General features: G+C 38.3%; 7 protein-coding genes across 16 annotated transcripts in view; 2 read left to right on the top strand and 5 right to left on the bottom strand.

The window, feature by feature from the left end:
• Nucleotides 1-7,942, bottom strand: part of LOC113670163 (solute carrier family 12 member 2) — a 10,157-nt gene extending 2,215 nt beyond the window's left edge. Inside the window, exons 1-9 of one of the 2 annotated variants that reach the window (XM_089182836.1) lie at nucleotides 7,705-7,942; nucleotides 7,528-7,617; nucleotides 6,564-6,954; nucleotides 4,250-4,547; nucleotides 3,141-3,859; nucleotides 2,864-3,022; nucleotides 1,852-2,184; nucleotides 1,276-1,567; nucleotides 1-473 (exon numbers count right to left, since the gene is read on the bottom strand). The exon at nucleotides 1-473 is cut by the window's left edge and continues 2,215 nt beyond it. In XM_089182836.1, the coding sequence (XP_089038962.1) occupies nucleotides 1-473; nucleotides 1,276-1,567; nucleotides 1,852-2,184; nucleotides 2,864-3,022; nucleotides 3,141-3,859; nucleotides 4,250-4,547; nucleotides 6,564-6,890 (2,601 nt within the window). In that variant the 5' untranslated portion in view covers nucleotides 6,891-6,954; nucleotides 7,528-7,617; nucleotides 7,705-7,942. Of the gene's footprint in view, nucleotides 474-1,275; nucleotides 1,568-1,851; nucleotides 2,185-2,863; nucleotides 3,023-3,140; nucleotides 3,860-4,249; nucleotides 4,548-6,563; nucleotides 6,955-7,527; nucleotides 7,637-7,704 lie in introns of those variants that run through there. The other variant, XM_027186259.2, reaches the window with a different exon arrangement.
• Nucleotides 7,943-9,852: 1,910 nt separating this feature from the next.
• Nucleotides 9,853-15,544, bottom strand: LOC113670165 (tubulin alpha-1A chain). The gene is made up of 6 exons (XM_027186261.2): nucleotides 15,230-15,544; nucleotides 14,612-14,834; nucleotides 12,485-12,633; nucleotides 11,705-12,097; nucleotides 10,716-11,003; nucleotides 9,853-10,214 (listed from the first exon to the last, which is right to left on the bottom strand). The coding sequence occupies exons 1-6, from the start codon at nucleotides 15,230-15,232 to the stop codon at nucleotides 9,915-9,917; spliced, it is 1,356 nt and encodes a 451-aa protein (XP_027042062.2). The 5' UTR covers nucleotides 15,233-15,544; the 3' UTR covers nucleotides 9,853-9,914.
• A 2,560-nt stretch (nucleotides 15,545-18,104) lies between these two features.
• Nucleotides 18,105-22,178, top strand: LOC113670168 (estradiol 17-beta-dehydrogenase 8). The gene is made up of 7 exons (XM_089182839.1): nucleotides 18,105-18,609; nucleotides 18,733-18,828; nucleotides 19,411-19,496; nucleotides 20,110-20,194; nucleotides 20,552-20,594; nucleotides 21,256-21,330; nucleotides 21,998-22,178. The coding sequence occupies exons 1-7, from the start codon at nucleotides 18,238-18,240 to the stop codon at nucleotides 22,012-22,014; spliced, it is 774 nt and encodes a 257-aa protein (XP_089038965.1). The 5' UTR covers nucleotides 18,105-18,237; the 3' UTR covers nucleotides 22,015-22,178.
• LOC113670166 (adenosine receptor A2b) lies at nucleotides 22,099-23,479 on the bottom strand. The gene has a single exon (XM_027186262.2). It carries the CDS (start codon nucleotides 23,477-23,479, stop codon nucleotides 22,508-22,510), a length of 972 nt encoding a protein of 323 aa, XP_027042063.2. The 3' UTR covers nucleotides 22,099-22,507.
• A 1,350-nt stretch (nucleotides 23,480-24,829) lies between these two features.
• LOC113670164 (uncharacterized) lies at nucleotides 24,830-31,678 on the bottom strand. The gene is made up of 7 exons (XM_027186260.2): nucleotides 30,994-31,678; nucleotides 28,064-28,321; nucleotides 27,406-27,600; nucleotides 26,784-26,954; nucleotides 26,462-26,509; nucleotides 25,621-25,747; nucleotides 24,830-25,207 (listed from the first exon to the last, which is right to left on the bottom strand). Exons 1-7 carry the CDS (start codon nucleotides 31,427-31,429, stop codon nucleotides 24,982-24,984), a joined length of 1,461 nt encoding a protein of 486 aa, XP_027042061.2. The 5' UTR covers nucleotides 31,430-31,678; the 3' UTR covers nucleotides 24,830-24,981.
• A 1,127-nt stretch (nucleotides 31,679-32,805) lies between these two features.
• Nucleotides 32,806-48,123, top strand: LOC113670157 (GATOR2 complex protein WDR24). 2 transcript variants are annotated; one of them, XM_089182837.1, is made up of 25 exons: nucleotides 32,806-33,046; nucleotides 34,005-34,118; nucleotides 34,482-34,595; nucleotides 35,436-35,513; nucleotides 36,004-36,110; nucleotides 36,590-36,655; nucleotides 37,089-37,145; nucleotides 37,606-37,737; nucleotides 38,129-38,232; nucleotides 38,584-38,681; nucleotides 39,387-39,609; nucleotides 40,380-40,500; nucleotides 40,834-40,917; nucleotides 41,815-42,004; nucleotides 42,924-43,028; nucleotides 43,131-43,211; nucleotides 43,398-43,495; nucleotides 44,263-44,297; nucleotides 44,571-44,624; nucleotides 44,964-45,063; nucleotides 45,449-45,511; nucleotides 46,166-46,268; nucleotides 46,611-46,696; nucleotides 47,062-47,168; nucleotides 47,572-48,123. In XM_089182837.1, exons 1-25 carry the CDS (start codon nucleotides 32,923-32,925, stop codon nucleotides 47,705-47,707), a joined length of 2,580 nt encoding a protein of 859 aa, XP_089038963.1. In that variant the 5' UTR covers nucleotides 32,806-32,922; the 3' UTR covers nucleotides 47,708-48,123. The 2 variants fall into 2 exon arrangements, with proteins under 2 accessions (XP_089038963.1, XP_027042054.2); XM_027186253.2 differs by having other exon boundaries at nucleotides 32,809-33,046; nucleotides 43,140-43,211.
• Nucleotides 48,097-68,573, bottom strand: LOC113670156 (uncharacterized). Of its 8 annotated transcripts, XM_027186250.2 has the most exons (15): nucleotides 68,312-68,573; nucleotides 67,934-68,055; nucleotides 65,494-65,905; nucleotides 64,461-64,580; nucleotides 62,943-63,017; nucleotides 61,831-61,943; nucleotides 60,423-60,666; nucleotides 59,251-59,473; nucleotides 58,249-58,341; nucleotides 57,406-57,536; nucleotides 56,141-56,981; nucleotides 51,296-55,563; nucleotides 50,682-50,784; nucleotides 50,175-50,207; nucleotides 48,097-49,638 (listed from the first exon to the last, which is right to left on the bottom strand). In XM_027186250.2, the coding sequence occupies exons 2-14, from the start codon at nucleotides 67,984-67,986 to the stop codon at nucleotides 50,200-50,202; spliced, it is 6,684 nt and encodes a 2,227-aa protein (XP_027042051.2). In that variant the 5' UTR covers nucleotides 67,987-68,055; nucleotides 68,312-68,573; the 3' UTR covers nucleotides 48,097-49,638; nucleotides 50,175-50,199. The 8 variants fall into 8 exon arrangements, 7 of the variants coding, with proteins under 7 accessions (XP_027042051.2, XP_027042050.2, XP_089038959.1 ...); XR_016179850.1 differs by lacking the exon at nucleotides 50,175-50,207 and having other exon boundaries at nucleotides 50,682-50,933; XM_027186249.2 differs by lacking the exon at nucleotides 50,175-50,207.
• Nucleotides 68,574-69,321: the final 748 nt, after the last annotated feature.

The raw sequence follows: 69,321 nt of genomic DNA, 5'->3' as shown, positions 1-69,321 counted from the left end.
CGTCTCGTCGACTTTATCATCCGGCTCATTATCTACTTCGCTCATCGTTTTGCTAACGGTCACTTTAAACTTTCCTTTGTTAACGACATATGAACTCTCTTCTTCGGCTTTCTTGGCGGGATCTTCCTTCTCTGGCGAGCTGGGCTTTTCAGCAGGTGCTTCGAGCGTGTCACTTACATGCAGTTCAGGTAGAATGTCTCCTACTTCTTCTTCAGCAAGCCAATCTTCCTCCGCGTGGGTAGCCAACTCTTTCAAGTCGAGCTCGCCTCTGAAACGTAGGATCGATACGGCGAAGTTCAGCTCAAAAGCATCGTGCACGACATTGACGTATTCTTTCACTTCTTCCCTTCCCTGCTCTGTTTTGCATAGTTTTTTCCAGTCTCGCTTGAAACCGAGGATCACCGTGTTGGGTTTCATCTTTCCCAGGCCTACAGTTTGTAACATGACGCGGACGCCTTCTCGGAAACTGGGTGCTAGAGAAAGATTGGATATGAATATTTTAAGATTAAAAATTACAGGTATCTGCAAGGAACCTTCAAACTCAAAAAGCAGTTTTGATCAGTAATGTGAAATTCTCGCCTCATAATCAGTAATTTCAATAAATACTTAGGGATCGCACTACCCACGCCCTCAGAATGAGGGCATGAGTACAAGCGTTTCTTCGCCTGCAAGTGTGTTTAATCCTTTACAACCTAACATCAGTATGAATATTCTCCATACTGTTCCCCACATGTTTCCTAGGGTGCTGGCGAGGAGAATTTGTTTAGAAATAAAGAGCTTCCTTGGTTGGTGATCATTTCCCTTTATTCTAGTGACCCTAATGTGTAATTTGGAGAAATTAGATGCTGGTCACCCTCAGGGGTTACAGGGTTAAGGCCTTGAGCAAAGCGAGCCGGAGAGAGGTCTGCAAGGGATCTGGAACTTATAATCATTATCAGCGCCAGATCCCTTGCCGACCTTTCACTAGCTAGGGGTTACTCAAGCCCTCAAGCTTTCTTACGGGCAAAGAAACGCTCGCACTGAAGCGCAGGCTTTGATGGCCTGCTCACCTCCAGGTTAAGATCACACCTTTACGGCATTTGCGTAATTATTATACTAAGATGTTCTATCCACAGTCATTTATAATAAATATACCGTAAAACTGAAACAAACTCAAGGCTTATTATCGTCAGCACCTTCTCATATTTTCTTTTGTTATGGTTGGTCTCGCTGGTTACTATGGTTTTGCAACACTCGATCGGAATGTAATCTACGCTGAATTTCAAGTCAGTTTACCTGTACATATAGTATGGAACGCTCTTATTTTGGACTGTTTCAACCACGCATCTTCGTAGCCGGAGACAGAACCAAACGGGCCGAGTTTAACTTGACCACAAACCATTAAGCCTCTGTTACGTGTGATATGCGACACCAGGTGAACCAGATCTGGACGGGACGAGGGAGAACCGGTCAAAACCAGGCACTGGGGACGAAAGTTCTTCACGTGATCTTCAACAGTGTTGAGACGGTAAGTGAAACGTAGTGCCCGGGTGTAAGTATATGCCTGCGCAGACGAACCCCAGTTGACCTGAAAAGGATTTGAAAATTAATATTGCAGTTTTGAACGACGGCACTCGAAATGTCTTTTTTAAAGACTATTTTTCTATGCTGAAAAAATAATTTCCTTTCGCTCTTGTAATCTTTGTATTCCACAGAATCTTTCCTCTTCGCCAAGGGACGTTTCTGGTTTTAGTATTTAGTAGTTAATGTTTGCGACAGTTCCAAAGTTTCACGGAATAACTCTTTCTTCACATGAGCCTTATGTATCACAATTATTATTAATTAATCAATCATAAAAGGACTTCTACCAACCTCGGGTTTTTTGTAATCCACATATTTGTACAAGGCAATAATGATAACAATGGTCACCAGAGCGGCCCACCAATTGATGAGGAACATGATCACTATACACACCATAGCCCCTACCAAGGACACCCACATGTTATAGTACTTAAAAGATGGTCTCCATCCAGGGGACTTGCCAAGCGATGCTGCAAACACTGCATAATTGATTAGTGCATAGGACATGAGAAAGAAGTTGGAGATAACTGGAGCAATGACATTCAATTCTCCAATTGCAATAAAGGCACCGGCAATAAGGAATGTGAAGATATATCCTCTACGAGGCTCGTCTCCAGGCCCAACCTGTTGAGAGGAAATTTAAAGTATAATCACAATCACAGATTGTTTGTTATTCTTTACTACGTTCTGTGATTGGTCCAGAAACTTGTGCCATCCTCCATTTATTTTTCTTTCTTCAACAATCAGATTCAAAACAACAAATCAACCAATTTCCAATAGGTCACCCAAATTTTTTCACAGCTTGGACAGTTTGTACATTTTAAATTTCATTTCTCACCAGTCCCTTGGGAGACAAGTATTGAACTTTGCCCCGATTGGCTGTTGTGGTTACATTGGTTTTGTTTTTGGACACGGGATCTGATTCCTTTCAGGAGGATTAACCCTTTGCACTGTAACATCAGTATGCATATTCTTCAAACTGTTCTCTAAACATTTCCTAAGCTGCTTACAAGGAGAATTTGTTTAACAATCAAGACCTTTTTAGTTAGTGATCATTTCCTATATTCTCTTGATCTAAATGTGTGATTCAGGGGTGATATTGTGAGGAGAACTAAAATGCTGATCACTCCTAAGGATCAAAGGTTTAAAAGTACTCCTATTTACTTCATGTAATGCAAAAAAAAGAAAAAAAAAAAAAACCTATTTGCAGTATCCACCCACAAAGCCCTTAAGATGTGAGAAATAGAATTAGACCCACAATTCCAAACTCTACAACATACATGTATCAAAATAATCTTCTCACCCCTACACCAAAGTAATGGATCCCAGGGAAGATGTTGTCCTTACAAAGAGCTTGGAATGTTTTTGGTGCACCAACTAAGCTGGCCAGTGCTGAAGAAAGAGTTGCTGCAAAGATGCCCCCAGTAACTATTGGTCCCCAAGCTGAAATCTTTTCCATCACCTGCAAAAAAGAGTACTTTATAATCAGAGGTTTAATATCCATGTACAAACATCTCAGTGTGAGCCAGTTACCACCCAAAAGACACTGATTTTCACATCTTCATACTTGTTTTTCATACCTGGAAATCATTCATTAATCCATAAGGACAGCTGAAGTCAGCTGAACAATGCTGACCAGGAGCATCTGTAGCATTCAATGTCTGGTTTACAACTGCTAGCACCACGCCCGATGCATCTCGTAACACACATGCAGCAGCCAACCAGTCAAGAAGGACATAAATAATTGTGCTGATCAATATAGCCCACAACGTTCCCTTGGGGATAGCTTTCTGTGCATCTTTGAGATCACCAGAGATGTTAACTCCAGCTAAGATACCAGTAGCTGCTGGGAAAAACACAGCAAACACAGAGAAGAAGTTTTCACCCTCACGGTATGCCGGCCCAAAGTTTGTCTTAAACAGGTTTAAGTCCAATCCAACAAATCCTTTTGCACGAGATGTTTCATTTTGTGGCCCAATGACAACGCCAATTATGACATCAACGATTGAGACAAGAAGGATGCAAAGGAGAAACATCTGAGTGCGCACAACCCACTCTAAGCCGACAAGAGTGACACACAGAAGCAGAATAACTGTGCCAATGCCAACAATACGAATGATGTTAAGTTCCCCAATCAACTCCACATCGCCGCCATTCTCTTTAATTATATCCTTAATGGTTTCAGCAAAACCAACAACATACAAAGCAACAGCTACAGCATTTGCCACAGAGAAGATCAATCCTATGGAGCCACCAAACTCTGGGCCAAGACTGCGTGATATCAAGTAGTATGCACCACCTGTTTATGAGAGCAAAAAGCATAGTTAAGAAAGTTCTTTCATTGGTAGTTTATAAGATGCACCCCAAGTTTTGAGCAGACTTTGATCAAACACGCATATTTTCTCATAAAAAATGGTGTGCCTTATAAGTGAATAAATACCGTAATCAGTATCTCACCAGCCAAACACCATCATTGTTTAATTTATTTTTGTGGATCAAAGGCAGGATATAAATGCTCTAACAATCAAATCATAAAACACACTCTATAATAAAGTACCTAATAAATGACACTTCAAGACTCTTCACAAACGCTGTGAGATTTAGAGATCAGATAAAAAGACCTAGGATTTTCCAAAGTACCATTCAGCACTCATTCATTCCTGTTTCAAGTACATGTAACTAAACACACCTCCTTTCACTTCACCATTGGTGCACACAGCCGACATGGATAAGGTGGTTAACATTGTCACTATGGCAGATAACACAATGATGACAGTTGACCAAGCGATTCCAGCCTGACCTGCCACCCATGAGAGTCGCAAGTATAACATAACACCCCAGATGTTGAGAAGACATCGTAACATGACACCTTTCAGCCATCCAAACTTGGGGGCAACCTTCACCTTTTGGTCTTTCTTGATTTGGATGGCTATTTCGTTATTACCAACATCCCCATTTTCAACATCATCCACACCTTGAGGTTCGTCCTACAAAGATGGCCAAAGAATGACCTCAAATTAGATAACAAACATAAAAATAAAGTCACAACTGATAAATAATTAAATTTAACTGACACAATGGCTAGAGAACTGAAATTAGGATTCAAAAGGACCTGCACATCGAGAAGTATTGAGTAAGATAGGGTCTTTTATGCTCAGGTACAGTGTAGGCAGCGGTTTTGCATCAGGAAAAAGAAACAAATTATTTCATTTTAATGGGAATTTTTTGGTATTTAGTATATAGGTATATGTACAGGTGCAAACAGCTCAAGGCAATGCTTGGTACATGGTATTAGACTTTTTATAATCTTAAGGTATACTTGTATCTCATGGGCAAAAAAATTGGGTAACTCAGTGCCCTACTAACACTCTGTAGTTGTGCTAATAAATCCATGTCTGGGTCCTGATCAGCCTCATAGTGCTGGGTCATAAGCAAAACACTTAAACCTCACAATGCCCGACTCTTTACCCAGCAGGATTAAAAGGTAAAAACAGAATGCAACAAACTCTGATGAAACAATGAAAGGGGGTTGTGTGGAGAGGAGGGGGGGGGAGGGAGGGAAGGGAAGAGGGACTGGAGGTAAATAACAATAGACCAGTATCCCATCTAAAGGGAGGGGAAGCATTACTGTTGGTCAGCTTCATTTATGCACTGGCCATTACACAAATAATCCTTGTAAGAGACTTAATAGTGACAGAACAAGTGTTATTCCTTTTTTTTCACAAGAGATTAAGCTTTGCCTTTAACAAGTTGAAAGGGATTAGTGTCAAACAGATTACACCAAATGAAAGGCTGCATATGTGCCGAAAGAGGATCAAGCTTGTAATAATATCACATTAAAAAGCAGGACAACACAGTCATAACAAGTGAAAACAGATCATAAATAAAAGAGACTGTATTTTCTTCAGATGTAAATACTGTGGAGAGAAATGAATTGATTCTCAATAACATCAAAGATCGGTAGCACTTCTGATTTATCACTAAAGGTCTAATAAACACAATTATGACTGTTGCCCACTCATGCATTTCTTTAACACAAAGAGTTACGGTGGTTGTTAGCAGAAAAATTGGTCTCTCTCTTCTGAGTTGTATTCGAATACAGTAGACTGCTGATTAATTCATTTTTTTCTGTTTAAGCGGAAACGTTTGACATCAATTTAATTGCATTGTGTGGAAGAGCATTTATGATCAGGGTCAAATAAGGACTTATTGCCTATACAATACAAACAATGTCCATAATACAATCATTTCCAAATTTTTGTTCAAATATTGAAGATGTACAGAAATAGCATAAAAGAATTGTCAAAAGATATGACCCTTACTGAGAAGATTTTTATCGCTAGAAAGATCGAGAACCAGTTTTATAAACACGCTTCTTATTATTTCAAAGATTACCTATTAAGACTTCTTAGCACTCGCCCGACTTAAAAAAAACAAAAAAATTCACACGCTTTTATACAGACTTCAAGACGCAATCAGAAATGTTTTTCTTTCGATCTTCTGTCTCTCGATGCAATATTTTACGAAACCAAAGAATTCAAACGCTGAATGAAGCAAGTTTCGTAACCGTTGATGAATGTTTAATATCCTATATCATGAATAAACGATAAAAGTGATATAGCTACACTGCAGCCACAAAAATATCGCACACAACGATATTGATCTTGACAACGCATGAATGAGTGAGTATGAACAACTTCATTTCAGCACCCTAATTATAATTGGGAAGTTATCCAAGTACTCCAAAATTCGAATAAAAAATTATAACAAATGTAGGCCGTATCTTGTATCAGTTTTTTTCTGCCCTGAAGAAAACAACGCGACAAATAGAAAATGCATTTCTAAACAGAAACTTAACGTTCGTAATTTAAACACACCAACCGCACCGAAGCATGGTGCATGTCGGTGGAAAAAATTCCTAGAGTTTCCGCTCCAGCAAAATACAAATTATTGCTAGATTGGCGGTGAAATAAAACACAGGAAATGGGCTAGATGTAAATTACCTGTTGCTCGTGGTCTTCCTCGAAACCTTTCCTCAATTCTTTCAGTGTTGGCCGCGACTTCTTCGCTGTATTCGATTGCGAGTTGTCATTTCGATAGAACACAGTCATAGGAACAGCATCGTGAGTCGCGTAGCCGATTGTATTGGCGTCATCAAGAGAAGAGAGAGGTCGGTCTGGCGTCTCCGAATCAGGAAAAGTCATCCTTGGGCTCGGATCTCTTCCTTCGTCCGCGATTTCTTCAGGAAGATCTAACTTAACTTGGTTAACATTGAACCTCAAAGAAGGAGCATCGCTCGATGTTTCGGACGACACCGGTTGTTCCTCCATCGGATTTTCGTAGCCCTCGACTTAGTCTCTTCCTACAGCGATTTCCACAGCTAAATCTCCCTCGCTAAAATAAAAACATGGGTAAAACACAACATCTTGAGACCAGCCGGTTTCTTTAAAGATTGCACCAAAACACGACTATGAAGCATAAATAAATCTCTAGGGAGGAGAGGGTAGGGAAATTGGATCATGTGACGTACACGTACTCCAACTTGGGTTTCTAACAATATATTCATTAAAATGCATATATCCTGTTTGATCGGCGATATATGCTTACATACCAAGTTAAAGAAAACATGACGTAAAAACTGGTCGATCGACACAACGAAGAATTTAATAATCTCGTTTTAACCATGACCATTGGCACCTATGAAAGATAAATTTGGAAGTGGCATCTTTTTATCATAACATTTATTGCTTATTCTGCTCTTACTCACAGGACACCCACGTGAGGAGGGATATCGTCATATATCTGCTGAAGTGTTTGCTTCTGAGCTGGAACAAATAGTTTTCCACCTCCCCCGATCAACAGTTCCATTACTTTACAAACCACAAAAAATTTGTAGGTAAACGTCTCTTTTCAAAAACCTATTGAGTGGGAAACAGATCCAGTTCTTAAAAATAAAGTTTCACTCACCTCTATGGACTTAGACCCAACCAACTGCCAAATCACTGACGATGCCGCACGATGCACGAGGCAGCCGCAGTGAGCTTGATTTTGTTCGATCTACATGGTCATGAACAAAATATTGGCCACAGTTCCATTGTTACTATGACTTTGATAATGATTTTGGTTTGTTAAGTGGACTCTTACCTCACCATATATGTAATGACCCTCAGTATTACGTATTGCGCTTACTGAACCAATACATGCGAAATTGCGGCTGTTTAAGTTTATGTGTTCAAAACGCACAAGCTTAAAGGATGATTCAAAACATTTCCAAAGGGATTTAAATTCGTATGCGTTCAAGATTACTTCCCACAATTGTTTGCAAGATTTTGCGGGTTGTAAAATGTGGCTTGAGAGATGGTTTATCAAGTCGCGTGGGCGTGTAAATCACGTGATCGATTTTCCGGCCTAAAAGCCTACTTGAAGTAGTGGTAAGAGGTTGAACACAATTATTTAAGTATTGGAATCATTCATGAACAACGCTAACTGAACTTTTTCTGGGATAGGGTCATAATTAGGTCCATCTTGGGCTATAGATGCTCAGAGAGTTAAAAAATAACTGAGAAGAGTATCGAGGAACTGTATTAGTTCGTATGAATATTCTATTGAGCTGTCAGTCACGCAATCTGATTTTAAACGGATTTGATGGTTTATTTTCTCTCAAGTACGGGTTTAAAAGAGTTACGGAATATTCAACAAGGAAAATGTAAAAGAGTTATGTAGTATTGATCACATTAATTAGCTCTTAATCAATGCGAAAATTTGAAAAAAATGTTTTGCGACTTGTGATTGAAAAATCCAAATCATCACAAACATTTAAAAGGTAAACTTGTTTATGCTTTTGCTTTTTGTCTGACGAAGTATGTATTCTTTTCAACAACTATTGGTGTTCGGGTTGCTCAATCTAAATTTCCAGAACTTTTGAAATTAATTTTAACTTTTTTATATTGTATTTGGTGGGATCATACTCATTTTATCGGGGTGAAATATCGAACGAGGCCATTCAGGCGCCTTGTTATAACCAAGAAGGACCAATGCACGTCTGAAGCTATATTGAGTCCATTTCTTAGGAGTTCAGAGTCCAAAAATAATTGAAACCGGGAATTAACATCGACAACTTCGACGATAAAAATGCGGTGTCTGTAAATGGATTTAAGCCTAATCACGCGATCTAAAAATGCGCTATTAACATTTCAATCCATCAGAAAGTCGCCAAAGATTAAGAGCGTCTAATTGAATAGGGTTGTGTAAGTACATCCATTTGGTGGCTTAAGCGTCTTAATTCACCTCAGTCATAATTGCCAGCTGTCGAACAGAGTGTCGGCGAGGTCACAGTACCCTACTAGAATATTATATTGTCTCAGAGAAACACTCTCTTCACTGAGGAGAGGGGAGAGGAGGGTTAGATGTTTGCTTTACAAGCCAACTAAAACGCTTGAAGCAGAGAGCACGAGGCAAACAAAATATTTCATTGACAGAATAATGGTTCGGCACGTGCCTCCTGAAACTTTGTACCGTTCCTAACTGTTCTCCACAAACAACGTAAAATCACTTCTTACATGCGTACATACAAAAAAGCAAGCCCTGTTGCAATTTTTCCTCTTCATTCGTTTCCAATTGTAATTAAAACTGCTCGTCGCATATCAGATACTCGATTTAAATTTCGCCGCCGCTTTAACACTTTACACCGGAAAATCAGAATGCATATTCTCGACAATGTTCTCTATACATTTCCAAGGGTGCTGACAGAGAGAATTTGTATAATAATCAAGAGCTTCTTTAACTGGTAAACATTTCCTTTATCTCGTGACCTTAGTGTGTGATTCAGGTGTGACATTGTTAAGAGAGATAACATGTAAGTTACTCTCAGGGGTCCAAGAGTTTATAAAAAAGCTAAACAGCCACACTTCAATGACTTAACGCAATCCCGATCTGCATAATTCTGTTACATCGCTCCAGCACCTATGTACTAATATGTTACCGCGCGGAAACTGGACGCTAGGAAAGTTTGAACAGTTGGATGTGTGTTCAGTACGGTATTTGCCTTGCACTCATTTCTTTTTTACCCTTTTTCGTTTTTTCCTCGTATCTCACATAATATAACATGATTGAAAAGGTCAGTTCAAAGAATTTCCTATTTTCACCGTGTCACCACCGGTTACCCGATCGAGAGGTTAGAATAATGACAAATTATATACAATGGAAAAAAAAAAATACGAAAACGAGCTATTCCCAAAACAGACATCCATGATACTTGTCGGAACTCTGCGGCGTAGAAAAGGGAAGCAAACATTAATTTATTAAAAATGAAAGTTCTTTCTAGACAACAGAGTATACAAGTTTTCATTTAATGATTAAAACTCTTCTTCTTCATCTTCTTCCAATCCATAAGTGGTATCCAAGCTAACTTCCTCATAATCCTTCTCTAAGGCAGCCAAATCTTCACGAGCCTCAGAGAACTCTCCTTCTTCCATACCCTCACCCACATACCAGTGGACAAATGCGCGCTTGGCGTACATCAGATCAAACTTATGATCCAGACGGGCCCAGGCCTCTGCAATGGCTGTGGTGCTACTTAACATACATACCGCGCGTTGAACCTTTGCTAAGTCACCGCCAGGAACAACTGTGGGAGGCTGGTAGTTGATTCCAACCTGTTTTCACCAAAACAAAGAAACCGTTGATGGTATAGAAAATAACCTTCTTTTTCATAGTTAAAAAGAAACTGTATAAAAATTTCTGAGATTCAAGGATCGTCTATCTTACTGAAATTAGATTACAGTTGTCTAAGAAATTGCTGTCAGTCTCCGACTAAGTGGGCGTCTTATAAGAGCAACCTTATTCATATTGCGCATGCGTATTGGAGCAGATCATATCTGGACCTCACTATCAAGGCAAACATTTGTGTAATTTGCGCTCCGTAAAGTTATCAGGACTTTCGAGAAACGAGCTCCAGGTGAGATCTGGAACAATGATGCATTTAATAACTAGCATCATCTCCGAGCTTCAAGGAGCGTAAAGCAACATTACCTATATTTAATCATCGTGTAATATTTTGGATAATTTTAGGTTGCAAGTTTTTAGTTGTGATCTTGTTACCGGCACATTGGCAAGAGCAAGTGTAATTTCCTCAAAAGGTAAAGAATCTCTCTGACCTTGAATCCCGTGGGACACCAGTCCACAAACTGAATCGTGCGCTTCGTCTTGATGCTAGCAATGGCCGCATTTACATCTTTAGGGACCACATCGCCACGAAACAGCAAACAGCAAGCCATGTATTTGCCGTGACGAGGGTCACATTTCACCATCTGATTGGCTGATTCAAAGCAGGCACTTGTAATTTCAGCAACGCTTAACTGCTCGTGATAAGCCTTCTCTGAAGAAATAACCGGAGCATAGGTTGCGAGAGGAAAATGAATCCGAGGATATGGCACTAAGTTAGTCTAGAAAGAAAGGATAAAAATGAAAGTGATAAAAAATAAATGCAGAAATAAATGACTGTATATACAGATGAGTGACCAGATAAATTTCTTGCACTTAGTTCAATCGTCCGACATCCATCGTTCTCTATACTGATTTTGAAAATTATCAAAATACAGTCTTACTTCGTATTTTCTGTGTTACGATTGTTTGTGACCGGCGGAACCAATTCACTCCATGCGAATCGCATACAAATATCCTTTGGGTGATCGTACTTATACCACTTGGAAGATGATAAAAAAACCAAAAGCCGAAAAAAAGACTCTTTTGTCGCATCCCACCAGCCTGGGTTGATTATAAATTGCATTCTTTGGTTATAGCTTCTACAAGCGCATTTTATTTTGTGCTTAGTTAATAGGCCATTTTACAGTTGTTTACTTAATTGCCAAGCCTTTGATTTGGAGTGAAGCTGAAGGTGGTTTTGTCGTGAGAGAGACCAGTATCTTGCCAGCATGATTTGAGAGTAATTTACATTTGAAAAGCAGCAACGTTTGTATCTTAACAAGGTCACCCTTCGCCTCACTCTGTTCAAAGGCTGGTAACGAAGCATGCTACTTTAAAATGGACTATCGGCCGATAATCTCAAGCTTACTTCCTTAAATTTGTCTTACGATTCGTCAAAATGTTGTTCACCACTTCCTCGAGGTAGAAAACCCATACCAACCTGAAATTCATTTAAATCCACATTTAATGCGCCATCAAAACGAAGTGAGGCAGTGATTGATGATACTATCTGACCAATCAGACGATTCAGATTGGAATACATTGGCCGCTCGATGTCGAGGTTCCTACGACAGATGTCATAAATAGCCTCGTTATCAACCATAAACGCGCAGTCCGTGTGCTGAAGGGAGGTGTGGGTGGTGAGAATGGCGTTATAAGGCTCGACTACGGCTGTGGATACTTGAGGTGCTGGATAGATACAAAATTGTAGTTTTGATTTCTTGCCGTACTCGACAGAAAGGCGCTCCATTAGAAGGGAGGTAAAACCAGATCCTGTGCCTCCCCCGAAGGAGTGAAAGACTAAAAAGCCTTGTAGACCACAGCACTGATCGGCCTGAAGACCCATGTAGAGAAGTGGAAAAAAAAATAATATCAAGAAAAAAAAAGGATAATTTTCGGTGGCAGAAATGGTCAATGTTTAAATATTAAAAGTGATACAATAGGAAACGATTGGCTATAAAAATTTGTTATTGACTTGAAAAAGAGTTGTTCTACTTCAATTTAAGCTTTTGTTTTCTCATTCTTTCCAGTATTTCTTTTTATGTTCTCAAAATGTATTCGAATTCAGTTGATTAAATTTTCACTCCAATGACCTTTCGCCGTGGTACTGTTATAAAATATGAAATAAACGAAAAAAGGCATAGTAACGTGTTTTTTTGAAACAAAATCAGAAATCATCACACTAAAATAAATCAGATATCATTAAAAAATAATTATATACCAATGCCCTGGTTTTATCCAATACTTGATCGACATGCTGTTTGCCAACGGTGTAGTGACCGCGTGCATAATTATTAGCGGCATCTTCTTTCCCAGTGAAGAGTTGTTCAGGATTAAAAAGCTGACGGTACGTGCCCGTACGAATCTCATCTGTACAAGGATCGAAGAAAGATGTACGTAGTGGTAAATGAAAGGTGCTATACACGCCAAGAGAGCACGAAGCGTTTGCTTTTACAAGAAAATTAACTCAAACCCGAAGAAAGCCACAACATATTAGTTTTCACAATATCAAAGGGATAACCTTGAAAAGAATGAGGATGACTGATTAAGTTTTAGAGAAGATCTACGTGAATTGCAAATTGCCATCCTTCAAAAGGCTAAATTTTTCAAGACGGCATACAGAAATCCGGCGATGATTCAATAAGGAGAGCGTGGAGAGAGGGAGAGATTTATCAATACTTAAATTATGTTTACCTAGTGTAATAAAAATATGGATTCATGTCAAAGTGTGATGAGTAGGACACCCAGCGTATTTTAGAGCCGTGAAGTGGAGTTTTCCCAAGGAAATTCTCAGAATAATGGGAAAATGAAGAGATGAGAGTAACATGGATGGCGGATGAGGTACGAAAGTGGATATAAAGGAGGTGATGAGTTGTAAACAGATGACGAATGGTATAGAGATGTATAAAGGGAGAGATGAGGTACTCAGTAATTTTCATATGAGTGGAACTGAAGCGAGTATGAAATTAATGAAAGCAAAATGTGTTGAATTTTATGTTCTGCCAAACCACGTTAGCGATAGTGCATCTTTTATGGATCTTTAAAAGCGTTCAGCTTGAAGAACACTTACAAGGCCGCCAACATGTCTGTCGTCATTTTTCACTTGCGCGACAACTTGCCACTTGATGTCAAATTGATATGTTATAAATACCAACCAAAAATGAATTTTTTCAACTTAAACTCTCAATTATACATACATGCACATTAACTGTCGAAGACGTGTTTTTCACGGATGGCTTGTTTTAGCTTTTTTAGCTTAAGACCGAGTCATTACCCTAAGGTTTGTCCCAGAGCTTTCAGTCTGCGTCAAGGGTTTTTTCACAGTGATTTGCTTTTGTTATCCTGAGACATTTTGTTTCTGTTGACTAGACCATTTCTGAGCACTTATAACCTTCACTTTCCGCAAGGCTAATCAAGCAATTAGCAATAAGGCTAATCGTAAAACCTTTCTTGTGAAAATTAGTTTTATCAGCATGATAGAACGATTTTTTCATCAAAGGCTTTGTATTAAGACTCTCTTTGTAAAGGAAGCTTCAGGCCTCTCTGAAATTGCCTATTGAATTATGAGTGAAAAATTCTTAATTGAAAGTGCCGTCTCCCGAGAAACTCACGCCATTAGGACATTTTTTATACATGTACCACTGAGTAATTTCGTATGATTTTTACGAATTTTAAGGTATGAGATGCACGAGAATAAATCTGGCCCGAAACTTTTTGTAGTTAAAGATTGTGCGTTAGAATATTTCTCGATTTAGCGAGTTCTCAAAGTGGCGACTTTTAAATTGACGTAACAACTCACAAGTTGTCACTGATTACCATAGATATGATATTTTAATGGTAAATTGGGCTAAGTCATATGATCTTTCTTTCTTTCTCAGCAAAAATTTGAATAAAGGAAAGAATATCAGTTGTAGGAGGATCGTGTGAACAGCTTTAAAATTCAGAATCTAATATCCGTCAGAGCTTGCGATTAAAGCGCGCAAATATCAAAATAATTAGTTAATTGATCGCACGAAAACGAAATCATAAACATTTACCGAACGACTTCAGATAAAATTTCATAACAGAGAACCTGGGGGGGCTTTCCATCTCGAGGGCGCCAGAAATCTTAACATTTCACGAAAGATTCGCAATTGAAAGAACACTTTTTTGTCATAAACCAGACTGTGGTCGTCATCGTAGGAGGCTTTTTACTTACAGAACTTTTTCTCACTTAAAACGCAAGTTGCGTTTTAAATGAGAAAATATAAATTTAATATTTGATTTCAGATGACTGTTGCAGAGAAAGTGAAATAAAATTAGTTAGGAAGCGCTGAAGGGAAAATTCAAAACCATGATTTTGACGCACCAACCACAGTAGGCTCCAGATCGACAAATATTGCCCTTGGGACGTGTTTTCCTGATCCAGTTTCGCTGAAAAACGAATTAAATGAATCGTCTCCTCCCCCGATAGTCTGATCACTTGGCATCAGTCCATCGGGCTGGATCCCGTGCTCCAAGCAGTACAGCTCCCAGCAAGCATTCCCCATCTGACATCCAGCCTGACCGATATGAATTGAGATACACTCACGCTGGAATGAAATAATAAAATGAAACAAGAATAACACTAAGAACTGGCATAGGATTGTACTTTCGATACCACAGCAAATGTAGTAATCAAGGGTGGAGTATGCCTCACATTTTAATTTGTTTCGAAAGGTATGTTATACCATTTATCCTTTAAGTTTACATAATTTTCTTCGCATCTCGCTCCAGGCATTTTTGCTCGTCCTTCAAACTTAGCGCCTAGAACAGGTTACATTCTATTTTTTTTAACTATTTTCCTTTACTACGATGTCTGCTACTTAAAATGGTAATTAAGGAAATCCACTGATTTATTGCGCTTTTCAGGCTTTGTTGATGTAATGCAAATTGTGATCCTGACGAACCAGCACCCATAAAAAAAGGTAAATAAAAAAAAACGTACCATATCGAAAAGGTTCCTTTCGTTGGTTAATCTTTGAACTGCTCGAAGATTGAATTCTCAGAGGGACGAGCAACGACTTCCCTTTAGTTCGTGTCAGCTCTTATTAAAAGTGTTTGCATTAGCCTGGGGTTACTGTTTCGTATTAATTTGTATGTAAAATCAACATTAAACGGATTCAACCAATCAAAGAACAGAAAGAAAACCGGCTCCCCACTTCTAACTAATTTTTCTGACGAGTAAATACGGGTGGCGTCATAGCTCAAGTGACCACTGGCAGCAGCTTGAGTATCATTAGTGATACTTCCAACAATTATCAGTCAGGCAGAAAATGTGTTATATCATTAAATTGTAAATTGAAAGACATTTCATGGAGTTTACATGAGTACGTTCCATGCTACCAGGCCTCGACAGTGGGAATCACCAAGATGGCCGCCGGGAGCGTTCTCTGGGAGTTACTACATCACGGGCGACGAGCGGGGATAGAAAAAACGACCCAAATACGAGTGGTCAGCGGTGAAACAACTTTCATACTTCATATATAGACAGATCATTTGTAGTATCAGGAAACAATTGTGCTGTAAAGCCGAAGTGTAAACAGTTTACTTCGCTAAATAAAATGTTAAGCAATTCAAAAGTGTTGATTGTACATATATCTTTTACTGCTTTAATAAACAATGAAGGCATCGGTGGCATCCGAAAGGTACCAAGAAGAATTAAATGTACGTTTTGTAGTTGCAGAAAACAATCATGTTGTAAAGCCGAAATGTTACCAAGTTACACTTCACTACTTAAAAAGTTAAGCAATTTTCCTCAAGCTTTAACTGGAACAATACTTCTTATGCTCTATTGACCAACGGAGGCATCGGGAAAGGCATTGCTGACACCGGGAAAGGCATCAAGAAGAATGATATTCACGTTATGTAACTTGTTGTGTGACGAAAAAAACGTATCTTGACTTGTTCAAAGCATTAATCACAGTTGGCTTCCTTTTCACTTGAATTTTGTTTCCACAGCTTAAGATGAGAAATTTAAAATTTCTATCAGCTGACGTTCTTTTACTGCATATTATATCTATTCAATCGCCCCCAATTTACGTGGAAAAAAGGCAAGTAGGAAAACACTGAGCTTCGAGAAACAGCCATGTTAAGGCTAATGTATTTACCATTCCTTAAATATTTACAATCAAGACCACTCGTTTAGGAGACCTTTTCTCAAAAGATCCACACGTGCAAATAATGCTGTTTTCCGTTCGAAATGTTTTTCTTCCTATTCAATTGAACAACTGACTTAGCTTTTAAGCCGAGAAAAAAATCACAATTATTGAAAAGGTCATAGACAGGCCTACACAGACTCCCCTGTGTGGTTTTACGTTTGCGACGCAAAAGCCTTTAATTAAAGCTTCGCTCTGACGATGATGGGTAACCACGTGCTTCAAGTCGTGTTTTGAAGTTACACATGGCCTCCTGGAAATTTCTTTCCGAGGAGTTTGTTCTTAGAAGTCTGATAGCTTCTCCTTTAATAAAGCCTTTCTTAACACTTGGCGGGTGGCAAGATGAATAGTGTGTATATTGAAAGGTCTCGGTCAGTTTGTAGACTGATTTTTCAGAGATAACACTGTTGTACTTTTCAACATGTTTATTATCACTCTGAAAGCGTGTACATATAAGATCTTTCAGCTCTGAAAAAAAAAAGCCAAATTGAAAAAACGTTATCTGAGGTCTCGTTTGCCGCAAGGCAGTCGATACTTAAAAAACAAACCAAAAAAACTAAAGGCAAAATATTGCCTTTTGTGACAGCATACCACCCAGGGGTTAAAAAATTTAAAACAAATACTGATGCAAGAATGGAACCTCATCCAAAATCAGCCACTGCTGAAAACAATTTACAAAACGCCTCCGATTATATCATACAAAAGAGGTAAATCCTCAAAGACATACTCGTCAGAGCGAAGCTTTAATTAAAGGCTTTTGCGTTGCAAACGTAAAACCACACAGGGGAGTCTGTGTAGGCCTGTCTATGACCTTTTCAATAAACATTTCGGCTTTACAACATGATTGTCTCTGGAACAACAAATTATATGTCTCTATATGAAGTATAAAAGCTATTTCACCGCTGACCGCTCATATTTAGGTCGTTTTTTCTATCCCCGCTCGTCGCCCGTGATGTAGTAACTCCCGCGTTCTCTCTGGTCGGTTGGCTTTGGTTACTGGTAAGATTAGCTAACATGTTTAGAGCTTCCCATGCTTTTGATTTCTTATGGGTCATACAATTACCTGTCATGCACCTAAAAGTATGCATTTAATGGGACTGGTAGAGCTGGTCACATAGTTTTTACTTTGATTCTGCTCTTGGCAAAACCTGCTCGCTTGCCTCGAGCTTTACGCATGTCGTAGGAAACTATTTGCTCTTCGGAACGGATCGATAATGTTGGTGGACAAGTATCCAAGTTTATTTTCTTACCAAAAGAGGGTTTTTGCAGCCACAGGCAGCCCAAGCTCCAGCTGTGAGATGGTCATCTTGCAGTGTGAATTAAGAGTAATGGCGAAAATATAACAGTTTGTTTGGGAATATTTACGATTGCTCTTAGGAATAAAAAGATACAGTCGAATTCTCAATAAAAATACCTCAGCTTACTTTCACAGTGCATCGCTTGTTGTCTGACTTCTTACTTTGTTGCAACGAGGTCATTTTAGCAAGTTATGCATTCCTAGGTTTACTACTCATAAGGGAAGATCCTTCTCTCAGGAGCATCTCACAGCTGAGCTTAGGCTGCCTGTGTTGCAGCAAGATTTCCGTGCAGTCCCGTACTTTGTTATGCATACACTTGTTTGTTCAAAATAATACAGAACAATGACAATAACTAAATTTAATCCAGGGATAAATGCCAATGGACGCAATTCAGAGAGGAACAAACCGAAGAAAACAGTACATAATGAAGGAAATTACATAATGCAATAACACACACATGGGGGGGGGGGGGAGGGGGGGGGAATAGAGGAAATTGTGAGATGAAATTGAGGCCAAAAAAGCCAAAAGTTATTGTGATCAATTGCAATATGCTAGGTGGTGCCAGTGGTATTGGTCGAGCAGTTTGCCAAGCTTTAGCAACAGAAGGAGCAAGTATCGTAGTTACTGATCTTAATATTGAAGGAGCACAGGACACTACTGACAGCCTTTCAAAACATGCCAACAACAAACACATGAACTACTCTTTGGATGTGGCAAGTGGAGAAGAGATACAAAAAGTGCTTGAGTGTATCATCAGTGAGTATAAGAAGCCACCATGTATCTTAGTCAATTCAGCTGGAATCACAAAAGATGAATTCTTGATAAAGATGGATGAAAAAAAATTTGACAAAGTTATTGAAGTGAATCTCAAGGTAAGAGTCAATGATGTTTTTATCACTAAAAGCTAAAACAACTTCAGATATAGTTAGTAATGTGTAACTATGTCAAAGAAATAACTGATACTGATCATTTTCCATTGTATTTACTTAATTTAGGGAACTTTTCTTGTCACTCAAGCAGTGGCTAAACTGATGGTCAGTCAAAGAGTTACAAATGGATCTATCATAAATCTTGCCAGCATATCAGGAAAGGTATGTTTCTTTACAAAACCAGTAATTTTTTGTGCTCTGATCAAAGTTACAAATAAGTACCAGAGGTTCCAAGATAACAATCATGGTCATTTACACTTATATAGCCATTTTCATGTTGAGAGACAGGTGCATCAAGTGACTTTTTAGTTGTTCTCCAAAGCATATCGCAGATTCTAATGAGTAGGAAAGATAAAATTGAAATTAAACCAGGCACCTGGAGATGTTTACATGGGATGCAATGGTTGTTTTCTACAGTCAGTTTGGTTTTTACAAGGAAAATAATTAATTTGATGTTGACTCTTCAAAGTACGGGAATGTAATTGACAATAAGAAGGAAACTCAACGATGCAGGATATTGTGTGGTCACCCATTCTAGTCATAACTCCAGCCAACAGGGCTTAACCTCAGTGAGAAGCACAAGCATGTGGCTAGTGAGTGTATGGCTAATTTCCTTATTTGACACAGATGACATTCACACTAACTTTTAATGTGGTCTGCTAGAGCCAACCTATGTAAAGAAGGAAAGGGTACAATCTTCATTGATTGTGATTGTAATGTATTATTCTGTTGTCTTCATACCAGATAGGAAATCTTGGTCAAGTAAATTATGCTGCGTCCAAGGCTGGTGTTGAAGGTTTGACAAGGACTTGTGCAAGGGAACTGGCAAGGTAGCTGTGTTTGTGTGACATTGATCTCTACTTAAGAGAGACTCAGGCTAACTTCTCTGAGTATCTGGACTCATCATGCAACATACTTTCTATAGGAGGAGGTGTGAGGAAATGCATGTAAGGCAGGGTCCAGGTTTTAGTTATGGGTAGGTCATTGTTTATGTGCCTGAAGGCCAGGCACCTTATCCTCACTCCACCTCTTTTGAATAGTATGCATGGGTACAGGGAGGAGAGACACATAGAAAATTGCTGAAGGGTGACCTGTGATAGACATGGATTTGTAGATAGGTGCTATAGGTGCTATAGGTATATCCACACTCTCACTTTCTTTATGTTACATAAACAAGGGTAAGCCCAGATAGGTGGGGGTCACCAAGCTATGGTTGTTTGAATGATGGATAACACTATCCACTGGATAAATTCTCTATCTGTTGGATAATGTGGTATGTTTTTCTTACCCTTATCTCCTGGATAGTGATTTATTTGTTGATAGTGTTGTTCAACCTTTGAACAACTGGGCCCTGGTGTGTTAGATAGAAGCTTGATATACTGGTTGAACCCTTACCTTTGCACTCTGAGTATTGTTAGCAGCTACTTTGTTGTGTGACTGCAGATTTGGTGTTAGATGTAATGCAATTCTGCCTGGCTTTATTAAGACTCCAATGACAGATGCTGTCCCAGAGAAAGTTCTTGAACAGGTAAGAAAGTAAAAATGAAAACATTCAAAACAGAAACAACCATTGATCACTCAGTTTTTTCCAACCTTGTGTTCATGGTCTCTATCTTTTTTCCTTAATAATGAGGTTGACCCTTTTCTTGATTTGAATTTTATTTACTAAAGATGATGTGAATATAACAAATTCCCAGTTTGTTAAGTAGATCTTGCAGTAGCTACATGATCTTTGTTGAGGCAAATCCTTCCTATTTGCTTAATTCATCTTGAGCTCCCTCTCTTGCTCGCACATGTGTTTAAATTCATGCTTAGGCTTGCCTGTTTAAATGCCCATCCAAATGATAAATTTGCGGTATGCATGTTGTTGTTTGTGTTTCGGCAGGTAAAGAAACAGATCCCTCTTGGGAGATTTGGGCAGCCATCAGGTAAGATTTAGAAGGAAAGCAACCTGTTCTAGACGTGTGCAGTTGTGGCGAAGGAGTAAATACCGAGAGAGGTTCAGATCTTCTCCATCAGACCTAAACCTACTTTGCTTTCCACTTAAGGGTTACTTTTGCTCTCTTTACTCTTTACTTTTCTGATATAGTATTGCAATTTGTAGACTAGATAATTATTCATTCGTGTAATTTTGACTATATATTGTTATATTTTATATATTGTATTTTACTTTTTTATCTTTAATTGTAAGGCGCATTTGAAAACTGCATAGTTGAATTTGCGCGGTATAAATAAATGTTATTATTGTTGTTATTATTATTACTATTTTTCACGGATTTCACAACATTTCAGTAGACAAACACCTCGAACAGAACAAATATCCTTGTAATTATATTGGGATTGATTACGAGTGTAACTTGCACAACATATCTTGATATGTGATAATTAAGCTCCAGTTCTTAATCATAATTTTATGTTAGCCTACGTGTAGCCGCACCCTCCCCACCAGGGAGTAACGGAAGGGAGGGAACCCCCACGTAGGCTACATACATGTCAGTTTTTGTAAAGGTAAAGTGAACTTTTCTATTCTGAATTGTTTTTAATTTTAGGCTGTATAATACTAACTTTGCCTTTCTGCAATTTTGTTAGATATAGCTGATGTGGTAACATTCCTCGCTTCTGAGAGGAGCAGTTACGTTACGGGAGCAAGCATTGAAGTTGCAGGTAATTCTTCTCTGAAAAAGAGTTTGACATCGACCTATTTAAAGCAAACACGTCAAAGATGAAGAGAAAAAATATGTGGACGTAATCTTTCAAAAAAGGAAAAAAAATTGAGAATAGAACTGGGCAGATATGATAACAGTCATTCATGCAAGTAGTTTCGTTGGCTAATAATCATCGGAACCTATTTGTGGAAATCCGAAAACTTCTGAAGACTCCTGAATGATAACTCCATCGCATTTCTAAAGGTCTAATCTCGATATCAATGGCGGAAAGTAGTGGCATAGAACAAATACTTATGATTAACTGTAGATTATCTCAAATTTTTTAGTTTCTAAGAAATTGATGCCCTGCTTCCGTTGCCAAATAAACCGCCAGAAAGAATTTGAGGAAGCTGACGTTGTACTGCAGGTGTAATTGGCTGGTTAAAACTATGAGTCCTGACTGATTCGAAATAATACTTTCTGATTTTATGGCAAATCAAGAGTTAGTAGATGTACAGTACATCCGGCCGTTGCTTAGCCGTTTTGAGACGTTCTTGATGAAAAAGTTTTTGATAACGCATCACGCGTTATTGCAGACAAAATATGTCCTGCTTTTGTAATTGGCAATGATTGTTGCATTAGAATTCTGCTGACGAGCATCTTTATCGTTTTGTCTTCTCTCTTAGGTGGCCTTGCCATGTAGTTACCATGCAGTTTGCAGTTGGACGACTTCTTAAGACCTCGTGTACAACGTAAAAATAAATTGATGGAAATTTCAGACTGATAATTCATACTCGTAATGTATTTGATAACTGTGATTACATTTTTAACTTAAAGTTTTTATTAAAACAATAATGTATTTAAAAAGTCGTCTTCCTGGGTGGACAACGGTTCGATGGGAAAATTTAATCAAATATAACGGAATGTTGATTTGTAAACAGTTGCAACGATCGAGAAAGTGGTTGAAGAGAAAAGCCGAAGAACTGAATTTTACCCTGCCTAAAGCACCTGGTAACCAATCAATTTATAATTACAATATAAGTTTATTTAAATATTTAATCAGTTCACGGCTTGCGCGCGTCCACCTCCACGGATGATGGCAATGTCAAATTGATGTTCATTCTTGAAAGATTCTCTCGGGTCTTCTTTAATTTACAGTTATGACCTGTTAACGGGCCAAAATCATTTTACAGAGTTCAGCTTTCTTTGCAGAAAATTCTTTTGATTATTTGTCGAACTTCTCTTCGTATATCTGCTATTCTCCACATGTAAAGTAGAGGATTAAGAGAGGAAGACAAAAATGCGAGCACAACTGTTACCTCAAGAACTGCATATATAGTCATGCTGGGTTCTTTTTCAGAATGGATTGAAATAATCATCAAGAGAATAGCCATGGGCAAATAACTGAAATAAAACATAAGTAAGATCAATAAAATGGAAAAAACTGATCTCCTGTACTTCAGAAAGTCAATTGCTGGTTGAGCAAAGTTCTGTTGCAAACTGATTTGGTGTTGATGGCGACGAATTATCTTGAAAACTTTAAAATAAGCTACTGAAGTGACGAACAAACAAAGCTGAATGAATGAAAAATACGAAATAAAATAAGCAATCCTTATTTTCAACTGAAAATAGCAAAGAACCACCGACATTGGCAACAGCGATAACACAGCAACAGTTGTACAAGCTCGACGTACGGTCATTAAAGACTGGCGACTCATCTGCAGCCAGCGTTCGATTGCCATTACTGTTACGAGAAGAATAGTTAGGGCGAAGAAGTACTCCAAGAATCCTTCGCCGATAACTTTTGTCATCAAAAAGTACGTTGGCCAGCTCCAATTTATTGAGTAATCAGATTTGTTTTTGATGATCACTGAGGGATCCTTCAATATCAATAACAGATTTGTGACATGAAACGGTTCTGTGATGAATCCGGTGCAAAAGTCAGTGAAAGCCAGTGCAGCGAGTAGAACATAAGACGGTGCTCTACGAAGCGATGGGTTTTTCCAAATCGCTGCAAAGACCAGACCATTTCCAACCACAGCCACGGGTGACATGACACTGATGATGACAATGGCAGCCATCAAAACTACTCTAAAGAAAATATCAAGATGAAATATCTCGCCATCGTAGTTAGACTTGGAAAGACACGAACTCGTGTTATTAGACATAATAACTAATCTTTCCGAGCCTTTTCGTTCCTGTAGATCATTTCAAAAACATTCCAAAACTTGCACTTAGCACTTAGGAACCGGGAAAGGGAAAAATATCTCTCTTTCAGGGGATAGATTAAAACTGCGAGATTCTTTATCACAAGAGTTGTTATTTCCTTCTTTGGAAATGGATAAAAAAAAAAACCACTAATTCTGTGGAAGTCATCAGTTTTTTTATATAGATGTAATCATGACTTTTAATTGAAATTTGGAGTATCTTGCTGTTTGGATTTTACAAGCTTAAATAGAGATTTATTACTCCTTTTCACAGCTTAATTCACAGAGATCCAGATGGTTCAAGATATGATTGAAAAACAAAACTTGTGTACATAACTATGTTGGTGAATCTTTCATATGCTAAACCAGTTTGGAGTTCATCAATTTTTTGCAGCAAACATAATTAAGACTTTTTATTGGAAATGTAGGACTGTTTGAACTTTGCACATTTTAATAAACTTTTAGGAAAATCCTTGACTGACATCCTCGCGGCCCATTGTTTCAAAATAACTCTGTTAGGGTTATGAGGTCAACGTTAAAAGATTAAAAGATTGCGAACTGAAGCAGAAGGAAGGTGTCGCGAGACATACATTCCCAAAAAGGTAATAAAGCCCAGAGAACCCATCAATACCTAACCAAAAGGATATGAACTGTCTTCACAAAACTCAAAACCATATCGAAGGCGACAAATATCGAGTTTAAATTATTAATCCTTCCTCGAATAGACTCACTTGGGGACTACTGAAAAATCCTTTCTCGATAAAAGTTAAAACAAACTGCTGACCAAATATTATAATGACTTCTTTTCTCTTTATGTTAAAAGTAGATTTAGTCAAAATCAGGCGCTGATGTATAGAAAGGCGTTTTAACTTCGATTTAGACCCTACGCAGCGGATAACCAGCTGTTCCGAGGGGTACAGTACTTTGATTATGAAGAGCTGTTCAAGCGATTTCGGTTTCTAAAGAAAACAATATCAACGAGGACAAGAGGAAATTGAACGGGCAAGGGGCTACTTCTGAGGTCCAAGACCACCACATTCAAGGCAGTCAATTATTGCAAAAATGAGTTCCATTGCAATATCAAACACACAATACAATATTAAGCTGACAAGTGTTGACAATAAAGAAAAATACCAATACCAAATCCTCTAAGTAATATCATAAGAATTGTATGGCAGACAGTGAGTAGAATTACTACAAAGATTTTGAGAATGAAAACCAACGAGACAAACAATCCAATGCAATAGAATGTTATATGGGAATGGTACGAATTGATGACTGGAGCATAGGAAGATCAAGTGAGAGCCTTCATTGCTGAACAAAAATTTTAATCGCAAAGCAAATTACAAGTACGTCTTTGAAGCAAACGTTCGGGAGAAACTCTCCTTCGCCCGTACATTTCAGTTCCAATTAGTTAAAAGTTTCAGTATTTTTTCAATAAAGCTATTAATTCGAATACTATCTTATTTGGCTGGGAGCGGTTCACATTGCGGCGGTTCTTCTTTTATCGCCTTCAACCGCTGAATAAAGTTCGCAGACGTCTCATTGTTGTTAGGATCCACGGCAAAATCCATCACTAAGGAAATGGGGTCTACACTATTAATGTGTCTCTCGAACGAGGCAAAAATGTAATATTCTGATCCGGTTTTAAGCTCCATTGGACAGCCATACATGTCTGTGATGGTAAAACTGCAAAAGGCAGGAGATCGATACGTTAAAATATGACAGTGATTAAAAGCATCAGGCATATACAAACATCAAGAATAAAATTTTTGTATTTTAGTATTTGGAGGGACAACATGGCTTTCAGGACCAGTCGTCGCTAACAGAGTATGGAAGGGAGAGTAAAGAAATTGACTGCCACCAAGGAGTATCATAACAATACTAAAGAGGCTTATTGGGGATAAGTTAAATTGTAGCGCGTTAAGCGTGCGTTGATCTCAGCCAATCGACTGCAAAGATCATGTCTTAACGCTTTTCACAAAAAGTGGCCGACAAAAAATTTGGCATCAGCAACAGGACAAAAAGACTCAAACTCAAGGTGAGAGAGGAATACGAAGAAAGTAAATCTTTCTATTTATTGTCTTATGTCAGTAACTCACTCGTGCTTTATGGAGATTTCATCATCGGGTGAAACAAGCATAGGCTCGTCTTGTCTATGGACTTCCAATATTTTCACGTTCACCTCCAACGCCAGAAGCTGGCGCTCGGAAGGAATCACTCTGGCGACTAAGAAAAAAAAAAAAGAAAAAGAAAGAAAGATGTGGGCATGGGTAACTAAGGTTTCCCGTTCCAGTGCAGTAACTGCGGCGTTTTAACCCCTTCACTCCCAAGATCTCATTAGTAATTCTCCTTACTGTCTGTCAAATGCTTCTCATTATGTCAGGTTAAAGAATCAATTAGTAATCCCATAATTGATTTTTTCGCTATTCTCATCACTTGTCTGCATGCCATTGCATTGATATTGTAAGGAGGAATTCTATCTTGGTCACTCACGGGAGGTAAAGGATTAAAAAAGCATCTGAGACGCTTGTTTAGAACGTTACATTCGGTGACAAAAGCTGGTTAGCCAATGTTCCTCCTCTCTTCAACCTCATCAAATGTTTTATAGGAAATCCGAGATCGATTCTTCATGTTAGTTCGTTAACAGGTAAGGTCTGAACCAGTCAGTGGAATGAACTTGTTTTCTGGTCACACGCGAAATTCTGTCTACCCTCGACATCTCTAAATAACACATCGATTTTTTTTTTCTTACATGGATAGGAGACGTTGTCGCCCACTGGCTGTAACCCATCGACAGTAAATTTTAAAATAAGTACTCCAGAGAATATATTTCAAATAATGCTTCAGTTGCAGAACAAAACCAAAAGGAAAGCCAAGCCTGATTTCATAAAACAACAACAACAACAACAACAACAACGCAGTAATGATTAGTGCACATACCAAGATTGCTGCCACAAACCATTTCCTCCAGATTGTCTTCTGTTTCATCTGTGAAATATAAAGATCATTGTTGAATTAAGAGGGCAAAAATAACTGAGGCTGATATTACGCTATAATTCCTCAGAACCTGCCATTTCCCGATCTCCTTAGCAACCGTTGCATTTGGGGCTTGCTATGCATCACGCTTCCTCTGAGTTAATGGAGGAGGGAGCGTGGAGCGAGCATAATGAATTTCTTTCTTAGGAACTCTTGGAACGAGATTTTTTCGATATCGTTGGGCTTTGCAATAAGCTACTGCTGTTCCCGGTTTCGATTACAGTACCTGGATCTGAAGTCTTGATGTTGGCTTGGAAACCAGTAGCTACTCTGTTAGGAGGGAAGCCAGAGTTCAGAACAATCTGCATACAAGTGGAGTTACAACGTGACAGAAAGGAGCCAGGAGACACCTTGGAACCACAGTATGTCCTCCATGGAGAATGTTGCCGATCACATTCTGTGGGGGAAAAATTTGAATATATCTCAGAGCCCGTCCAAGATTCGCCGGATTGATTTTAACTTAAAAATTTTCACACAGAGAAGTTAAGTGTCCACACTTAATCTGGTAAATTGTCCAGCGGAATCAGGCGCTTCTCAAAAACGCTCTGAGGGATAAGTTTGAAAACGTCGCCTTTGTGTTTTCGTGTGATAGGAAAACGGTTAAAAATGAAGCTTGTGGAAAAGCTAATGTCACTGTTTCTTTTTTTATCTTTGGAGGAAAAATGAGGTACGTAGTTTGCTCATACTAATGCCATACAACGATATTGATAAGTAATAACCCCCCCCCCCTCAAATGGCACTTAGATACTGTTATTATCACTTGTTAACTCTCGTGATATATGAATACCAATTGCGTGCTAAATTGAGTGGACCATGAATTTAAGAGTAGAAATGAATGTGTATCTAACCATTAATAATCTCCAGTTTGTCAAATGTGCGAAGATCAAAGGTGGTAAAGTTAAACTCCAACTTCATGCCTTGAGGAGGACACACTCGCCATGAACAGGACTTTGCTTTCCGGTAAGGCCAAGGATAATCTGGGCTTTGGATTGTTATGGTCTTGTTTTCATGTACAGCGACCAAGCCTCCGCATGCTGAGGAGACTGGAAACAAATCGAATGAAGAAATATCATTAACTAAGACAATTTGTGCGGAGAAAAACTTGACTTTTATAGCTAAATCTGTAATCACAGGCACCATCGTCAGGCGCATCTCTTGTCGGCTTCAGGAAAAAGCAAGTCATGAACACAACCAGATATTTAAACCCTTTAACTCCCATAAGTGACCATTTCTTCTTGCTATATCAATACAATATCAAGCAGACGAGTGATGAGAATGAAAAAAATTAACTAGGGAATTGTTAGTTGATCCAATACCAAATTCTCCAAACTAATATCACCAGAACAATATGGCAGACTGTAAGGAGCATTAGTAATGAGATCTTGGGAGTTAAAGGGTTAATTCTAATAATTTGCTGAAGCGCCAATAATCAGGGCCCGTTCGCAGGCTCGTGCGAAGGAGACCGCAACGGTGTCCGCTGAAAGGACGCTTATTTTATGTACTTACGAATCTGTACATAGGTTTCTGCTGTATCCTCTCCGGCGGGGTTTTTAACTGTACAGGAATATCTCCCCGTATCATACATGGTAGCATCACTGATCTCGAGCATATTTCCTTGCAGTTTTTCCATTACAAGTTCTCCACCTCTGGACCAGATTGTTACCTTGGGCAACGTTCCTGATGCTTGGCATTTGACAACTGCATTTCGTCCCTCTAGTATACGGTTCACGGGTTCAAATGTTTCCAAATCAATCTTTGGCGGTTCTGTCAACATAAGTAAAAATTTCTGCGCGTCAGCTTTTGGCACGAAAATGTTTTCTTTTTTCGCCCTATGAAATATAATCCGCCTCGCGTAATTTTATAGATGATGTTAATCGTTGTAGTTAAACGGATAAACCCTTGGATAGAAAAATCGCTCAACAGATAATAGCAAATCGTGATAGTTTGGAATGTAGAAAGCGGACATGGGTTGCAAATGACTAAGCTCGACGGCTCTATTGGACAGTTAGTGAATTATTTCAGCTCAAATCTTTAGGACCGAACAAAAGGCCATATAAGACGCAAGACGCGAGTTCCAACGGGAAAATTTTTCCGCATGTAATGGTGATTCGTAGCAAGTACTCTCATACTGATCTCTTGGAGTACGAGAAACATGGAGTGTCATCCTAAAACGCATCAAAGAGACGACCAGAAGGCATTAAGCGATTATGTCCTCATACCTTCTTCCCACCACAGACCACGCACTTTCAACAGAAACGACAAAAGATCTGTTGGGTACACGGGGTCAAACATCAAGCATACGCTATTGATTCTGGTCGGCCGCGCTGTAACTTCCCGCACAAAATTTCGAAGGAAAACAAGAAATAACCACTGGCATGCAAAATATGCTAACAATAATCGAAACTTTAAGAGAAGTATATGCGGGAAAAAAATGTTGACGCAAGGAAAACTCGAGACTTTGCTAACTTAACGCAAAATTCAAGTACGGTTATCTTGTCGATTTACTATGTTGTTTTGAGTTTTACCAAAACTGTTATACGCTTTTAGAACACCGTGACTTATTAATTTATTGGTTTATATCTCCAGTGTGACACTTGGTTCAGACAGCTAGAAAGCCCGCTATGTGGACTAACGTCGACATGAAAATGTTCGCACATGCGCAGACGATTGACCGATGGGGCGAAACGGAGATCTCCCTTGAGTCAAACCTAAGGAACAAGTCAAAGGTCAAAAGGTAATTGTGACACAATTTCAAATGGTCAAATTTTGAAATAAAAGTTCCTCAAATAAATACAATCCTGGAAAGAATGACCCCGAAAAAAAAAAATCAAGATTACCATTTTTCCATTTGAAAGGATGCATTTAAGCTTTTAATTCTTGATGTAAATTTCATTGTTGGGGAATATAATTAATGTTCCCGTCCAAAGTGCGAGACTTTTACTTTCCTCATGGACAGTGTATAGTTCATTAACCAAAATAGGCGATTTATACTAAGCTCACGCCAAATAGGACCAAGGCGAGGAAAGACCGTGCAGCATAAAAAAAAAGGCCATCCGAAAAAAAAATGGCTGGGATATTATTGTGAGACCTCTTGCTGAGAGAGCGGCAAAGTGAGTAAAGACCTCCAGCTTTGTCGCGTCCGGAAGACCCGTTAGTGCATCTCATTCCAAACAATCGGCTCTTTTCGATCGTCACACAAAATCTTCGAGTAGCAAATAGATGAAAGGCGGACAAGCCAAAGGAAAAATAAAAGGGCATTGCAGAGGGCAATTTTCTCCGTTTACACATAAGATCATTACTCGCAGTGGGTCCAGGTTAATTTAACAGACAAACAGCCTTAAAATTCCTCGTGGTCAAACAATATAGAACTACGCGATAGAAAAATTTCGTCAGAAATTTCTTGTGTTTTTTTGTTCTGGGACCTTTGACAAGCTGTTCCAGGACATCCCTTGACAAGCTCCATGGGTGGTCAGTATAAACAGTAGCACCCACATCAAATTCATCTTTTCATCGTTGACAGCGGAGACAAAGTGTTTACAACTATAAACATTCCTTAAATTTGCTCAGAAATCTCCTCGTCTTAGGCATATTAAGTAGAGGAAATGCTTCAAGATTTTAGAGACATGCTGCCGTCCAGCACGACAGGTCTGACTCAATATGCCGGATTATAATTGAATAGCATTGTTAATAGCAAAGAATGCCGATCTTGGCTTGTGGTGGGCATAATATTTTTCAGCTCTGAAACTTATCTGATCTGATAAAAGAAATAATAACATATCTCCTTCACCAACTGTCAAATTTCAACTCCCAAGATGCTCCATCATCAAACTGAACCTTTACCTGCCATCTCGAATGAACACCCTCGTCAACATTAGGTCCAGTCCAGAAAAATCAAAATTGTCTCAAGGTTAACATGGCGCGAATATTATGGTCAGTTTTCGCCGAATAATTTTTTCGAGTTTAAAGAAAAGGAAAGAAGATTTGATTACCTAGAACGTCTGACTGGTGATGGCGAGGTTTTTTTTTTAAAAAATAATTATGTGATGTTATTGATCTACAATTACATGACAGGAGGTCGACAGCGCATTTAATACTGCCAGCTGAAAACCGACGCGAAATTGTGGCGCGCGGCACGGCGCGCTCTTACAAAATCCTAACTAGAGCGAATAGTAAATTGCGACAGTACTCATACGCACGCAAATATTTGCTCCACCGTGTCAAAAATAATAGCAGTACAAAATCTACAGGTTATGTTCAGGTGTATGTAAACAAAACACGCCCATTATTTTTCATAATTTTATCCGCGGAGACTCGTGTGGACTGTCTATTCTCTTCAGAAACAGTAATATTTTAACATTTGTCACAGGTAGAAAAAAAAAAGAAAATTTTGTTCGATTTTCCATTTCATAGTTTGAAATAACATTTTTTTCACTTACCACAATCGTCGGATTGATCAGCTGAGCAGTAACCACGCTCAACTGAGGACAAATTGTCATCAGTGACAGAGATAGCAGACAGTGGAAAACCGTCATATCTAGCTGTGAAATCTTCATTCACAAAGAAAATGTAATCAGAGCCTTCGAACACGTATGTCAAACACAGCTCTTCTATCCCAAATGATCCAAAACACAACTCTGGAGGAATTTCGAACGGTGCCTTGAATATTTTTGCGATATGGACGCAAGCATCGAAGACTTGACCAGTAGCATGGCGATCTAAGTAGGTTGTTGTATTGAGAACCTTAGCTTGGAAAACAATCGGCGCTAGGATAGTTCGCTGAATTGGAGTGTAGAAAAAAGCGCCAGTAGGTAGAGAGCAAGTGTATGCAACGGGCAGAAACAAACCAGCAACGAGAGCAGAGATAAGAAACATTTCACCAGCTATAAACTTAGCCGGATGCTGCTGGACTATGTCACGACACCCGATCGATAGTAACGTTTATATGCAGTGAGGAATTCCATTCCCGCGTGTTTGGTGACGGATCATCTTTCACATGAGGACGCTCACAGACAGCTCAGATTAACAGCTTTCGTGGGAGATTTCGTGAGATCAGATTAACTTTGTGGTCAGTCGAAATAACATGAAACTGAGAGTCATAGTCGAAGAATTGAAAAACTGAATAAACTTGAGTCTTGACAAAGATCGTTGTTTCTTGATGAGCGTCGTCAATTCACTCTTGATGTAAATTGTTTCATTCATTGCGGTTTACCTCCCATCTCCTCTATTTCCGCTTTGAAGTTGACAAAGGCCGTTTCTTTGTCCTGTCATGCAATGTAAAATGAGCGCATATCTTCATTATGTAAATAATGTTACCCAATTTCGTTTTGTTTAATGACTATCACCTATAATTCAGTCCCCAACTCTTTCCCCCATTCCGCTGATAGTAGCTGCCGCCTTTTAGGCGAGTTCGTGGCAAATTTTAGGTCAGAGGGGAATAGTGAGACGTCCAACTATTCGGGTGTGGCACCTTTTTTGAGTTGACGAGAGCTTGCGGCTTACCGGTAATTTTAATAGTAATCCCGAGAAGTTATTTAAATGTTGTTTCATGGGTGTGTTTCACATGCCCAGTTAATTTTCCCTTTTCTCAAGCACTAAAAGCATCCGCTTTTATCGGTAACATATTATGTGTTTCACTTTCAGGTGTCTGGAACCTCTTCGCAGACTCCTTATCATATCACAATCTCATTTAAATGTTTCATTTTCAGCTTTACGGTTATTATAGAGGCCCCAGGAATGAAACAAGTTTGTTCGTAGCTGTTGATTACATGACTTCATGTTTCTTAAAATTGTTAAGCTGTTCCTGGTTGGCGGAAACGTAGCTAATCCTTTTAAGAAATCCCCCTTCATTAAATCTTATTTTGAAGTCGTTTTGTTATCTCTTTAACAGATTATAGGATTAATGGATCTAATTTTCTTGATGTTAAGTGAGGACACTGTAACTGTTGACTCCTGTAACCCTCAGGCCTGCCGAATGCCACACGGAATCAAATCTGAGCTGGCCTGGACTTGATTTTTGCCTGATTTCTGCTGAAAAAATGCCAGATTGATAAGAATGATAGTTGTGCGGCCATTGAAATTTCCGAGTCAAGCAATCATAAACAGCCTGGGTGTTGCACGTCATGAAATAATGGTGTAATGGCAGATATCGTGACAGCCCTTTACGGATTCTGTATGATAAAGTTAAGTGCTGCTACTTGAGGAAAATTTACATCATTTTTTAAACTTTTTGCAAGGTCAACTGTGGTTAAGCTGCATCAGGAAATCAAAACGCGAATTTGTATTCTATCGTGACGAAAGTCGAGCGAGAGCAGGCAATTGCTGTGTGACCGCAGATTGATCGCAGAGATCTATGGGATTTATTGTCGATGAGAGGCCTGGGTCTTAGAGGAAACGTTCATCAATTTCTGTTTTGCAAATGTCACGCCATGAGCTTCTGGGAACTTGTGGAGAAACCGTCCGTGCACGAAATGGCTAAAACGCAAGAGAAAGGCAGGCTGATTTCCCTCTGATTTCTATACTTAATTCTTTCTAGATGGATTACGAGGTTTTTGAACGAAACATTAGTTCAATAGGGTAACATATTTGGGGTTATTTAGTTGTTTTGTTATCTGCGATGTCGAAACTTCCATTTGCTTCTCAAATCAGCTGTTCATTGCGAGAAAAGCTATCAACATCTTTTCAGTTGTTTATCGTTGTTGAAAGAAAAATTTCAGAAATTTTTTTGTCGCAAAATTGGTAATTTGTGAGTCGTCTTTGGTAAAGAGATAAAACAACCTTGTTACATTGCGAGTGTTATTATTTTTGGGGTGCTTCTTATTACTTAATTCAGCTACCATCTTCCTTAAACAACCTCTTTTACCACTGCATCCTGCTAAAGTGGCAAAGCTTTTGCACAAGGATACTTTTTCCTTTTTTTTTTACTGCAGTGCTCTTCTTAAGTTAAATATTACCCTGCTGTAATACATTGATACTCATCTTGCAAGAAATACGTTAAGACCGGTAACTTACTTTTGAGTGCATACGATGGTTTTAGTTGCAAATCAAGAAGAGCAGAAGTGAGATTGGAAAAGAAATAGCGAGATGAACCGCTGGTGGAAATGCTGACTCGCTCAGTCAGTGGCACAGGAATTCCCTATCAACACAAATTATTTTCATGATACAGAATATGCGGCCATTGTTACCTCAAAGCAGCTTCATTATCTTACCTGACACTTCTGGGAGCAGGGATTTCTACATCAACACAGACTAAAGTGCATGAATTAGAGCAATATATTATTAAATTTATGTACTCGAAAGTGACAGCACCCTTCTCATGACAAATAGAAGATTATTCTGAAAATAGAAAACAAAACTCTTGTAATGTCTAAGTTACACTGTACTTTAGATGAATGAAGCAATGATTGAGATGTTATCATTTGCATGCAATTTTGTCTTTCTTCCTATTCAGGAGTTGGTGGAGGAATTAACAATGCCTGTACAATGCACTGTAATGTTGATGGGGCTCTGAATTCATTGAGCACTTCAAAAGATGGATCACAAGTAGTTGTGGCTGGTCGAAATGGTAAATGATAATTTAACTTCTAGTTTTCTACTCTATACCTAAAACAGATGTGATGTTAGAGAAAGGAAACAAAATTTGAAATACTATGATACCATTACATAGCAGAATGGTTAATATTCTGTATTTATTTTAATAAGCATCCACAGCAAATAAATGCCCACTACCTCCTTGTTGGAAGGAAAATTGAAAATTGTCATCTTTAGACTGCTAGCACAAATATTATGCAGGAACATCATGCAATTCATTTGTTAGTTAACAACCTGTATTGAATTAAGCAGTCAAACTGTTTAACAATAACGATTTAATGATCACCAAGCCATTCCTCATGGGTGACTGTTTAACAAAGGTTTTGCTTTGATTCAGTGTTTAAGGTCATTGGCATTGAAGAGTCTGGATTTGTTGAAAAAACTAATTTACGCTGTGGAAGGATTAACTTGAACTTCAGCATAACAGATGTACAATGGCATCCAGTTGATGGTAAATTGTAGCAAAGTTGACAAGTTCATAATTACTCAAATCTCTAAGAGGAATCCCAAAAAGGGTCCTCCTTGAAGAAAAATTTTATGTTCAAATAGTTATTTATCTATTGATGAAAATTTAGGTTAAAAGTTAGAGTCAGTTTAAAGGATGGAGGAAACTTGTAGCTTAACTCTTTAACTCCCAATATTTGATTGTAAATTCTCCACTCTAGCTGCTTCACATCTCCTTCTAAATTAGTTATAAGAACTTGGTGCTAGATCAAGATAGCAGCTTCTACCTGATAAGTTCAAATATTCTCATTACCTGTTTTCTAAATATTGTATGGATATTATAAGGGGAAGTTTCATGTTAATCACTTTTGGGAGTTAAAGGGTCAAATGTTAAGGTTTATTGAGGCTTGTTATGTATTTATGGTTTCCTCTCTACTCCTACTTAATGGAGAACTGTAAAGCATAGTTTTATTTTTTCTTCATTTGGGTAAGGTTGTGCTGCATGGGAAAACTTATCTGTCAATTCAGAGCTTTCTGATTTAGTTTTGGTTTTAAAAACAGGTATCTGTAGGTATACATTGTTCCTCAGATTTGGTTAACATTTCAGGAGAAAAATAATTACTAATTGTATTTTTGATCTTGATAAGTGTTTGCTGACTCCTCTCCCCTCTTTAATAAGTGGAAGTGCTTATCCAAAAGTTAATAGGTCTTCCAGTGGTTTATTACAGCATTAATGGTTGATATTAAGGGAGCTGGAAGTTCAAAGTGAAGATTTGCTTTTTAATAATTCAATTAAAAATTAAACCATTTCAAATTGAGGGACAGGGACGTTAAATTTTGTTTGCAGATCACATTCTGGCTACTGCGGCTACTAATGGAGCTGTTGTTCTTTGGAATTTGAACAAAATCACAAGACAGAAACAGGGTGATTTCTATTTTTAGCATTGAAAAATGTTTTTTAATGGTATAATGTTTCAATTAAGAATCATTATCCATAATTTTTGTTAATAAAATGCATTATGCATTCACTTTAACCAGTGAACTTTCACCAGTTATTTAGTTAATGTAGATCAGTTAGTGTTTAACATGTTTGAGCTTTTCACATGAGAAGTTAGCAGAGCTTGAAAGATGTGTAAGAGTTGCTTGAGGTATAACCAAAATACTACAGCCTCCAAACTTCCCAGTAAACCCTTCTTATCAGCATCATTGCCCTTACTAACTTACAAATCAATTTCTTTTGCTGTGTTTTCAATTTTGTTGTTAACTCTTTCTTGGCTCTAAGTTTCAAAGTTTCAATGCATACACCCAGGTCATCAATATGCATAATGGGAATATGAAGCACACAGGCCAACTGAGTGTTAATTACATTGATGTATTAGCAATTTTTTTAATTGATATTTTTACCCTGTTGACAGAGTTGGTATTCAATGATCATAAGAGAACTGTTAATAAGATTCAGTTCCATCCTTTTGAAAAAGATATTTTGTTGAGTGGATCTCAAGATGGAACAATGAAATATTTTGTAAGTCACTTCATGTTTACTAAAATTGAAAATGTTAAGGTCAGTTAATTATAATAATTCTTAATTATTTAGCTGAGTGATATATGTTGTTTTGAAGAATTGTTGTATATAATACCTTTTTTTACTTTTCAAGTTTTAATTTTATATGATGGATTTTTGGATGATCTTTTTATAATGCGGTTTTGTCAGATCTCCATTTGTCCTTGGGAAAGCAAGCAAGAGTCCAACATGACACTTTCCTGTAAGCAGATATCCATCCAATTTTCTTTGGTGTCGGCTTATGGAGATAATTCTCATCAGCTGACAGCTCTAAATATGGGCACTTTTACCAATTACTGTGGGTGTCTGCTTATGAGAGAGTTGACTGTATTAAGTTGATCATTCAATATTTAAAGTGGATGCAAATTATGCAAGTATTCAGTTATTAACTCTGCACATGACTTCATTGCTGTACTTTTTATCTATTTTTCTTATTTAAGGATTTACGAAAACAAAGTGTTGCATCAACCTTCTCTGGAAAAGCAGAAAGTATACGTGATGTTCAGGTCTCCAGTCTTTTGTTTTAATCCTCAATTTTGTATCCTAAGCACAGCTCTCAATGGTTAGTCATCAGATTTTTAATAACAGTCTTCTTACCAGCTTTGTCTTTTTAAATGTAGGAATATTGTTAAAGGAAATTCATTGGCTATTTTCTTTTTTAACTAAGAATGAAATTTTGTACAGGTTATACTACTGCATGGAATTTATGCAAACTAGGATGTTGTTGTGCTATAATTCAAAATTGTAAAGTGAACTGTAAAATGTAATACAATGTAGGTGTACCTAAAACCATCTACCTGGTGTATGGATTTTTGAGATAAAACCACAGTCTGAAGTCTCCCCTGGCAAGAGTAAGGAGAGGTGGAGTCCTCATTTGTAAGACTGCTGGAATGAATTTACTCAGTCTGACTTGTTGTGTCTTATACAATGTATCTCTAGTTTAGCCCATTTGATGGTCAGAAGTTTGCAGCTGCATGTGAGAATGGACATGTTCAGGTAAATTTGCATCATTATTAACTCTTTAACTCCCAGATCAAATTTGTAATTCTCCTTACTGTCAACCATACAATTCTTATGATGTTGGTTCAGAGAATTTAATATTGGATCAACTAATTATCCCCAAATTGATATTTTTCTTTATTCTCATCACTTATCTGGTTGATATTGTATAGATATTGTAAGGAGAAATTCTGTCTTGGTCACGGTAGTTTAAGGGTTAATATAATTGCTCCTCATTGAATTTAAACTTACCTCCTTTTATTTGGAATATTAGTCAATGCTCCAAGCTCAGTTTTTCCTGAGAAATCAGATAATCCTCTGACAGATAATTTCTTTGAGAAATTGTTTCAAAAGGTTTGTGTTAGTGATCAATAATCTGCTTGTTTTAGAAGCTAGTTTGTATAATGAGGACTTTTACTATTTTGTACATTGAGGAGTTTTTGTATTTATGTTAAAGTTGTGGGATACCCGAATGCCAAACTCTCCTTCAAATCACTACATGGGACACAATGGGCCAACATTTGCCATTGACTGGCATCCTGAAGAGAAGACCTGGGTGGCTTCTGCTGGCAGGGACAAAATGGTTAAGGTAATGAGTACACCAAATCTTCCAGCTAAGTTTATGTCCCTCTTTTTAGTTTGGTCTTAGTTACTCCCTCTATTTGGGGACAGAAAGCGGGATTTTTTTTCAAACAGAGGCTGTGAACAAAGCCTTGCTAGATCTTTATTTGGTGTATTGGAATAAAATCTCAGGTAATAAAAGATATGCTTTTTATTCACTCTGGTAGTATACTCTGATTGACTAGTGTTTTGTCAGTTGCTTATCAGTTGTGATCAGAATATGCATACAAATACAGATATTGCTCCCTCAAAAGTCCACTTTACAGTCATCAGTTTATTGAAAAGTTTGTTTTTGAGTGAAGCTCAAGTATGAGTTAATCTTGTCCATTAAATATCTTTGGTGTATTATTTTTCTTTAGGTATGGGAAGTCTGTGGTAAAGAGCACCTTTTGAATACCATTCAAACCATAGCTTCTGTGGCTCGCATCAAGTGGAGACCACAGAGAAAATATCAGATTGCAAGGTAACTTTATGGCTCTTAGTCAATTATGTTGTAGAGAATACACCGAAATGTAAAAGCAATGCAAAGCTGGAGGTTTCAAGTAAGCTTTACTGAAGGGACCTTTTCTTTCAATATTCATTTTGTTGTATAAGGTGATTGTACGTATAACTTTTAAGCCTATGGATAACATGTGTTTTAACATCAATGTGAAATCCACTTAGCCTTATTTCACATGCTTCTGCTTAAATACATATAATGCTGCACAAGATAGGGATGTAGCTAGTAGAAGTCAGTGGATAAAGCCCCTAGGTAGTGTTCATTTTATTCTTTTCATTGTTTTATTATTTTGTACATCTAATTGCTTCTGTTCAGTTGCTCTCTTCTGGTGGATTTTGATATCCATGTTTGGGACATCAGAAGACCTTATATACCATACGCATCTTTTGGTGAACACAAGGATGCTGTAACAGGTAATAAGCATTGGTGAAAGGTAATACCCAATGGCATCTGAAAATATAATCGGGACCTTTAGGGAAAATCTTGAAACATGAAGGGTAAAAATTTCTCACTTTGGGTTGACTAATGGTGGAAAGGTATATTGTGTAGTTTGATTTTTTCCTGGTTTACAATTTTTCAAGTTGATTTGATCTTTATTTTGTCTCGTGTTCTTTATCATAATATGAAATAAAGGAAAATAGAAATCACACTGGTTTGAAAAAATGAAAAAGTTAGAGAAGCAGTTTCTTGAACAAAATGAGAATTTAGCGGCCTGTTGTGGATTAATGAAAATGTTCTGAGTTTCTTACAAGAATTTTAAAAGAATTCTGACCCTTCACCTCTTAGGGATCTCTCAGAGGACTCTTCTGTCCTGTTCTGTAATAGTGATTGGCATCTAATTTTTCCTTACATTACTACTGTGGAATCAGACATTGAGGTTATGAGAATAAAGGAATGATTGTTGTTCTCAATAGGAGAACAAATGACAGCACCTTAGAATATGTATAGAGAACAGTATGGAGAATATTGATACTGATGTTAGGGTGTAACGGATTAAGCCAAATTTGAACTACATGCATAATATACTTGATGTGCATTTAACTGATATGCTACAGGCATCAGTAATGTCAAAAGCAAAATCTCTCACGATTTGTTTATAAAATCAATTTTTTGTACAGGTATACTTTGGCGGCAGACACTCCGTAACAAAGACCCGTTTGTATTCTTGTCATGCGCGAAAGACTCCATGTTATATCAACACGTGTTCAGTGACGCTCAACACCCAGCTGAACATGCCCCTCGGGTGGGACTGTCAATCAATGTCAATGGTGACATAAGCGTAGCATCAAGTGATCAGTTATTTAGCAGAATTCCTGCACAGAGTATGACACAGACCAGACCGTAAGTAAGGTGAAACCTTGGGGACTTGGTGAACTCTTGTAGGCTCGTTTGCAGTCATGACTTAAACTGTTGTTTGTATTGTCCCACGTGCGTTCATGTAACATCCTTAATCCTTTTACTCCTAAGATCTGATCGTTAATTCTCCCCTGTAGCTGCTACACATTTCCTTGTAAATTAGTCACGAGAATCTGGTTTAAGATCGAGGTAACAGCTTCTACAAGATAAATTTGAGTATTCTCGTTACCTGTTTGCTGGATAATGTATGCATATTATTGGGAGAAGTTACATATTCATCACTTCTAAGAGTTAAAGAGTTAAGAACCTATATCGTTATATACTCATTATACCTCTTAAAGTCTACATACGAGACTCCTTTCCATAGCTTCCACAGCATATTCCGTTTTTGTAAAATCTACCTTTTGTTCCCCTCCTTTCCCTGGTTGGATGGAGGCGCGATGACAACACAACACAATGATCTGACCGGACGTCCTGCGCTAACAATCAGACCATTGCGTCTCCGTCGAATCAAAGCGATACCCACCCTCCACACCCCACCAAGAAAATAAAAGATTGAAAAACATTTTTAGGAAAAGTTTCGGTTACTCCATACGGTTAATGTAATTGTTTCTTAAGCATATCAAGGTCTCTCTGGGAGTGATTTAGTTTATTTCTGGTGTATTTATCTGTTCGCCTGTCAGTATGTTAATGTTGTTATGAAAATTTGAAACTTGTTTGGTAATAATGAAATTATTTCATTTGGTCACGGATAGGCGCGGTGGACATAACAACACACACAACATTATTGCGTCTCATCGAAAGTTCCAAGACATGGCTGACAATGTTTCCGAAGTCAGGAGCACACTTTTGGTCCACCAAAGTAACAAATCTACCGTACGTATCTTTTTTCCTAGAGTTAGAGTTTATAGGTTAGTTCTACTGAATACTTTTGCTTCTACTCTGTGTTCGTTGACGTATTATTCAGGTGAAATTATCATCATACAACACTGAAGAGGAACAATTTTTTCAAAGATCGCTTATTTTCTTGATAGAAAACAGTGTGATTTTAATGCCGAAACACATATTACTTTCACGCCCCTTAGTGAGTGTCTTCATGTAAACCTCTACTCTTTCCCTTTGTTAAAACGGAGGAAAAAAGGTAAAAGTAAATGAAAACAAAAACTTTTAATCTTACTGGGAGATGAATTGTCTTTGATACGATTTCAGAAAGAGGACTGGTTTCGCATTCTGGCCCAAAGCTATCAGCTGAGTGGATGGAGTTATTCAGAGCTTTGTGAACATAACTACACTGTAAGTTAAAATAACAGTGCACACTTATACACACTTACACACTTTATTTTTCTTTTTCTTACAAAATAATTTAGATTATGTTGACCCGCAGATAGCAAATTTGCTATTCGAGGCGGGTCAATCATCAACAAACATTATTTACAATATATAAAGAAAATTAAAAACTAAATAGTTAGATATTGTTAAATTATAAAAAGAAGCATAACTGGCAAATACATCAATAGTTGTTCAATAAAGTATAGAAGCAAATAAATTAGTACTGAAAGCAATCGGATCAATTTGTTTTAATTATGCAGTCCTTAAGTTTAGAGGAGATCTTTTCAACATCAAGATAAGAATCTTCATTATCTAGTATCTGAAATAAAGACGTTTTAATTTGTTTATGTTTTGCATTTTGTGTCAAGAAAAAAAAGCACCACCAATGAGATCAATGTCAGTGTCTGAGCTTCTGCACACCTACCCCTCCCTTAACCCAACATCAACCCTTACTTGTTATCAGTTGAACGTTGTTAGGTTAGGGGAGGGGTAGGTGCGCAGTTGCTCATATACTAACAATGATCCAACCAAAGCAGCGAATGCTTAAGACAAAGATTAGCACAATTTGATGAAGATTTTGTTCAATTTGAAAAGATTATGCGAAGTCGAACTTGCTCCATGATAAATTTAATATTTCGAGAAAGAGAGGATTCATTTAGGGATGGAAGTTGTTGTTTTGATTGGTGAATGGCACGTTCCAAGTTGTTTTTGTAACAAATGTCAAATGCTGGAGCTTGAAAGGACAGCTGCCAGTAAAACTGTTGATCACGGTGTTTGTCAGTGCGTTAATAGATGCACTAACGCTACGCTTGCTCGCCATGCTGTTAGGTACAGAATTTTTTACTCTCTTTTGATTCATAGGTTGCAAGTAAACTTATGATGCACGAACATGCGCAGACATGGTCTGTCTTGAAAACGCTGTATGGCATAACCGGGGGATCTGGAACTTCATCTGCAGCACTAGGATCCAACCCCAAGAGTCCTCTTGCAGCCGGAAGTCATGGCAGTGGTGGAGGTCAGAGCACGACGGGAAATCCTGAACCTCTAAGTGGTAAAACACTTTGTTGACCATATATGGACAGCATTTTCAAATGGGAACTGTTAAACCAAAACCAAACCAACAACCAATCACAGCGAAGGAAAAAAATATCAAACGGAGCCAATGAGAAATCAAAGTGAAAACAAGTTGACTGCTCGAAGCGGAAGAAAGCGCTACTGATTAAGTCCGCCATTTGTTTAATTTTTTCGTTTGATTTGTTGATTTGTTGTTAATAGCTATAGACAGTCCTTTCGATTGATTTTCGTTAAACTAGAACTAAATTTAAATCCCTTCAGCAAATCAAACCAAAGCTAGATATTACTGAGAGCCAAAAGGAATGGAGAGTTGAGCGCAGGGAAGGCGTTTGTATCTATTGCTTGTACTTCTGATAGGTTGAGAAAGTGATGATGATGATCTTCTAAACCAATGACTGTGTGAGGCTCACGTTTTCTCGCCTGTCTGATGGTTTGGTTCCAGTTGACTTTGATTTACTGAGCAGTTTTCAATTGATTGTCGAAAAACCAAAACAAAGTAATCACGAAGGCCAAGCATAACAAAGATTTACATCATCATCCGCCAATGGGCACTCAGAAAACAACCAAACAAACCATCAGAAAGTCAGGCGACCAAGTCACGGTTGCTTTTTGTTGTGCGTCTGATTCGTTGAGAGGATGGCGAGTTTAGTAGAGCAAACCACGAACCGAGTAATGCAAAAGCAAAGCAATCTCGGATGACTTTCGACACTCAATTGAAAATTGTCGTAAAAGGCTTTGTGCGATGTATTCAGTCGTAATGAGTGCTTCGGTCTTCGTTTATCAAACTCGGTTAAAATGCGCTCCTAACGCAATGTTAGAGTTATTTTTATCCATTGTGATGTTAGTAATACAAAGAAATCTTGAAAAAAATGAACTGTTTATTTTCCCCATTGCAGTTGGAGTCAGTACACAAAGTAATATTCAGACTTCCTCAGCCAATCACAAATCATCAGCTGAGCCAACAGTGACGCAAAACGTTATACCAGCATCTGAAACACAAGGTAGGTAATCCATCATGTTACATCTGCACACAATGTCAACTCTTGGATATCAATCTTCGTTTCACTTGTTACATGTAAATCCTTTGATTGGTTTGTTTGCAATTTTTCTAGACGATAATAAAGACTTATCGTCGACAAGCAGCGAAAATGAAAACGCGAAGTTGATGAATTTTGAAGGCCAAGGTGTGAATACTCTTCCTTTGTTATTCTTGTGATTTGACGTTATCCTTTCACTCTTTCCATTTAATGTCCGTGCTAGGGAGGTTCGACTGTAATTTCAGCTCAACAAGAGTGGCAAAGAATTAGATTTTTCGATAGATAGGTAAAGCTTGCTTCAAATTCTAACAGAAGGCAACAAAATCTTCTTAGAATTTACATTCAACGATTTTGATCACGATGAACTTCAGTTCCACTACGATGGCCCAATCACTCTCGCAGATGCTCCACAGGAATGGAAGCTAGCCAGCGTGAGTGACACTTGTGTACAGATATCTTTCTATGTTAAGTTATTTAACTTATAAAATTTGTCACACATTTGGTAGGCTCTGAACTGTAATTGGAGTCCACTGGATGACAGATTGAAGACGCCATCATTGAGACTTTGTTTTTGTCTTTCTTGCATTATGATTAAAGATTGAGTCTTGGTTTTCAGCACTCTTTAACATCATCTGTGGTCTATTATTATTCATGTGATAAGCTCAATTATACACGCGTTTTAATTATTCTCACGTATGATCTGTTGGAGGACAGACGCATAGATGACGTTTGCTTTTTTTGTCATATAAAACAGAGAGTTCTTTTTTGTCGTGGGTCTGTACAGTAATAGATTAGAGTGGCACCACAGAGGCGCAGCTTTTAAACTCTTTACGGTGGCCAATTTACGTTATCAACTCACCCTGTTATACTCTCCCACTAATGTAGCACCACAAACTCTTTCGAAACTTACCCCTTTTATTCACGGAATAAAGAAGCGCATGAACTGTGGATGGAGAGAGTGATAATTCTTCGCAGCCCACCCCCGTGACAATTCCTCGCAGCCCACCCCCGTGACAATTCCTCGCAGCCCACCCCCGTGACAATTCCTCGCAGCCCACCCCCGTAACAATTCCTCGCGACTCACCCCCGTGACCATTCCCTGCAACCCACCCCTGTGACAATTTCTCGCAGCTTAGCCCCTTCCCCCAAATTAAATTTAAAGAGACTTAAGACATGATGTAAATATTCTTATTTTTAGGAAGCTTTTGAACCTAGAGCAGCGCTGGACGATAGGTAAAATAATAAAACAGCCCAGTGGTGGTATAATAGAGAATTTTTATAATGTAGATATGATGTTCTTTTGCCTCTGTTCCCCTTCCAATGTTGTTAATTGCCAATGTGTCTATGTCATCTTTCACACCAACATTGAGAGGGGCAGTGGAGGCAGTAATTGTCCAAACAAATTTGTCTGGGAGTGTGGGTCAGAACCTTGACATGCCATTTAAGGTCATGTCCTGATGTTTGTATTTGGTCGTAAGGTGTTATTGATGGTGATTTTTTTTATAGACCCACTTTTCCAACCATGGATCAAGAAACAGATAGACCCGACTCACCTACCAGGTTTGATTAACTTTTTAATCCTCACAACCATCAATACAGAAGTCAAGTTTGATACCATTTCTTAGAATTAAATTTTTTTTTTGCGGAATTCATTTTCTTATTCTTGTTACCAGTCTTCATATCTTCACGCAGCTGAAGAAAGTAGGGTGTTTTCATGGTGAATGGGGACAAAATGGAGAGCCACTTTGACGCTAATTGGGTTGAAACCACCATCTCCTGGCCTTAGACGGGAGATTCTCGTTTTCATTTTATTGAGAAGTCATTCTTGGTTAGAATCATAACAATTTGTATCAATCAGATGTGCTTTTGATTCTTCTATATTGTTTCTTTTGCTTTTAGCAATATAGAGTCTGAAGCAACCTCGGCCACGAATCCAAAGTCCTTGATTGATTCAAGTCTCGAAAATCAAGGATCTGTTTCCCCCTCAAACAAAACGTTGGTAAGATGAGTACTTGAAATGATATTCACCCTTAACACCGTAACACCTGCCTTTATATTCTCCTTGCTGTTCTCTTGACATTTCCTATGGTTCTGACAAGGAGAATTTGTTTGACAATCTGGAGTTTCCTAAATTGTTGAGCATTTCATTGATTCTTATGACCTTTATTTTGGATTCAAGGGGGGTACTGTCAGGAGAAATTAGGCGCCAGTCATTCTTAGGGTTTAAAGGTTTAAGTCACGAAAACGTTCAAAATGGCGGCGTCTAAACAATCCCGCGCATTTCTACGCATCTAACTATATGTCCAGTCTTTTGAGCAGTTGTTTTTGCTCTTTATACAGTAATTATTCTCCAACTTAATTTTATTTTTTCTCTCATTTACCAGTCTCTTCCCGAGTGGGATTTTACACCACTAGTTGTGGAAATGCTTCATCACTTTGCAGATGAGGTGGGCACTTTTTCTGAAAACCACTGTGCCCTGGATTTGTCCAGAGTCGCACTTTGTATCATATTTCTTTGTTATGTGATTTAGTATGTGCAGTTAGAACAATGCAATGTCGCTGTGTTTAGTAAAAACAAGGTTTCTCAATGTTACACGAAAACCACGTCGTGAATAAATTTCACTTAGATTGTCAATGAAATCCACTCTGGCCCCTATCATTTACCTCAAATTATTTTCCAACCAATAATTTCAGAAAACGGCGTTAGTGTTTGGCATCAAGTTATAATGTAACACTATTTATCATATTATTATTTATAATATAATAAGTAGTGTAATAAATTATTACGTCTCAATTAGTACGTGCGATATGATTGGTTAATTTAGTGGGCCGTATTTCACTGTACGGCCCTCTAAATTGAAAGTTTGTTTGAATTAAATCTTACCCACTCTATCTCAACTTCGTTATCTCGGTCTGCAATGTAAGTTACGGAACATCATTCTTTTACTGCTGGTATTTATGACCCGCGCGCTTGGCGTTTTGGCTAGAAATCCTTAATTTACAGTACAGACCTCGAACTCGGTTAATAAGGGGTAGGTCTGGCTCATTCCCAATCTTGTAATGTTAAGATAATCACCCATCTGTTCTCATCCTTGTGTTAGGGAGACGTGCAAATGTGCGTTTCTGCGTTGATTGTCCTCGGAGAGAAAATTCGTAATAATATTGACGAACAAACTCAAGAACAGTGGCTTTTGGCTTATATTGGTGAGTACTGTGATTTCAATATCGTAAAAATGGTTGCAGCCATTGATTCAGGTGAATAACTCTCACGATGAAGCCGGTTGCTTCCGTTGTGGATCGCGATCCATAAGTCTGGTGACTGCATGGTGAGGCCAACAATAACACAATTGTGACCTTCTTGTAGATGTGAAAGAAGGTAAGTAGAAAGAAGTAAACCTCTAAAGAAATTAAGAAAGAAGATGCCCTAGTGTCCCTACCCCTGAAGGCTCGAGTCACAGACGTACCATGGTGATTCGACGAATGATCATATATTTTATGATATTAAAGCTTGTTTTATTCTTTAATTGGATGATCTTTCTTGGGAAGATTTACTTGGCCGTCTGCAGCTGTGGTCGGTGGCAAATCAAATTATTAAGCTGTCCAGTCTGCCTGCTGTCAGCACATTAAACCAGGTAAAACTGAATTTGACAACTAATGGATCATACCGTAGATGTGTGAAGTGTAACATTTATAGCACAATTTTTCAATCAGAAGAGTGTAAACTCCATTTCCTCTGAGAAACATATCTTAGATATGATTCACCCTTTTCCAGTTCACTAAGGTAGTAGAGGTGGCCGGCTGGTGCTTAGTGCACTGGACTCCGGATCGAGAGGTCTGGGTTCGAGCACTGGCTGGGTCTCTGTGTTGTGTTTTTGGTTAAGTTGCGTCATTCCCGCCGTGCCTTTCTCCACGTAAAAGAATGAATGTGCGACACAGAAGCGCCACAGATCTTTTGGCACGAGTTTAGAGATTACTCGTACTCTTATTTTGTCGTCAGGAATCAACAACAGTGTATACGTCTTGTGGGCGTTGTTCCAAACCGTTGACCAAGTCAGGCTGGTATTGTGAAAGATGTCGAAGTCTTGTGTTCCCGTGCTCAGTGTGGTATGAATTATTTTCTTATTAAGAGGATGGTATGTCAAATTATGGTCTGTAAGGCGTTAAGGAGCCCATGAAAAAAATTGGCTTTGATTTTTTTTCTTTTAGTCTTTAAAATCTCGCTTTTAAAATGAATTTAATAGAACGAGGTTTATCAACAGCAATTTCTTGGAGTCAGAACTAACTTTAACAATATAACAAACTTTAAATCGTCAATTGAATGATTACTCACTGAAGTTCCATACACAATCTCAAGAATTGGAGCATCCTTGTAACTAAACAGCTTTAAAAAAAAAAACAAAAAAACTCGGCAATAGTCTGTACCACGTGAAAGTTACTGCTATTACGAACGAAGGTTTTGTCGACGCATAGTTCAGAGATTTCCTGACTATATTTTAACTCATTGCAGTCATCTGATGGTGAAAGGTCTTAACGTGTGGTGCCAAGGCTGTGGCCATGGCGGCCATCTTACTCACATGCAGGAGTGGTTTGAAAAATATATCTGGTGTCCTGCGGGCTGTGGGCACATGTGCGAGTACACGTGACCAAAACAGAGAAGAAACATTACGACTAGAAGAAACGCGCGAGAGGAAAGGTGGAACACATATCAGAGCCTTTTTCGGAACCCATAATGTTTAAAGTAACTTGAAGGATCGAGTGAAATGATTTCCGATTTGTATTCACTCCCACAGAAGACATCATCCAGGTCGCGAGCGTTCTGTGGTAGTTCGGTAGTCATTCTTCAGAAACGAATGACTCCAGTTGTTGGTGCCCAACACTGGATGACGTTTATAGGACAACTCATCGACCCGTTTTGTATGGGAAAACCTTTGGAGATTATATTCAATCGATAAAGTCGGCTTGTATCTACCTTGACTTGGGATAGGGTCACATTTATGAAACACATACGTGAAAGAATTATTACCACAAACTGTTAAATAAAATTACTGTCGATTCAGCATTTGATTTATTCCTGACTTTGTATCTATCTAATAGCACAAAATAATTATTTTTATCTATATTGGACTTATCAAAGGTAGAAAAATCTAAATCACAAATATATTTCCTCGTTTTATAAAATCAATAAAGAAAAAACAACAGTAAAAATGATCTTTCCTGCTCAAGGCATCGCTTCACAACAACAAAAACAATTCCAAAAAAAATAATTATATTCATCTGACCCTGTAACAAAAGTGATCACAAATATCATTTCATCAATTAAATAAAATTTCGCTACAATGTTACACTTAGGTCAATTTTTTTCCCTGTTCTGGACAAATTTCATGTGCAATGCAAGCTAACAAACTACCTACCTAGAGTTTGCACAATGCAGAATTTCTCTTTAACGAAAACTATAAAATTACTAACAACTCCAGAAGAAAAAAAAACTAACGTATTTACGCCTCTCAGAAGCTATATAAAGCGACCTCGCTTCACGACGATAACAAAAAACCTTAATTCTTGTAAATGCCATTCGTAAATAAATCTCAACTTTTACCAGTAGTTATACCTTCCAAACTGTTAAATGATTGGTATTTACATCTTATCGACTTGAATTTTAAGTATATTACACCCATCATTAATCATAGAAACAAATCTAGAGTTTGAGTAGCTGCCCAACGAATATTTCTGCAATTTGAAATAAATCCTCTTTACTAGAAAATACACCGAGAAAGAACATCATGAAGTCAAATAGTAACATCATACTAGACGCACTGTATTGAGTGGGTCCACGGGAAAGAATCCATTTTACTCCATAATAAATATATTATGTTAACCAGTAGAGACTACATTATTGTGTACCAATACTTCAACTACGTGAATACTTTTCCTGGGTGATATCTTTATGCAATTAAACCATCATAAAGCATGTTTGCGCTTGGTACAAGAAATAAACCGCAAACCAAGAAGTCCATATTGGCGCAGATTTATCAGTCATACAGTTAATAAATTACCCTACGGTAACTAAATAATCTCCTACTGATTGAGACATTATTGTAATAAAATCATTCCTCCAAACACCCGAAACAGTAGCAACCTTTAAGTCTTAAAGTGACCGACAGCTGCAAATCGATGCTATGATTTACATGGTGGTATTTCCGTCAGAGCGACCGTTGCCGTTTATTAATTCATGCAAACAGAGTCCCTTTTCGTGCACAGGTCGAAGTTTGGAACATGAATTAGTCAATTTGATAAACGAATCCTAAAAATAGCTTATTCATTAAATCTTCGTACCTGCGTAACCGCTCCAAATCCTAAATATGAAAGCTGTCTAACCATGGCATACATCAAACCGGCTTTGTATCCCTGACTTAGTTTCTAACAGTAAAGGTAATGTACGAAAAATTTTTTGAGCCCAAAAACGAAACCTTAATGTTGATTACATAAAGTACTTCGTCGTTCGTTGTAACGATTAGATGCAGCTGCAAGTGCGACAGGTTTTAAACCAATTGTGTCGGCTCAAGATTCAGCTCACCTGTAGCAAGTAAAAAAAAAACAAACTTAAGAAACTGAAAAGTACGATTTAATCGTTCATCCCTTACGCGATTAACCAGCAAGAGGCGAAAAAATATCCTGACGCCGCGTGCACGACAACAGATGAGAATCTGGGATAAATTGTTCCTAATTTTTAATGAATTGCGCGACAGATTTCGCTGGGAAGACGGCCTACTCGTAATTTCACGTCCCCGGAAATAGAAAAAGATGTTCAATGAAACTACAGGACTTTACTGCATAATTATGAAACTGATATCAAAGGCGTAGGATGAAGGTTTTGGTCATGGCCATTGAAGCCCTATGCTTCAGATTGAATCAGAAGTTGCACTTTAGATTAAACAATAAAAAATTAAATCTACCGGAATTTGCGTCCACAGAGAGAATTAGTATCTGAGTGGACAGAGTATGTTAGTATGAGTACGTTATTCCAAAAAACCAAAATATAGAAATCTAGAACAGTAATATTGAAAACAACGTCATGCAGAGATAACGTTTACGGTTTACTCATGCACTTACATCGTGACATTCACGGGTATTTCCATCAGTTTCCTGGCGAATAAATCAGATTCATCCTGAATTCTTACGAAGTCTACTAAGAATAGCTGATTAAACAATTCTTGGGAGCAACTGTCACAAATGCCGTTTGCTGAAGCCTGAATTTACGTGCTCTTTAAGTGCAACTGTTGTACCCTCCCCCACCAAGAAGAACCAAATGATCATAGCATTGAACCTGTGTCTTCTCACCCCACCCCCACCCCCTTCTTTAAGGTTGTGCGCGCTAGGCTGCTTTTTTAAGGCTCTAAGTTTTAACAATGATATCTTTCTTTTCATAGTTAGTAGTCGGTTATAGTGGCTGTGTGAAGAGGAAAAAAACAACAGAAAAACCCACGATGACAAACACATATAAACATGCCTCTAGCCATAAATTTAACAACGTTAAGTAACAATTTTATGTAAGCAGCTCTTTCCTCCACTAGGACAAATCACAACACTGTGAACACCACATTAACAAGAAATCCCCACCTTGTGATGTTTCTTTTTGCTCTCTCAAGGCTTTCATTGCTGCTACAACTCCTCGAGGAACTACAGTTGTATCAGTGTCTGCTTCCTTCACGATGAAATGGAACTGTAAAAAATATATATATATATCTTGATAACCGCATTAGAACGGACAGGGAGTGTGCGTGTTCGTGTTCTTGTTCGTATTTCGGCGTCTTCGTTAAGTGGGTACCGTAACAAAGGTTACTTTGCGCAATCTGGACTTTTTCAAGCTTTCTGCGAGGATAACAATGAAAAGACCGCTCTACATCATATAGCTCTTGCAAAAATATGAGTAGTTTTGGAGATTTCGTTGGGTAAACAACTAGGCTTAACTTATCTTAAATTCATACACCTTCTAAAGGCTTTTATTTTTATTTCCATTTTCCATTTTAGCTGAGCAAACCGACCACATTTAATACACTGATAATTGATTGATTTTGAAAATGTACGGTGACTTTTTTTTTCCATTGTGTATTGTGGCCTGATGAATTCTTTAGCGTGTGTAAAGATCAATGATGACATATCTATAGAGGTTCTTTTCAATGTTCATCCTTATTGCAATTTCAATCAATCATCTGATGTGTATAATTCATTACCTTAGCCTCTCCTTTACCACTATTCTTGATACTCGATTGTTTTCCATCGGCTCCCTCAATCACGTAACTGGGAAGAGAATGCCTTTTGGTAGGGTCGTAATTCCCTGCTTTGGTTCTCATCGCTACTGCTGGGAGTGGTTTGGTGTCAGCTCCTGCAGCTGTTTTCGCAGATGGTGGCGGTTTAACTGTAGTTGGAGCTTGCAATAAGGGCTTGTTTTGTTCATTCGTCTGGTGCTTAGCTTGTGTCCAAAACAAACCCTTCGGTTGAATAGTGGCAGGCTTATTAGTATCTGAACCAACCGTTCCACGTGGAAGTTTTTCATCAGCTGAGATAATGTTGAAATTGGACCCAGTTAAGATTGTAGAGCGAGGCCTGCCTCGCGTGACTCCACTCGGACCACTTGTTTGGTCACGCAATTTAGCAGGGCTTGGCAAATCCGAACGTGAACCACCATCTGTTGTGTCTTTTAGATCTTTGGAACTGCTTTGTGATGTGGAATGTTTGGATGAGTAGACTATCTCATATTTAGTTGCACCAGGTTCTGTTTTCTTTGTCTCTGGAGTACTAACTGATCTTTCCAACTTAGGGTCAGGTTTACCACGTTGATGAGAGGACAATTCTCCTTGCGGTAACGACGAAACTCTGACAGCTGAGGGTTTCGCCACAGCAGGCTTACTTGGGACAGGTGGTGCTGGCTTTGAAGTCTCCTCGAGTTCAGTATTACTTCTCACTTTCTCTGTCACTGAAATCGTGCTATGAACTGAGGTTGCGGAGTCTACATACGATGTAGATGGGGAAGTTGATTGTTTTGGAGCTAAGGGTGATGGTGAAAAGGACTTCACTTGAAATTCAATCGGACGAATGCCCTTTTTACCTTGCGCATCAAACGACACTGGTTTGAATGCCGACCCCCACATCATGGGCTTCTTCTTGGTGGTGTCGGTTCCAGGCCCCATCCAGCTCCGTGGCCTCTCCACAGCTGTATCTGGATTTCGCCTCAGCAACAGATTCGGTGGCTTCGCGGAGACTTCCGCTTTGACTTCAGACACGTTTGATTTCTCTGCTGCCTTGGCCGCAGATGAAATGAAACTAAGGTCAGCTGCAAGATCGGAGTAGCGTCGGAGAGGAGGAACAGTAAAGGGTGGTGGTTTGGGAAGGTCCGCGGGTTCAGTTTTGGAGCTGTCAACTGGGGATGTTCCAGGAGATGGTGAGAAACCATCAGAGGAGTAAGAGGAACTGGATTTTCTTGATTGGGGTTCTGTTGTTTTGCTCTTTACTTGAACAACTTGGCTTTTGAGATCTCCGGTTACAATACCTGCTGGCATACTTAGTGGTCGCTGAAGTTTAGAAGAAACTCCCACAGGACGCTTTGTAATGTGCGGCTTGGCTATTTGTACAGACCCAGTATCCACTTGTACATCCGTTTGTGTCGCAGAAAATGCCTGAGCAGACTTTGGGTGTCGTTCTTCACTCGATGTATCCGAGGCAATTACCGTTTGCGCCTGGACGGCCACTGTGCCTGAGGTAGAAAGCGAGTTGACTCCGAACATTTTCGTATCCGGTGAAGCTGGACCTTTGGGCTCCTCAGACGGCGAAAATCCAGAGTCAGTTGATCGATCGCTGCTTAATGCAACAGGGGAAGGCAAAGTGGACCCACGCGGTGAAGTGGCTGGCGGAGATGATGACGGGGGGCGCGGTAGTTCTGGAGATTGTCTGAACGATGTCAAGTCCAAGCTGAGCTCAGAATTGGGGTTCACGTGTGTCGTAGAACTACCCTGAACAGATGGTTGCCTCTCTGGGACGACGTTAACCTTCTGCACGGTTTTTACTTCACCGGTAGATTTTTCAGTTGTTTCCATCTTGAAGAGCGCTTCATAATACTCGTAATCTGACGACTCTACTTTTTTCATCTCAGACACGATAATATCTTCGGAGAAGGGGTCCTTAGTTTGGACTGCGGGAGTTGCGTCCTTATAAGGTGTAGGAAGTGCCTTGTTCTCTAACTTGTTGAAGTTAGGGGAAGAAGGCACCGTCTCTTCATCTAGCTTCTGTAGTTTTGCCTCTAAATCTTTGAGCTTATCATCAGGAGAGGAGACAAGTTTGGTTTCTGGAGTAACAAGGACTTCTTCGACCATTTCTTTCCTTTCTGTTGATACAGTTTTGACTGGGGTTTCTTGAGCAGTTACAACTTGTCGCACCACAGAAGCTACCCCGTTGCGCATGCTCTGTGGAGGGTCAGTCGGATGGTCATCCTGATCCTCTTTAAAAGAGGTAAAACACATTTGAACTTCCGGTTTTGACTGCTGAGTAATGACCTCTTCAATAGGAAATGTTTCCACTTGCTCTAGTAATTCAGGTTTAACTTGCTGATCCGGTTCAACTGGCGGAACGTTTATATTCGGCCTCAAAACCTCTACGGATGAATTGATTGACAAGGGTTCAACCTGTCGAGTGTCGACTTTGACTTCTGCTTCTGTGACAAACGCAGTTGGCTTCATGTTTGATTGACGTTTTTTCGGTATCACAGGTGACTCTACCTTTACAACAACTGCGTCGGGATTAAAATCCTTATCTTTCACAAGGTGACTTGGCTTAGCTGGTGCTTCCGGCTTTTCGGAGTTAAGAGCATTTTCCTTTAGTTGTTTCAGGCTGACATCTAGTTCCTGTTTTGCAGCTTCTGCGCGGGTATTCCTCCGGAAATCAACTGCACCCTCGGCCTCTTTGATCGGCTGGACTGGTTTGGCTTTAATTTCTGGTTTTTCAGGTTTGGCATGATCAAAATTTCCACGCTCTACTTGTGGGTCTGGCCTCGCAAGTTCGGTATGAAGATTGACTGCTGCCGGCGCAACTTTAACTTCTGCTTCTTGGATTATAGTCACTGGCTTTTCTGTTACGGCTGGCTTTTCAGCTTTAACCTGTAGCTCTGGTTTTGTAGGTTTAACTTGAAGAGCAGGTTTTGCAGGTTCAGCTGATAACTCTTCCTTTACATCTTGTGTCCGCGGTGGCAGCGAATATTGTTGTGCGTTCACTCCGGCCTCAACTTGGATTTCTGTTTCTTTGGAAATAGAAACCGACCCCCCTTCTGGTTTAACCGGTTTTATAATCGTGTTTGAAAACTGTTTCGATCCAGAATGTTCACCTTGTTTAGAGCTCAAATTTGTAACGATGACTTCGTTGGTTTCGACTTGGCCTGATTCCTTCATGTCAATAGCTTGTGATGTGAGCATGTCCTTGTTCTTATCACAGAATACACTCCTCTGCGGTCCCAAACTTTGCTTCTCAGTCACCGGTGTTTTTTCTGTTTTCTCGATAATTTCTGGAGCTGTTGAAACACCACCGTGATTATCGACTCTCTCTTGAGCTATTGATGTATGAAGAACATCACTAACACTTGTTACAGTTTTTGTCTCCACAGCCTCCTTATCAACGGAATACTCCGAATGATTTTCATCCACAGGGGTACTTTCTTTTGTATTTACGTCAACAACCACCCACCCATTCTCTGTGTCCTTGGATACCTCTGAAGGTATTGTAGCATTAAAAGGTGCTTGCGTTTCGTCCATCCAGGGAAACAAACCTTCATTAATGTAAAGTTTCTTCTGAAACTTTTCTTCCTTAGGCTGCCCTTCTTCCTTTTTAATTTCTTCCGAATTTACGAACTCCTCAGGGGGTGCCACCGTAGGATTAGCAAACTGACAGGGAGGGGTTAGTGGCCATGTTTCAAAATCCGCCGGTGGTGGAATGGTACTAACCATATCCAAACTAGACCCAGAGTCAGGATCCTCTCTGTGCCCTAAAGGAAAATCATTCGCCTGATCTAAAGGAGGAGTTATGGTAATGCTCTCGGGGCCCTGATCGAACCCTGAATTGTGATTCTTGACGTCATTCTCCGAGATCGTTCTCACAGTCTGAGCTTCAATTACGGGAGGAGGGACGTCAACGAAACCTGAGTTAGAAACCACCGCTGGGGGTACCCGTGGAGTTTTGTCGGCGTTGAGCTGCTTGGCGTCCAGTGAAGACTCAGGCTCGGAATAAAGCGGTGGAGGTGGAACTACAGGGAATGCCTCTTGCTCAGGAACAGGCTCTAATGAAACTTCAGGTTTTGCCTTTGTCGTCGAATGATCTTTACTCTCCTGCTCTTCGTCAGGTCCTGCCTGAATAGCTTGAGCCCGCGCATCATTGACACCGTTAGCAGCGAACATTCCAATTTCATGCATTCCAATGAAACCGTTCATTGTCACAGGAAAGCCATCAGTGACCGCAGCCCCTGGAAGAAAAGTCGTGCAAAGTATTAGAAAAAAAAGGATAGAACTGTATACATGTTTATCAAATGTCAACAACCCATGAACTAATATCTTTTGACGAAACCAATTACTCCATATGTTTGCGTAGCATTTATCTACTGGATTCTCTAGCAACTCGAGTAAATTAACCTCACAGAAGCACTCAGCCCTTCGGGGAAAAGGGAATAAAAGCTGAGTTTATGAGGACTCCAAATTTCACCGTAGATCTATTTATACCCAAGATTTCAAAATCAATTCTGCTGACGGTCTACCTACATTCCTTGTGATGTACATTCTGAAACTTTCTATTGCTTGAGTTAAGCAGATTTCCAGGACTTCCCAGTACCTGAGGTATTTTTACAGGACTTTCCACTCCTGGAAAATGTCAAAACAAAATTCCAGGACTTTTCAGGTTTTTCAGGACACTTACGAACCTTGTGTTGGACAATCGATTATTTCTGAGGGCGATTCTGGCGTAATGCATGTACCAATAGTTGAAGATTGAGAAATTTCTCAATAACCTATCTATTTACATTTTCTTATTTACGTTTTGCCTCTAACCTTCCAATATGTCAGCTTCAAGATCAGTCAGAGGTCCAACAGGGGTTTCACACTCGTCAAGGGGAGGCGGTAACTCGTCTGGTGGGGGAGGAGGGATAAAAACAGGCACACCTCTCCAGTTATCCACCTCATCTTCTTCTTGATTGTCGGATCGATGTGTTTCCAGATTCAGTGACAATTGCACACGATCTGGCCTCTGTGTGATTCCCTTGTTTTGTTCCAAGTGAACGCTCGCGTCCTTCTCTCTTTTGTCTTCCGATACGTCTTTTCCCCCCTGAGACCCCTTCTTAGTTAATCTAGGTGCCGGCTGAGGGGGAGGGGGCCTGTCGGGCCTAGGAGGGGCAGGTCTTTTCTTGTGACTCGGTTTCAGTTTACCATCATTTGCGGCCGAGACTTGAAACGTGGTGGAACTTGCCATCGAAGAAGGGGTCGTCTTCACAGCAGCGCCATTGCCGTGGATATTCGTTTTATTTTCAGAGAAAAGCGCCTTAGGAGCGGCGGGACGCGGAGGAGGGGGGGCTCTGCGCCTGCGTTTTGTATCTGGTGTTGACGTCTTAATGTTACCATCAAATTCTAGAGAACCGTCCGATTTTGAAGAGCAGACGCTCAGTTCCGGAGAAGAAGCGTACATTATATCGCTCCTCTTCAAAGGGCTTAAGGGGAGCTCTTTAAGTGCATCGTTTGACACGTTACCAGTCTGGTTTGTGAGAGGAGTCACTGATTTGGAAGACCGAAATGGTTGCGGTCGTACTGGCGGCTTATTCGTGCTGGAATGTTGATTAGTCACTCGTTTCATCGAGGGCGGAACACAACCATTAGACGGTGAGTGCTCTTGTGTATTCTGCAACAATTACATGATATTGTTTCCTTCGGTCAGCGAGCAATTTAGACTGGTACATCTGGAGATTAGGAGAAATCTCAAAATTTGTTTGTCTCTCCTTCACGCGCATTTTTATTTAATTTATGGGATCATTTTGAATCAACTGGCCACAAGCTCGTGGTCACATGCATTTACATCGCGTCCCTGAGGCAGCTTTTTCATGGCAGTGACATGAAAACTCCTGGTTATTTTTTCATAAAGCATTTCAGCGGGCTAGAATGTTAAACCTCCAATCTCGTTGGCCATAAACCGGTCTAGGTCGGTTCGAGTGGGAAAAAAACTGTGCTTTTTTTTCAATGAGAACGCTTTGTAAAGATAAATTGATGATGTTCCGGATTAGTTTCGATGTTTGAGAAAAATTGCTCTGTTTGTAAAGTTACATTACCTCGTGTTTATCATCGGAAAGTACTTCTAAGGACTTGCTTCTTGGCGGCGATAAAATCTTGTTTTCCCTGTCTCTCTCGCTTAGTGTAGAATTATCTGCTTCCATTTCATCACCACAGCTTTTCCTCAAATCTAAGGTAACAATGATTTACAAAAAAACCTGAGATAGTATGCTCACTCCGATTGACGAGAAACTTGTCGTTTATTGTGCTGACAAACCCACAAGCGACATTTTTCCATCGGTTTACTGCCCGAATAACCCTGCTGAGATGTTGGTTAAACCAGCAACAAATATGTGTATAGACGAGCAAGTTACAAACTTTTCTCGCGATCTCCCGAGGTTACTATGCCGGTAAACCGATGGAAAATGCGGTCTTCCTCTTAAAGAAAGAAATGTCTGTTGTGTTATAGGAAGATGGTGAAACAAAGTTTAGAAAAGAGTATTAGTTATCGTTAAGGATTAGGAATATCTAAGCCTAGACGTACCGATTGCCCGGTTGATAAAGACGAGGTAAGCATTACAGAGAGAATGAGTATAGATTTAGTTTCAAGTATGGAGAAAGTAAGCACAGTTTGAGGTTCATGTAGAATCAGAGTGAGCATGAGGATTACGATTATCTCGTTACTCAAACGGTGAGTTTCCCACAGTTTAGTTTTCTACTGCTTTTGGCTGATTCCATATAGCTTGGAGTAAGAGATCGAGTAACAGACCACCGACGATAATTGGTCTAAATATCAACCGCCAATCTCACTAGCCAAAATCCTTTATCAGTAACGAACGAATGACATCATTATTGGCACCCAGTTATGATACACATCATTACTGTGACATCAATGTACTCACGAGTGTTGTTAAGAGGGTCATTAGATGTGGTGTCATCATCAGTTACAGAGCTCTTGGTTATTGTGAGGGTGTTACCGCTGTTACGCCTTAACGCTGGTTTAAGAACAAGTCACGTGTTAGCAAAGGACAGAACAGGTTTAACTTTCATTTGTTTTAAGGCCAACGGCAGGCTTATTACCAGTCGCTGTTCAGGAAATGAGCCTGCGCTCCTCCTCTGAACCTTCTCGAGAGAAGCGAGGACTGCATCCGAAAAAAAAAAATCGTTCCTGGACGAGTGAAGGCGATCACAAGCTATAAGCGCAGAGAGGGACGTTATTTTTCCGGCGCTCTATCCCTTACGCGAATCTCTCTACTCGTTAACCTCACGCTTAGCTGCGATCGCCTGAAAAACGTAGAAAATTACACTTGGTCTGCTGGCTACATTTCAAATAGCAAGTTCCTCTCGACAAGAAGATTAGTCAAGGTAAACTAATTGGCCATACGTGTTGGCAAAGATAGGTTTTCATGAAAAAAAATTACTAATGCGATAATAGAATTTTTCTAAAGCCTTTTACCGTATCCTTGACAATTCACCCTCCGTTGGCAAGGCATCTAATCTAACAAATTTTTTCTCCGCCATCTTTTTTGCCGACAGGAGGATTTCTTGATGGAAAACTTGTAAAATTCGAATATTTAAACAGCCACATAAAGCCTTTCAAGGGTTTAAATTTTAACAGTAAAGCAGCTGCCGAAAATTCAGCTTAACTTTTCGCTATAATAACTATACATTACTCAGCACAAGGGTTATGAGAATGCTAAAACTTCTCAGGAAGAAGTTGTTATCTTGATCCAACACCAAATTCTCTAAACTAATTTGTAAGGAGATTTGTAGCAGGTACAGGGAGAATTGACACTCAGGAGTTGAAGGGAGTCGAAGGGTTAATACAGGGATACTTAGTGCAATAAACTGAAACATATTTATCATTGACTGTGACTGTGCTTTTGCAAAACTGCGTGTCTTACCTCTTTTATCCATTAATCTGACTTGTTTGACTTCAATTTCATTAACAGTGCTGCCTGCATCAATGAATTCATGTTTAAAGTCTATATACTGCAGAGAGTGATGCCGAGGGTTGAGATTTTCACGTGAACAGACACTCGTCACTAGTTGCTTCACAGTCGTGTCAACAGACACACAATAAGACTTCTTTATTCCACTTGGAAGAATAAATTGGAGAATTTTACTCTGTTAAGAAAAGAAGCATTTAAATAATATCTTAAAAGCTGAAAATAATACCTCAGGTTTTACTTACGATAACATAACCTTAGACAGGTACCACATTCGTAGCCACAGTCATAGAATCATTCTATAAAGTGCATGGCTATATCATTCTATAAAACTGTAACTATGTGACTTTTATTTATGAAAATTACCCTTCACTTGACTCTGATAGTGATTTCCATTCAGCTTGTTGAAATGTATCCCAGTGTTACTGGAGACAGTTATACCCAGAATACTCTCATCTGGACAAGAACACCCTAGGTCCAACTTAAACTATTTTGTTTAAGCCATCTTTACGCCTGTTGTTTAATTGTAAAGTGAGTGAGGCAATCTACATTCCTTGAACAATACACTTGGCTTCAGGGATGTGGACTTCACAGGATTTTCAATACAAGGTAAGTAGCCTACGTGTTGCCGTATCCTCCTTCCCTCCCTGAGGAAAAACGTTTCTCATTGGGAGGGAGATACAGATACACACAGGCTACAAGGTGAGGAACTGTTTATTAATTAGTTTGCACATTTTGTACCAGGCCACTGAATAGTAATAAATGTAATTATAAACAAATAGATGAAAAAAATCTATATATAAATCTTCTGTGTTCATTGCTTTTGGCAATTTTTCACATTAAATACTTGTAAATAACCATTATCTGTAAAAATTCAAAACTTTGTATGATGAAAGATGTTGTTAAACTTTTACACCCAAACGTACACGTAAATATTTTTCCATACCATTTCCTATAGTACTAGCAAAGTGAATTAAAAAAATCAAGAGTCTCTACACAAGGCAATTAATTCCTGTGTTCTCTTGAGCTTTATGTTTGATTCAACAGTGATACTGTAAAGAGAAACAAGTGTCTCTTAGAGGTTATACAGGCACCAGTAATGGCAACTATTATTTTAAAACAATCACCTCTTCTCCTTTGGTATCAAGTAATTCTTCTACTGATTCATCCTCGACCTCTACATTTCCAGCACTGCTGTCTGACGCCCCCGTTCTAATTATTGCAACTTCCCTGATCTTCAAAGATCCTACAGCTGTACCAGAATCAAATGTGACTTTTCTTCCTCCTGTCCTTGGCAAAGACAACTGATGCTCAGCAGGATTCAGATGTTCTTTTTCACATATCTCTTCAAATAATTCACTCATTGTTAGTCTACAAGGGATTAAAAACAAGACTCACTTCCTCTGAATAATAAGCAGATTTTAACAGTTATACAGTGAAGCTCTTCATTTAATTCATATTCTCTCTTCCTTAATATGTTTGTTTAGAAAAATACCACAGAAAGCAACATTGAAAGGTGGAGGGAGGGAATATGTCGTCCTGTAAACAGTGTGAGAATAACTCAGCCTTTTTCACAGTTAACCCTTGTACTCCCATGGGTGACCAAGACAGAATTTCTCCTTACATTATCAATACAAAATCAAGCAAAAAAGTGATGAGAGAAAAGAAAAATACCAATTAGAGGATTATTAGTTGATCCAATATCAAAATCTCCAAAGTAACATCTAAAGAATTTTATGGCTGACAGTAAGGAGAATTACTAATGAGATCTTGGGAGTGAAAGGTGTATTACCTGGACAATTTTGTCAAAAAATGTTGATTGTTCTAAAGCTTAGTAGATGAATGCTGATTTGCAGACAGTCCAAAGTCAATCATTCCCTTCCCTCCCTGACTGAAATCCTGTACTTGGTGTCACTGCATCATCCCATTTAACCCTTTCACTCCCAAGATCTCTTTCATTGGTAATTCTCTCTACTACCTGCCACATGTTTTTTATAGTTTTAGTACTAAGAATTTTACTTTGGATCAAATGGTAATCTGGTAATTGACTTTTTTATTCTCATCACTTGAGATTGTATTAACATTTTATGGAGAAATTCTGTCTTGGACACTAATGAGAGTTAAAGGATTAAGAGTGTATGGCTTTGTTTGTGAAAGGTTGACTTGGAATAGATGTTAAAAAAAAACTGTAGCTGAGAATTTTCACCAAAGGCTGTGCTGGCTGAATCTAGATTTAGATTTTTTAAGTTCCTTGTTTCAAAATAAAAGAGTAACACCTATTGTGATTGGTTAAAATCCACAATAAGCAAAGATTTCCTGTTAAGTAAGTTTTAGTAAAGAGAGGAGGGAGTTGAGTGAACCACTTCAGACCATCTCAGAATCAGCCTGCACCTAGCTTGACCATTACCAGTTACACACCCATTCTCTGTCTTCCACAAATATAATCATTAGTTTAGAAATCAAATTAGTTTTCAAACGATGATATAATTTATACAGAATAATTACTCAATCTGTTACAATAACACATGCACTTACAGTCCAGGAACAGACAGAACTGTGGTTTGTTTATCTGGTAGTTTGACCATAAGTGACACTTTTGTATGATGAATGTTACTTGATGCAGGATCAGACATCTTTCCAATGATAGCCTGTAAACACACAAAATATTATCACATGATTTCATTCTTTTTACGAAGCTGTACTCCTAGAAGAGTAGCAGAGTACCTGTAAGCTCTTTTCTTACAAATTTGGGGAGCCAGTAGCTCTTGAAGGCTTTTGCGAAAACAAAGCCATACATTCAACTAACAAGTCAACCAAAGACAAAAGTTTGTTGCCTCTGGTACCTGGGATCTGATAGGGCAAAGCTCAGGTTTAAGTTCAAAGTATCACACAGCTGTCTCTCACAAATTGTCACAGCAAGGCGTGAAATTAATTTTTTTTTCTGATAGCCACTTGGCTCCTAAATTCTTCAAAGTGGTAGCCAATTCAAAAAAAGTTGGTTGCCATTTTGAAAGACAAACAAAACCTTTTTTTACGCTGTCATTGTTCTAGAAATTAAGATAGGGAAAAGATCTTTGATGTGCTACAAAGTGAACACTAGGATGGATGATATGCAATGTTCAAGCTCACCTAAATTCAAGATGGCGTCTAGTTTTCGATCGAGATGCATGTGCTGTGTTTTGGAAACAAACTTACCAAGGAAGTTTTCCATGGATTTATCTTTGCAAATCTTTTTAATTTCCTTTATCTCTAGGTAAGCTTATGATGAAACATTCTAGTGGCCAATTTAGCAACTAATTTTCAGGATTTGGTTGCCAAAGTGAAAAATTTAGTCACATTGGCACCTGTATTAGGCGCAATTTCATGCCTTGCAGATGTAAAAATTGTATGTGACACTAAATTATAGTAATAAATGAAAATCAACTGAAGAGCAATAAAAGCAATGATCCAAACAAAAATGATACAAGCCAACCACAGTGCTAGGTGGTTATTTCAAACTTGATATCAGTGCATAATGTACAGTGAGTTGATTGACATTTAAGGAATCAGCACAACTTGTACATCTACTGATACTACACTCATGTTTGAAAAATTTTTGATGGAATTGTTTTTATCTAAAGCAGTGTAAAATCTTACTTTTAGCTTACCTTTCTTTCTGGCTGTTTCAATAGTAGTGCTGTCTTGCTCACAGTAGAAGCCATTCGTTTCACTGTGGTTAAAAACTGTTTATTTATGAATAAACTCAATTAAAAATAGCTCAGTGTGACATCCTAATAAATAGCTAATCAACAAAATTTTTCACTTGCATATCATTAAACTGCTTGTTGTGTAACCTTGCAAGAGGTAAACAAGGGAAGGCAAATTGTAAGAAAGTAAGATATGTGATAAAAGATTTGTCATTGAAATCATTGCAATTAAGAAAATTCAGCTTCTCAATCAACGTCTATTTTATGTGTCAAAACATGTCCAACATTTGTAAATATAATGTCAAATTTCTTTAAACATTCATTTTAAGTGATCGACAAAGCTCAAAAACAAAACTTTTCTAAACAAAGAGCATACCAATTTGGACTAGTTAATGTGATTGCAATGATCCAATGGTTAAAAAAGCTTTTAACAATGAACAACCTCTCCACTCACACAGCTCTGTAATTCCCTTTTGACTGATAAATAACAAGTGCCTACTACTTATTAATATATACACAACTTGTTAAAAGCAAATTGTAGATCCTGTACTAAGAAATATGTTACTAACTTTGTTATTGTCCATGATTGCCTCAGGAAGTTTTTGCTCATTTGTCATGTACCATGCAACAACATATAATTTCTTTTATACCTACACTTCAGCCAAGCACTTGGCAATTTGAAACCATAATGATTAACTGAAGCATTTGGCAAACACCCACACAAACTAGGCTTACGCTGAACAAATAATTTAGGATAGAAGCCAGTATTTGTATTTCTTTGTGAAAGGCCGTCAAAAAGAATGTCAATTAAGGCTTATCAATCTTACGTTGCGAAGAAATATCACTTCACTATAATTGTTTTACTTCAATATCAAGGTAGTATAATAAGGAAAGGAAAAGGCAATATATCCCTAAAACAATTATATGCTACTATTCCATTTCCTTATCACATTTCAACCAGATTTGTGATTACTTTTCTTAAGTGTGATATCAAATATTTATACGATCTGAAACAAAGGAGAGTAGAAATCAAATTGATTTGAAAGGTTTTTAACCAAAGAAAAATTTGAGACATCCCAAAATTATATATTGGGGAGGCTGGGATTAAGAGATCTATATTTGTTTTGGAGATAGGATAATTACAATTAGTAAGAGTATTTTTAGTTCTCAGAGACTTACATAAATATAAATGACCAAAAGGTGGACTGAAAAATATAGAAGAAGCAGGTCCATTAAAATATTAGAATGTTGTTTTCTAGTTACTTGACTTTTTGATTCTTAATTAATTTCAAAAAAGATTCCAAATTGGTTATAAAAAAAAAAAACCACACATTTACTGATAGCATTCTACTGTGATTTGGAAAACTGGAAAAGAAGTTTGCTCCTACTGAATAATAATAGTTAAGAGATAATTTGGACAAATGGAAATAAACATTCAAATAATTATTTGTGATCCATCATATTTTTTGAGAGAGATACCTGTTCAGCTTGATCTTCTCTCCCAAAACGTACACCAAACATTGATAAACCGTCCTGCCATTTGACAAATGTTGAGCTCCTTGCACAAGTTGTATTTGTATTCACTTGGTAATCCATTATCTGGGAAAAAAATTATCACATTCAATTATTCTACAATTAAACTAAAAAGAACTACATTCACCCACTTTACATATTTTCCAAAGTTAACTGTGGTTGATGCAAAAAAAAACCCACCAGTGGCAAAATATGCTGATGTGCATGTTGAAGGAGACAATTAGAGGATTTTTTTTTCATCAGATGATAAATCCTTGATTGTCTGAGCTTGGGCTGGATACGGGCATTGCTCCAAATTACAATTCTCCTTACAATAGCAATAAAATATCAAGCAAACAAGTGATGAGAATAATGAAAAATTTCAACTAAAGGATTATTACATGATCCAATACCAAATTCTCCAATTTAGCATTATGAGAATCATTAAACTTTTAAGATCACTTTTGATTATTTAACACTGAATTTTTCCATAAGAAGAAGTATCCTTGTAAATAAGTAATGAGAATTTTGGTTGAGATAAAAACTTCTACTAGATAAGTTTGAATATTCCCATCTTGATTTGCAAACTACATCTGACATTTATACTCTGTCATCTGTGCTACCGCAAAGCAAACAAAAATGATTTTGGAGGGAAACAGCTGTTAACTAAGCAGCGGCCTTTAATTTTTGCATTAACCTAACCCACTTGCCCTGCTAGGACCAAAACCAATGAATATAAATTATATAATTATTTAGACTTGATGAAAAATGTGGGAAAAGATGTGACATGGAAATTGATCAATGAATGAATTTCAGCCTTATTTAACAAATCAGAGAAGTATCCTTGTAAATAAGTAATGAGAATTTTGGTCAAGATAAAAAATTCTACCAGAGAAGTTTGAGTATTCTCATGACATGTTTGCTGGATATTGTATATACATAATATGGAGAAGTTACATCTTCATTACTTCTGAGAGTTAAGGGTTTAAGTATAACTTACTCTACTTGATTTCTCAACAGCAATAATTCTAAATGGCTTGTTTGCATTTCCCTGAATCTGCACAAAGCAAATAGGAATAAATCCATCCACTTCAAGTTTCCAGTCTCTTTCAGTGCTATCTTTTGTGTAAAGCATTCCATAAAATGTTGCTAAAAGTTTGTCTCCAGCATGAGAAAGCAACACTTTCTGCTCCTCCACAATTTTACTTTGCTCTTGTTCTTGGCCATCAATTTTCTTAAACAAAACAGCTTGTGGTTCTTTGGCTTGGTTGTGTGATTGTTTCAGCAATGTTTTGCCCTGAGATGCACTAAAACTGTGATGAATATCATCCCTTAGGATCTCAACCTCTTCTGGATCACATTTTAAGACCTTCGGGGGTGGGAGAGGAGCTTTTTGTTTTGAAGTGAGCAACCTAGACACAGGAATACAAATTCAAGTAAGGCAAGCTTATTTGTAACTTAATCAAATATTGAAAAAAAAATTGACAATAACATATTTGTCTACTTTCAAAAAATTTATGGTCCACTCCAGTGAGCAAAAACGCCTGAAGATTACTTGGCATTATTTAATTGTTTTATGATGATATCACTCATGACTATAAATACAATCACATAAATAATATTTTCAAAAATTACACAACTTCTGCAGCATTCAGAATGGTAGTCGTCTCAAACATTATCCCTTTGCTATAAATAGCATCATATCTTGAGAGGTCATCTTCCAATATAATTAAGTAGGGAGGGGTCTTAAGTGTTGACATGTGTTTTCTATGTACTACTTAAAATAACCCTGTTACCTTACATGACAACCATGGAAAAAAAGTATATTAGGGTTAATTTCTTATTAACATTACAAATTGGATAATTGGGATTTTGCATATTTCCTTGGGTGAGATAAAAAAATAAGACTACTGTCTCTACATCTACATTCAACTTCCCTTTAGCAATGGAAATATTGTTAGCTGTCGTGAGTTATCAGAGTATTGCCTGAATGAGCAAATCTCAAAGCAAATATATTCTTTTAGATGCTCCTAAGGAAATTTGAAGGCAATTTCTCAATAAAGAAAACACTTCTTGCCACAAAAATGGCTGTTGATGGGGATCTGGAAAGAAATAGAGCCTAAACTGGGTTGAAAAGCCACCATGCCATGAGCTGTCTGAATTTAACATAAGACCAGTTAGCCTTTCCCAATTATTGATATAGTAATGTTGCTGTTTGCATGTGGTGCAAATGTCCTCTTTGCCTTTGCTACACATAAGACAAGAAGCTGAGATGTCCACTATATTTCCTAAATCGATCCAAAGACACTATTACTTCATTGTCAGATAGTTTGGCACAACATCCACAGTAACATCAGTAGGAATGTTGTATGATCATAAGACATTATATACAATTCATTCTTATCAGCAGTGGGAGCAAAAGTTATAAGAAACACCCCTATGACAAATTAGAAGTGTCTGCTTGTCATTCACTGCTTAACAACACAGAATAATCTTGATAAGGACACAAATTTCAGTGGTTTTAACCTGTGAAATCATAATAACAAAAATAACATCTGCGATTTAATTATTGCAATGGAATGTTCTGTTCAAATTATAATTTAAACTCCCTTTGTTTTTCTTTCTTTCTCGGATTCTATTATTTTAAAGCTTTAGCAACGAAATCCTTTCTTTTGCAGCAAAGCCGAAACAGAGCACATTTTATGATGCGACTTGATAAACATTTATTTCTCGTAAATATGATAACGAAGTATGTTGTTTTGGTGCCATAATTTCATAGCTTTAACCTTTGGTAAACGCTCCGAAAGGAAAGACGAGGTAAACACTCAACCATCCATAAAAATTATCACGTCTAACAGATTTCTGTGTGTTTAACCTCGCGTAAAAACGAATTACACTTCTCGAAGTTTCAAACATTACATACCTAATACTACTATTACGTATGCTAGTTTCTTGCAAAAAGTTACGTAGGGACAGTGCTAGTTTATATTAAATTTAAATCTCGAAATTCCAAAAATGTTATTAGCATCATTATTGCCATTAAATTGCTTGTTGTTCTTGCCATCATCATGATACGCCTGTATGTTTTCTCACGATCAAAATGAACTCGTAAGTTTTATCCAGAAGTAATATTGACTCACCAAAAAAGGAAATGTAATGTTCTCCCAAACCACAGCTCAAGAAAAAGCTTAGAATATTGGCACATCGGGATAATTTCAATTCTTGAACAAAGCTAATATATTCATAAACGCGTATTTACTGTTAAGATTCGTGGTTGAAATGTTGTTATGGTTCTATTTCAGTAAAATATTGAATGAAAAGTTTAAATGAAATAAGAAAAAGAACAATTTACGAAAAAAAAGGACAATAATAGATATTTCTGTAGTAATGGTATGAAAGAAGATAACTGCTAAGAATAAATCTTCGAATTTTTCGACTACCGTTTCGAACTTGTGGTTGAAGATAGCGAGAGGCCCCCAGAAGCAGGGTCCATGTTTAATAACCTCGAGTGCTTGCTTCATCCATATCTTCTTCAATGATTACACCGGTATCCCTGATCCACCTGAAAATCCCAGAAATAACAAAATCACTTCTCTCCCAAAATACACTGTGCTTTGTTTGCGCAATGTTGAGTTGTCTAAAACAACAAAATGCCCACGAAGTTGACAATCGATTCGCAGCAAGTGAAAATGCAAACTCTCGTCACAATCTGTTGCCATACGTGAAACCACTGCAATTCTGTCACTGAAAGTTTCTGTACTGGAAAGAAATTCATTCATGGCACTAAACCGAAATCTTTGGCTCAAAATGCGGGTTACCTTGCTAAGATATCTCGTAGTCAGGAACTGACGTCCTCTGTGTGAGGAAGGCGGTAATAAATAAAGAACGGCGAATATTCCGCTGGACACGAAAAATCGACCAATCTCAGGCGGCAACACCGTTTCGTGAACAACAATAGCTTTGCACTGTGAGTAAAAGGCCCGTCACGTCTAATTCATTTCTAGAAAACTCTGGAGAGGCATAAAATATGCTTCAGGTTAAGGTAAGATGGAAAGGGCCTTGATAGTTGTGTACTTGTACGTACTACTTTACAGGGGTAGAGCGAGCAAGGTGACTATTTAAGCGGGGTGGGGTAAAGTGCTGCCTTGAAAACAAAGCTCGATCGATGAGCCGGTAAATCTGACTGAATTTCAAACCATCCTCTACATATTGAGTAAACCTGGAGGAAACGACTACATAGATTGAAAACAATGATATTATCATACAATTTTAACCAGTTATTTGGCTATAGCCAAATCCAAATCCAAATCCAGCGGCTACAGTCCATTCTAAACTGTGCTGCTCGTCTTGTTAAGCGCCACTCTAAATTCGATCGTGCCTCGCCGTTACTTTTTGAGCTTCACTGGCTTCCGGTCGAGCAGCGCATTACTTTCAAAATTTTGTTATTTGTTTTTAAGTCTCTTAATGGCTTGGCTCCTTTTTATTTAAGTGATTTGATTTCCACCTATGTTCCTAGTCGTGGTCTCAGGTCTGCCTCTCTGTCACTTCTTCATGTACCTAGGTCTAATCAGAAGACCTATGGCGACAGAGCTTTTGCAGTCGCTGCCCCGCGACTGTGGAATGCTCTGCCCATTCAGATGAGGCAGCCTGGGACTACTCTAGACACATTCAAAAGGAGCCTCAAGACCCTTCTTTTTAGACAAGCTTTTTATCGTTTTTTGTAACTTTTTATTTATTTTCAAAATTGTAAAGCGCCATAGAGCTTTTAGGATATGGCGCTCTAAAAATTTATATATTATTATTATTATTATTATTAGCTAAACAGGAT

Source organism: Pocillopora damicornis, chromosome 9 (assembly GCF_964200805.1).
Source record: "Pocillopora damicornis chromosome 9, jaPocDami1.2, whole genome shotgun sequence".
NCBI lineage: Eukaryota > Metazoa > Cnidaria > Anthozoa > Scleractinia > Pocilloporidae > Pocillopora > Pocillopora damicornis.
The sequence above is the reverse complement of the archived record's forward strand: the minus strand, read 5'-3'. Positions and strand labels throughout refer to the sequence as shown.

Excerpts from the sequence above, each read along its gene's own strand:
- LOC113670168 (XM_089182839.1), top strand. The coding sequence starts at position 18,238 with ATGAAATTGAGGCCAAAAAAGCCAAAAGTTATTGTGATCAATTGCAAT. Across the intron at positions 18,610-18,732 it reads TTATTGAAGTGAATCTCAAG|GGAACTTTTCTTGTCACTCA; the intron begins GTAAGAGTCAAT and ends TACTTAATTTAG. Across the intron at positions 18,829-19,410 it reads TTGCCAGCATATCAGGAAAG|ATAGGAAATCTTGGTCAAGT; the intron begins GTATGTTTCTTT and ends TCTTCATACCAG.
- LOC113670165 (XM_027186261.2), bottom strand. Across the intron at positions 11,004-11,704 it reads TGGATTTAAATGAATTTCAG|ACTAACTTAGTGCCATATCC; the intron begins GTTGGTATGGGT and ends CTTTCTTTCTAG. Across the intron at positions 10,215-10,715 it reads GGTGTCCCACGGGATTCAAG|GTTGGAATCAACTACCAGCC; the intron begins GTCAGAGAGATT and ends TGGTGAAAACAG.
- LOC113670166 (XM_027186262.2), bottom strand. The coding sequence starts at position 23,479 with ATGTCTAATAACACGAGTTCGTGTCTTTCCAAGTCTAACTACGATGGC.
- LOC113670156 (XM_027186249.2), bottom strand. The coding sequence starts at position 67,986 with ATGGACCCTGCTTCTGGGGGCCTCTCGCTATCTTCAACCACAAGTTCG. Across the intron at positions 65,906-67,933 it reads TCAACCACAAGTTCGAAACG|GTTGCTCACTTCAAAACAAA; the intron begins GTAGTCGAAAAA and ends TCCTGTGTCTAG. Across the intron at positions 64,581-65,493 it reads CTGTTGAGAAATCAAGTAGA|ATAATGGATTACCAAGTGAA; the intron begins GTAAGTTATACT and ends TTTTTTTCCCAG.
- LOC113670157 (XM_089182837.1), top strand. The coding sequence starts at position 32,923 with ATGAGAGGCCTGGGTCTTAGAGGAAACGTTCATCAATTTCTGTTTTGC. Across the intron at positions 39,610-40,379 it reads AGTATGACACAGACCAGACC|GCGCGGTGGACATAACAACA; the intron begins GTAAGTAAGGTG and ends GGTCACGGATAG. Across the intron at positions 40,501-40,833 it reads ACCAAAGTAACAAATCTACC|AAAGAGGACTGGTTTCGCAT; the intron begins GTACGTATCTTT and ends ATACGATTTCAG.
- LOC113670164 (XM_027186260.2), bottom strand. The coding sequence starts at position 31,429 with ATGTTTCTTATCTCTGCTCTCGTTGCTGGTTTGTTTCTGCCCGTTGCA. Across the intron at positions 28,322-30,993 it reads TGATCAATCCGACGATTGTG|AACCGCCAAAGATTGATTTG; the intron begins GTAAGTGAAAAA and ends TTATGTTGACAG. Across the intron at positions 25,748-26,461 it reads GGTTTGTGGCAGCAATCTTG|TCGCCAGAGTGATTCCTTCC; the intron begins GTATGTGCACTA and ends TTTTTTTCTTAG.